The following is a 72,089-nucleotide window of genomic DNA, read 5'->3' on the forward strand; positions in this document are numbered from 1 at the left end:
CCATTACCCTCCTCTCTCCTCTCCACTGTTGGTCGCAGCTAATCTAAGGTCTACGGGCATGCGGGGTCAGTGAAGGGAGGTGAAAATGTGGAGGAGAGCAGCGGTTGGTGGAGAGGGGGGGGGGGGGGCACCTATGCCTAGCTATATGTGGGGGCACTTATGCCTAAAGTGATATCTATGTGGGGGGCACCTATACCTAACTATATGTGGGGAAACCTATGCCTAGCTATATGTGGAGGGCACCTATGCTTAGCTATATGTGGGGGGCACCTATGCCTAGCTGTATGTGAGGGGCACCTATGCCTAGCTATCTATATGGGGGTAGCAATGCCTAGCTATCTATATGGGGGTAGCATTGCCTAGCTATCTATACGGGGGGGCACTTATGCCTAGCTAATCTATATGTGGGGTGCACCTATGCCTAGATGTCTATATGGAGTGCACCTATGCCTAGCTATCTATATGGAGTGCACCTATGCCTAGCTATCTATATGTGGGGGGCACCTATGTCTAGCTATCTATATGGGGGGACCTAAGCCTAGCTACCTATATTGGGGGCACCTATATCTGGCTATTTTAAATGTTGGTAGGTCTTGCGAGCGCGGGAGTTTTCAAAGTAGCTTGCGAGCCAAAAAAGTGTGAGCACCCCTGGTATAGGTTGTGTTTGTATAGCAGCATCCTCCTGACTCCTGGGTGAGAATTAAACGCCCTTCTCAGGGCTGCTATAGATTGTATTTATACAGACTTCTGAATGCTGAGCATCAAAGGGCCTAGGTTGTGTTTGTATAGCGTCCTCCTGACTGAGCACCCAGTGCAGTGTCTAGTGAGCTGCATGTCTCACATGGGCATACCTAGTGGCTGAGTCTGAGTACAGAATACACCCCAACATCATAAGTGCTATTGTGCTTTTTGCATTTTGATTGTGTCTTATATTGCAGACCTCTGTATCCAGCTATCATATATTGTAGACCTCGGCATCCAGCCACTGTCTATTGTACATTGAGGTGCACGTGACAATCAGACGGGTGCACGCTCCTATTGAGTCCGTATGTAGAATACACACCAACATCATAAGTGCTATTCTGCTTTTTGCATTTTGTGCAAAGCGTATTTCTATGCACTCGTTTTTGTGCAAAGCGTATTTCTATGCGCTCTTCCCGAGCGGGTTTTTAATTCACTCCCTGGCACAAGTCAGGAAGTGAACTCTTTGACCCGGAAAATAATAAATACAATGTATTTATTCTTAAAAAAGTGAACGCAATCGCTACACAAAGCGATTTTTATGATTGTTTTGTGTTTCTCCTATACTTTCCATTGTGGTGGAATCGGCCCAAAACTGGCCCACGCACCGCTTTGCCGACCGCACAGCGCACAAACTGATTAAATATTGCAGAACTCTGCAGTGATCCAGTTCCTCCTCACTGGCAGGGTCTTTTTGCTGTATTTTTTACTATTGTGAAAAAAAAAAAAGACAGACAGAGGCAAGCCACACTGCCGTGGTCATCGTAGGGTTCATGCCAGTGTGATTTCCTGTGGTCCTAGTCCTAGAATGATGCCCAGTTATCAGGGGCCACATACCATTTCCTGTGGTCCTAGAATGATGCCCAGTGATCAGGGGCCACATACCATTTCCTGTGGTCCTAGAATGATGCCCAGTGTTCAGGGGCCACGTACCTTGAAACCCAAAATGCTAAGAAGGTAGTTGACTGGCTTACACACCAAACCTCATCTTCTGCTGCTTCTGCTCGGAAACCAGGACGCACCATCCTCCTGTTGCTCTGATAAGGGGCACCACAGCAGTTTCCACTCGCCGGCTACCACCACTAGCACCACAGCTGCTTCACTTGATGTGTCAGAGGAGTTATTCATACATCCGTTTGAGGAAATTAGTGATGCGCAAGCATTATTGCCAGAACATGCAGGAGATAAAGATTTTACACCACTTGTCTCAGTCAGGTGTCAGTACACACACGGACATAAGGTGTCATGATGATGATGTAGTACCCACTGCTGGTGCCTTTAGTGGTGTCAGAAACAAGTGAAGCAGCTGATGACGACGACGATGTATCCATGGACGTGACCTGGGTGCTTTTAAGAAGAGATGAAGAGGAGGGGGTGATGTCACCACTAAGAGCCTCCGAGCAAGCCCGGCCGGGCGGAAGTGCAGCGAGCGGCTTGCTGTGTCTGGTAGACGGAAGTGACGTAGGCTGCACGAAGACGCCGGCGCTGGCGATTACTTGGAGATTTTGCCACGAGCAGACGCATCTGGTATGCGTATACACTTACGGGGCAACTAACAGATGTGAGCCTGACTCCATTTGAAGAAACTACAGAAACTTGCTACTACACGGATACGTGAGTTTAAATGCTGGGTTGAGTAGAGCGGAATAAGATAAATAACACTGTGACTAGGGAACAGTACTGCTATAAGTGACATTGGTGCTACTCTTTGATCATAGATAATTTAGTGATCTTTTTTGGAGACAACATATGATTGCTTCCCATTTTTTATACATTTGAACTCTTTTAACAAGAAGGCTGACACAGGAATTGAAGGGCCCTTCAAGTCAGTTGTGTGGATGTATGAATGAATGTATCTGTTGTCGGACTGTATTTTGCTGGTTCTACAAGGTTTAATCTGGCTTATTTTGAATTTTTAATAAACTTGGAGATCATTTTAGCGAGCATTGGATTGTTTTAACTATTTTTAGTTTTCTAAGGGTACAAGGGATACCCTTTCTAAACGCGCAGCTGACTAATTTGCCATTCCCCTATTTTGCGCTTGGTTTTAGATCTTGAGATCATTCAATAAAGCCTACTAGGCCAACACTGGGCCCACACTGCAGAATCAGTGTTTTCTGGGTCACTGTACTGTCATTGAACTACCTCAGCCCGACCATAGGGGCTGGAAAACAGCCATCGGCTGCACTCTCGCGAACATGCGAACGAGTATGGCGAGCACTACACAAAGATTGCCGCCGAGAGGACTAACATTTATGCCCTGAGAATGTCAACTATTGACAACTCTTTCTGGTTGTTTGCGGTGTGTTAAATGGTGAATTTGGTTTGTCGCAGTTTGGTCTGTCAGTGTGAAGAGGACGTAACCCTTACGCTACCTGATCAACATGTACACACGTTGGTTGTTTTAAAGCACTTTATACCACCAATTTAGGAATGTACTGTGATTTTTGCCCTTTAGCAATTAAAACACGACTCTGCGTCAACTCCGTCATTTTTAGGTGGGACTTTTGGCATGGATCCAGAAAAACAAGTTAGGTATTGCACACCTATTGGAGAAACTACAACAGCAGATGTAGAAGTAGTCTGGTGCAGTGTCAGTAAATCAAAATCCACATATATACAACAGGACACGCGCACTAAGCATTTGAATGATGCAAGTAAAATTGTATTCAGAAAATTATCAAGAGTACAGCAGTCACTGGCCTAACGTGGCGTTACTGTTTTGGAGGAAAACTCCTTTATCAATGGGTACAGGCAGGTAGGCAACCAATGCAGGAGAGCGAGGCGGCAGCGTCCTGATCCGCCATCCGGCGGACAAACTTTAAATACCTGGTGCACATGCGTACAACGAGCAGGGAGAGGCCAATCATCACACCGGGGCCGGCCCTGTGACGTGATGATGTCCCCAAAACAGCAGCCTCTGCTCAGCCACTGATAAGGAATCATACAAGGTTTTGCAGACCAAGATTTGTAGACAATCCCTATTCAATGTACAGCACTGTCTTGTGTACAGTGTCCAGCCCCCAACCTCTCCCCAAGTGCTCTGTACTGTAGTGATGCTGGAGGAATCTGCAGAGCCAGTCCTGCTCCATCAGAGATGGACGGAGTGAGTGCAATAAGCTGAGGCTGGGAACACATTCCTCTGTTGGTTTTCTGTATGCGTTTTATGTACATGTGTGCGAGGGGGGGGGGGGGGAGTGGGTCCCATGCAAAGGAGGCCCCATCCAAAAATGTACAGGGGGGTTCAGCAGGGGCGTCGCTAGCCCTATTTTGGGGGGCCCAATCTGTCCTGGGGTGCCCTGATTTGTTCCCCAGGGGTGCCCGCTGCCCCCTCCTGGCCGCCGCTGTCCCCGCTGCCAGAGCGTCAGACCTCGATCAGCGGGCGCTAGGACCTAGCGGACACCGCTGATATGCGGAAGTGACATCACTTCCGCGTATACAGCGTGGTGAGCCCGGTGCCCGCTCTATCTGGTCGGGTCGCCTGCTGATTGAGGTCTGACGCTGCTGGCTGTGAGAGGTGAGGGGGGGAAGCGGCGGCCAGGGGGGCTCCTGTCACTACCTAACTGGGGGTCCATGTCACGGGGCACCTGTCACTACCTAAATGGGGGTCCCTGTCGCTCACTACCTAAATGGGGGTCCCTGTCGCTCACTACCTAAATGGGGGTCCCTGTCACTCACTACCTAACGGGGGTCCCTGTCACTCACTAGCTAACCCTGGGGTCCCTGTCACTCAATACCTAACCTGGGGGGTGCCTGTCACTACCTAAACTGGGAGGCTTCTGTCGCTACCTAAACTGGGGGGCTTCTGTCGCTACCTAAACTGGGGGAGTCCTGGCGCTACCTAAACTGGGGGACTTCTGGCGCTACCTTAACTAGGGGGCACCTGTCACTACCTAAACTATCCAAGCCAGCCAGCCCAGCATCACCACCAGCCAACCAGCCCAGAATCACTGTCAAAAAGGCCACAGCATCACCACCAGTCAGGCCAGCATTTACTTCAACAGCCCAGCATTACAGCCAGCCAGGTCACAGCATCACCGCCAGCCAACCCAGCCACAGCATCGGCCACAGCATCACTGCCAGGCCTTTCAGCCCACACATCATCCCCAATCCAGCCAAAAACAGTATTGCCAGGCACAGCAGCCAGTAGAGGAGAATTCAGAAGCCAGGTGAGAGGTGTCTACCATATTAAGGGGGCATCCTGCCTATTTATGTGAAATGCTGTCTTTTTATGTGCCTCATGACTGCTGAATTTGTCTTGTTGGGAGCCTCATGATTTGTTGGGGGCCTCACGATTGCTGAATTTGTCTTGTTGGGGGCCTCACAATTGCTGAATTTGTCATGTTGGGGGCCTCATGATTGCTGAATTTGTCTTGTTGGGGGTCACATGATTGCTAACTGCGAGACTATGGGAAAAGCTGAATCCTCATCATATGAGACAATAGCATGAAACCTACTTTTTTAGCTTTTTTAAAACCGAAAATAAAACTGGGAGGTTCTAAAAAATTTAATACATTTTTCAGGAGTAGGATGGATGAAATTGTTTACAAACATTTTAACTCATACATGAACATTATGGAAAATCCAAGTTGAAAATAAACTGTGAAGATAAAGTATTTAGTTTAAATTGCTGTTGCCACTTTGCAATAGATAAGTGACTTTTGGGTTGCAGTTTGGGCACTCTGCCTCCAAAAGGTTCGCCACCACTGTCCTAATCTAATGTCACACCATTGCTAGGTTCATGTAAATTTGCCTCCACCCATTACCACACCCACATTCTGGTCCATGGCCCACCCATTTTTCGGTGCGGCACGCCAAGTGCGCCGCACAACGTGACCCTTATATTTTTCGGCGCGCTAGCTGCAGTGTGCTGAATTCTGCTGTCTACAGTATGTACAGTATACGCTGTTCTCTAGTGCCGGCACTATGTGCTGATCTACCTCCAGTGTGTACAGTATAAGGTGTTACTCTGTGCCTTTACTGATTGTAAACCAGCTGTATTGTATGCTGATCCTTGCTACTTTCAGTATGTACAGTATTAGCTGTAAAGCCTGCTACACACATACAATTTTGAATAGCCAATTTTAGCTCTGTTCATCGTCTGTTGGCCCACTTACTGCATGGGGGTGGTAAAATTGGTCAGTGATTGACCAATCAAAATTGTATGTGCGTATACATCTTTGATCTATGCCTATACTGATTGTAAATTATCTAAATAAAGGACAGGAGGCTCCATCCAATATTTCGATGGGCAGGCCCCTTATCTGTAGCTTACACCACTGCTAAGTTCATGTACATTTGGCCCCACCCATTGCCACACCCACTTATCTCATGGCCATGCCCATTTTTTGCCGCTGCGTGCGCCGCATGTACCCCCCACCTAGTGCCCCCGATCTCCAAGGACCCTAGAAATGCCCCTGGGGCTCAGTCATTTCTAGTTACACCCCTGGGCAATGCCCTTTTTCAATGTACACCAAATTACTGGATTATGCTTGTAATGATACCTATATTTGTTTTTGGATATTAAAGATGCTTATTATTTGATAACTGATTACTAGAAACAAAGCAGCTATGAAGTCCTCCTGTAGGAAGGTTTTTGTCTGGAATAGTTGGGATGTGAGCTTACAGTGTTTGCATAGCAATGAACCGCTCCAGTGGGAAAAGAGTTGCTATTCCAATGAATTTCGTTCTTGCTATTCCGATGAATTTCGTTGACGTAGGACATTTTTTGTTTTGCCTTCTGTTTATATAGTCAGCATAGACAGAGTAGCCTGCTGATGTAATAGTTGTGAGGAAGCATATAGTACATGCATGCACATCGTGTGAGAACTGGGAGGTGTGTTCTTCTCATGAATGAGTTCGGATATCCTTTCTGACGAGCACAGCCAGCCAGTGCTGCCTGCCTGTCACGCTATATAACGCTGACAGCCAGCTGAAGCTTTACCGCCTTTTCAGTTTCTCCTTTCCGCGACAAGTAGGAGCAACAATTCTCACTAGCAATAGCAAGATGAATGCTGGAGGGCTGCTGACATTCGGGAAGAAGCTGATTCGTAGGAGAGTTTTAGATTTCAGTAATGAGAGCTCCTTTGCCCGATGCCTCAGCACGCTGGACCTCATTGCCCTGGGTGTTGGGAGCACGCTGGGTGCCGGGGTGTACGTTCTGGCAGGGGAAGTCGCTAAGGAGAAGGCTGGTCCTGCCATAGTGCTGTGCTTCCTCGCATCAGCCATCGCCTCTGTGCTGGCCGGCTTGTGCTACGCGGAGTTCGGAGCCCGAGTGCCCAAGACGGGTTCTGCCTACATGTACAGCTATGTGACAGTGGGGGAGATCTGGGCATTCATAACCGGCTGGAACCTGATCCTCTCCTACGTGTTGGGTAAGTTCCATTCAGCTTCAGCAGGTAAATGTAAATAGTATTTGCTTTTTGCAGAAGACTCCAGGCTTCTATTCTCTGCACAGTGGTCGGGTGTCTCTCAGTATAGCAGCTCATTACCCTAGCAATTATTGGTGGGCAACCTTACCATTTTTGTAGCGAGGCATGTTCCTATAGTCTGTTCAGTCATTTTTTACACAGTATAAACTACTGTAGGGGAAAAAATGAGTTGAACTTACCTGGGGCTTCTAATGGTCCCCCGCAGACATTCTGCGCCTGAGCAGCCACTTACTGATGCTCCAGTCCCCGCCTCCGGTTCATGTCTGGAATTTCCGACTTTGAAGTCGGGAAAACAACTGCGCCTGCACGGTCGCACCCTCGCTGGTGCTGACGTCACCAGGAGTGTATTGCGCAAGCCCAGTACAGTCTGCACCTGCACTGTACACTCCTGGTGAAGTCAGCAGGAGCGAGGACACGGCCAAGCAGGCGCAGTGGTTTTCCGACTTTAAAGTCAGAAATTCCAGAAGTGAACTGGAGGCGGGGCCGGAGCATCGGTGAGTGGCTGCGGGGGACCATTAGAAGCCCTGGGTAAGTTCAACTCTTTTTCACCCTATCCCCCTACAGTAGTCCTTTAAGTGATAGGTTACTTCTTATACATGTTGTGCTTATATATGTGATCAATAATCGTATATAATTGCATTATTTATTTTAGCTACTTTTTAATTTACTGGCTTCACAGCATAGTATAGTCTAGTTTAGGCCCGGTTCACATTAGCGGTTGTTTGCCAAACGGACCGGATGACCTGACCGGATCCGGATCGGAACCGTACGGTTCTGATCCGATCCGGATCCGGTCAGGTTGCATCAGGTAGTAATCAGGATGCGATCCGGATCCGTTTGGCAAAGTTAACGTAAAAAAAAAAAAAAATGTTGGGGTCTGGGAGGTCAGCAGAAGGGGGACCTGTGGAATCAGGCCCTCTGCTGTTAGCACTCACCTCCACCTCCGACATGCTGCCAACTTCCTGCCAACACCTCCAGCTCGTGCTGCTCCACTCCAAAATGCTTGCCCATGTGTCCCCAGCCAATATCGCCGCAAAAATCCGCATAGGAAGTGGGGTAGAACATCCGGATTTCTCAGCCAGTGTGTTGTGCGGCCTCTGGTTCCCATTTGTTTGTATTGGCCGGATGGTGCAGTCCGGCTCCGCCCCGGATACGGCTGCCGGAGGGGCCGGATGAAAAAATAGCGCATGTTGGAACGGAGGCCGGAGTCCGGATCCGGCCCGGATCCGGTCCGGCTCCGGTTCTGCAGAACGGACCCATGTGAACGGACGCATAGGCTTTAATTGCTATGCCGTGCGTCCGTTCCGTCCGTTCTGCAGGCGGTGCGGCTCCGGCACGGCGATTCCGGAGGGCCACCGCAAGTGTGAACCGGGCCTTAGGGGACCCAGAAGGAAACTTCTCAGAGAAATTCAGCTACCATAATTGTGCGGGCAGCACCCTCTCAAACTGCTAGGTTTCCAATAAGTTGTAGTATACCATGCCAGCACTATTTGGCCAATCACAATGCTTTGTGCTGTGATTGGAAAACTGTTCCCTATGAGGTTTTCTGCTGCATCCCCTAAAGTAGACTACACTGGCAAAAATGCCAGTCCCTTTCAGTGCTAAACAGTACCAGGAGATAAGCTTGGATTGTAGAATAGTAACATAATTCCTAATAAAAGTACATTTTATTTTTTAAAGGACAACTGAAGTGAGAGTGATATGGAGGCTGACATATTTATTTCCTTTTAAACAATACCAGTAGCCTGGCAGCCATGCTGGTCTATTTGGCTGCAGTAGTGTCTGAATCACACCAGAAACAAGCATGCAGCTTATCTTGTCAGATATGACCGCAAGTGAAGTGCGCTATTTACGTATCTCACCAGCAGTTGCTGGAGAGATGCGTAAAGAGTGCACTTCCTCTTGCGCAGACTGGCTGTGACTGGAGAAAGTTACGGGACCTCGTACCGGAGCTGCAGGCAGCGGAGGACGGCAGCGTGGGAGCGATCCGTGCGGATGGGGTTGGAGGAAGCCCCAGGTAAGTATCTGTCGTCTCTGGTTTCCTTTTAAGGTGTCCATTAACCATCCAATGATTGCGACACATAGGAAAATTTTTGTCTTTGATCAACGCCATTAACCCTCCTGGTGGTATGGTGCTTTCTGGATTTTAGGGTCTAGAATCGGTGCAATTGTTTTGTAGGCTTTTATACCCTAAAACCGGGGAAAAAATCATGCTGCTAGAGAGCCTGCAGCAGCCCCTGCATGCTACTCACCTCCCTGGGATCCAGCGCTGCAGTTCTTCCTCTTGTCCTCCGGGTGGTGCTGTAAATCTGTAGTGAGATCGCTGGCTGTCGTCATGACAACAGATGGAGATCTCACCCGAGGGATACAGAGCCTGCAAGGACAGGAAGGAGAATGTCTGTCAGCGTCCGGATCTTGGGGGAGGTGAGTTAAAACTACTGCTGCGAGCTATGCTCTGCATTAACCTCCTGGCGGCTACCACGAGTCAGGCTCGGGTTCACAGCTCCTGGCTGCTTTCCCGAAGCACTTTTTACCTATTACCTTGTGCCCATTTTTCTAAGTGCCACTATTTAATGTAAGGCTAGTTTATAGCACTGTTACTGCAATGTTGTGCATCAACTATTAGTCAGATTTTTTTTCAGAAACATCTGATCTGCATGCTTGTTCAGAGTCTGGATAAAATTATTAAAGGCAGAGGATCAGCAGGACAGCCATGCAACTGGTATGGTTTAGGGCTCATTTCCACTATTGCGGTGCGGAATCGTCTGGATTCCACCGCTGATGAAATCGCATGCGGATGCGATTCCCCATGCGTTTTTTGCCGCGAATTCGCATAGGTGAGGGTATATGCGATTTTAACCGTGTCACTGCCTGTGTGAATTTACATTGGTACCTGTGAATTCGCGGCAAAAAACGCATGGGGAAACCGCATGCGATTTCCCTATTAAATACATTGCATGCGATTCGCATGCATTCCACTCGCTGGCGAATTCTGCGGCTCTTTTGTGCGTTTTTTCACCGCTGAAAAAAACGCACCTCAACAACGCTACAGTGGAAACAGGCCCATCCACTTGCATTACATGTGCGAATCAACGCATGCGGATTCGCGATAGTGGAAACGAGCCCTTAAAAGTAAATATGACAACCTCCACATGCCTCTAACTTTGGGTGTCCTTTTGATCATGTTAAAAAGCCTTAGAAAGCAGACCCTTCAGCATCTATCTCACAATACTGACACTACTGCTTAGTCCTGTGGAGATATCCCACTGCTCCACTTTAGGCAACATGCCGACTGTGTATTATGGTGCCCATAACCATTTATGGTTGCTTTGGTGGCAGTTTATGGTACAGAATGCTGCTTGGCACATAGCACAGATTGCTGCCTGGTAAGATGGAAGGACTAAACAGGAAGCATGCTGTCACTGCTAGGGAAAAAATAACAGGCAAGCAATTTCCACCTTTGCTATTTGCTGAAGATGAGGCTCTAGGGACACTTGTAGGCACAGTATACAGCTTGTACACAGGTATACAGCTGCCTAGCAGTGGATCAATTTGGGAGACTGTGAGTGAGAGGGTATTTGGAAATGGGGTGCAACATTTGATCCTGTTTTTTGTTACACTTGTTTGGATAAATCAACCTGCACATTTGTTGAAGCCTAGTGTTACTGAACAGACCTTTCATGCCTACGCATGTACAGTAAACACAGTAACATGTAATACAGGTCACTTCTCCCAAACTCTTCTCCTAAAATCATTATGAACTGTTATGAAAGGTATTGCAAAAGATAAAGTTCAGAAAAGGGTCGCTGAAGGCATGTTCATTTGCGTCATGTTCTATGCTTCCAGGAACAGCATGGTATGTTTGCAGGAACATGTCTAAGTTGACACTCCCCCTTATGAGTCAGCGTTCCAATAAAATACTGTACAGCTTTGTCTACTATTGACTGTTTAAAGCAGAAGTTCACCAAGTGTCCTTGAACTAGGGAGGAACAAAGACTAATTTAGGACTAATAAACTTTTCTGTTCTACAAAAGTTACCCGCAGCAGAACGTTAGTGTTCAGATGCTGTCTTCAGTCAGCATTATGAATAATGCCTGATAATTGGAGAGGCAGATCCAGAGATACACACCTTACAATAGACTGACTAGAAGAATTAGCTAATCTTTGCTAGCACGGAAGAGGTATAGAAACTGATTTTGTAATGTCATGTAAACAAAAGCCAAGATGCACTAGCTTTGAGGGCCAGTTTCCACTACACGCAGTGCGGTGTAATAACCACACCACTTGCAAACTGCAGCTAACATTAGCCCCTGGAATTCCATTGACACACATTTCCGGTCGTGATACGGTGCGGGACGATGTGGTAAAAGTTATGGATGGCATGCTGCAGTTTTCTGCAGTTTGCATCAGAGTCCCATAGCGGGTGTATTCAGCCACATCGCGGTGTGCCTGGAACTGCCTGCGGGTGTGTGCAGGGCGATGATCGCACTGCGGCAATGCGGCCAGTGGAAATGGGCCCTCAAGAACAGAAAAAAATCAGATTTAAGTGATCTTTCAAGGCAGATTATAAATGAGGAAAAAGCGCGTGTTAAACTTAATGGGGATAGTACAAATACCTTTTTGTATAAAGTCATTGTTCCGGCTCCCAACTTTCTAAACGCATTACAGTATTACATCAGCATCCAATGGCTGCCTTCTTTCCCAAATGTTGATGAACGTTAAATTATAGCAGCGAGTAAATCACAAACAAATGTTGGAGTAGGACAAGTGTGGTATGCTGGGCATGTATTCACTAATGTTATTCTAGCAGCAGCAGAATCACAATATGCTGTGGGGGGCTACTGATTTCCATTGGTTGAGAAATGTGATCAGAATCCAATCCCTTGAGCATTGCAGGGCCGAGACTGTACGGACGCATCACTAGCCGTCAGGCTAGCGACATGTTCTGTTGGTATGCGAGTGTGGGGGTGGGAGTGGAGGACCAATGGAACAGCATGGGAGTGATATCACGTGGGATCCGGGTAAGTGGGGAAAATAATGCTCTTGGTCAGTGATCGGCTGAATCATTCAGACAGGCTGGCCAAGATGTTCGGTGGGCATTGGGGGCCGCTGTACAGACTATCGATTCTAGGCAGAGGGGATCACTGTTGGCTGCCTTAGTACAGCTTCATCTAAGTTAACATTTTAACTGTTGCTGCAGAACCTGACAGGAATGCACAGGAAAAACTCCATACCAACCAAAATAATTAGTTAAAATTTTAAAGAGACACTGAAGCGAAAAAAAAAAGATATTATGATTTGTATGTGTAGCACAGCTAAGCAATAAAACATTAAGATCAGATACATCAGTGTAATTGTTTCCAGTACAGGAAGAGTTGAGAAACTCCAGTTGTTATCTCTATGCAAACAAGCCATTAAGCTCTCCGACTAACTAATGGCCCATACTCACGAGGGACTTTTGTCGCCTCAACACGCGGCGCGCGCGTGTTGCGGCGACAGGTCGCCCGTGAGTATGGGCCGTCGCGCGCGCGCACCCCGAACTGTCGCCCGTCGCTCATGTCGTCATGCGATTGAAAGTTTCAATCGCATGGCGACAGTCGCCGCCGCACCTCCCCCGCAACTGCCGCTAGTCCGCGTGAGTATGCGGACTAGCGACAGCAACCTCCATTGTGGTAAATGGAGCTTCCGGCGGGGGGAGGAGGAACGTCGGCGACAGCTTCCGTCTCGCCGCTGGTCCCTCTTCCGCGTGTGTACGCGGAGGGACCTGGCGGGGAGCTGTCGCCAGCCTGTCGCCCACACGCTCACGTGTGCTGGCGACAGGCCACTTCTGCAGCCCGTGAGTACGGGCCATAAGTCGTGGAGAGGGCTGTTATCTGACTTTTATTAACTCAACTGTTCCTGGACTATTTACTTTTCCTCTGCTAGAGGAGAGGTCATTACTTCACAGACTGCTCTGAAAGACTCATTTTGAATGCTGAGTGTTGTGTAATCTGCACATATTATAGAATGATGCAATGTTAGAAAAAACACTATATACCTGAAAATAAAAGTATGAGAATATTTTCTTTGCTGCTAATCTTCTAGTAATTATTCATAGTACACAACCAATTCACTATATCATATTTTTTTTTTCACTTCAGTGTCTCTTTAAGTGTTCCTATATGAACTGTTTGGGGAAAGTGCCATGTAGGATTATACACCTTCATGAAGTCTATCTGTAAATAATGCTGCTATACAAGGAACAAAAGATAATCATCCATTTCCTGAGTCTTTGACCCACACTGATATGTCTGTCTGAAAATGTTCAATGACAAAAATAAAATCTGTACAAGTACACATAGTGATTTCACTGTTTGTAGCTTTCAGGCAAATTTAGTGGATAGTTTTGGGACATATTTTTTAGCAGATTTCCGACATCCGGGCAGGTTGTAAAATACATATCTATTCTGTATTACTCATTGCACAAAAATGTACACCTCGCGCAGGTGCATTTTACTTCTGTCTAAACTCATCTGCGCCCAACCCAAATCCGCCAAGGTCTGTCACATATGTCTGTAGAGGCAACGCAGAGGATTGTGGTACCAGACACTGCTTCACAAGCAGCTTCCTACCCCGCTGTCCTACTGGATACACTTCAAGATGGGGTACAAGTGCATTTTTCTTCAGTGTTGTTTTTCAGCAATGAAGGAGTTTGGAAGTTTAATATGCGTTTTGAGGTCATGGAGATGCAGAGGTGGAATTGCTGCTCTAAAAGCATAACTGACATCTAAAGCAGTTAATTCTAAAGCGCTGTGTGAATGTTATTGATGTTTAGTTACTTTAATTTAATATTTCATATTCGTGTATGTAGATATAATTAGCCATTGTTTCTCTTAATGCCTATTATTTCTTGTTTTAGGTACGGCCAGTGTAGCAAGAGCATGGAGCGCTACCTTCGATGATATAATAAATAACGCCATCAGCAATTTCTTCAAAGCGAGAATATCTTTCAAAGTGGAGCATGTTTTCCCAGACTATCCAGATTGCTTTGCTTTTGTTCTGGTTATTTTGCTAACAGGTGGGTACTTAAAGCATATATTTATTTTTTAGTGGTGAATAGGCCTACCAAACATGAACTGACAAAACTACCAAAGAGCATCACCTAGTGATATCTGTATGTAACTGCATGCTTATCTACTGGCTGCCTTTCTGATGTAATTTAATTCAAAGCCAAATGGCAATGTTTGTACTCTACTTGCACGACATGTTGTGGGGTTAAGCTGGGTTCCCATTTGCAGCCTCTGCTGCTGGTCCATGTTCGACCAGTGGGAGGTGACAGTGTAGTGTCTGCTCTGATAGTTCACTGTGGTCTAGTCGGAGCCCAGGGCAGATGCGTTACCACCATATACTAGATGGGGAATAGAGCTGCCTGTCCAGAATGATTGCGGACTGCACAGAAGTGTGGCCCGCTTTGAATCCCATGCATCCAGTGTTGGACTGGGAAGTGGAAAAGCTGAGAAAGTCCACTTTCTGGCCAAGCAGCAGTAATCATGTGTTGCTGCTCATGGTGACGACTTGCTACAGGTTTCTATTGGAAGTGATAACACATTGTCTTTGATGCTTGCACAGCAGGTATATTTCCTCAGCTTTACCATCTCCCAGTCCACACACTGCATGGATCCATTGCAGAGTGACCAGTGTGAAATGCTCCTTTTGTATAAAATAGGAACCATTCACTGTGATGTCAAGTGGGAACACAGCCTAACCCAGTGCCATAAAGCTGCATCATGTCACATCTGAGTACATTATGCAGTTTGAAAATGGACCAATTAAATGTTACTGAGGCATGAGATTGGGCAATTTTCAAGCTATGTACATATCCATAAGAATTAACATCAACTCGAAATAATTTGCATTTCATTGACCATCTGTAGTGAGGGTGATTTAATGAACAAACGCTTATGTTTCCCAAGCTGATCTCAGTTGGGCATTGAAGATGATGAGGCAGCAAAGGGTTGTCTCACTATCAATGTGTCCTTATTCCCCTTGTTTCATTGTCAGTGCATCTATATTCCCCTTGTCTCGTTATCAGAATGTCCAAATATACCCATATTTCTCATTGAACATTGGCATCCTGTACTGTGCAAATTATGCTGGCATTGCTTACTTAAAGGGAATCTGAAGCAAATCTAAAAACAAAAACCAGATACTCACCTACGGAGAAGGAAGGCTCTGGGTCCTATAGAGCCTTACTGTTTTTACTACAGTGCCCACGTTCCAGTGCTGGATTCCCCCATAAGCAGTCTCTGACTGATGGGTCGGAGACCGTTTACTTCTGCTGCTGCTGGAGGCTTCGGCAATCTTCAGAAGCACTCGACACACATTCTCACGCACTCGCTCATACTCAGTATGAAGTGGCCGTTTTCAGGTGAAATCGGGCTCCTGAAGATTGCCGAAGCCTCCAGCAGCGGCAAATGTCACCAGTTGTAGACCATCGGGGAATCCAGTGCTGGAACACGGGCACCGTATTAGATGAGTATCTGGTTTTTGTTTTTAGATTTGCTTCAGATTCTCTTAAAAAAAAAAAAAAATATTTGCCTGGCTTTCATTCTGTTCCCCTGGTTTCAGTAGTTTTTGAGACTTCGATATACAGTAAATACTTTCCAGAGTACTAATAAAAAGAGAATATAACATAAAATAGGACAATCAAATGTCAATAGTTTAGTGCTTTTCAAAATCATTGATTGATCAGACTCTGAACAGTCTAATTTCTGTCTCCACAAGTTTCCTCTAAGGTATTTTTCACACAGAGGGTTGAATTATTGCCTGATGGTTTTATAGGAAATGGTTAACTGTGATTTGTTTTAGAACACTGATATTTTCACTGTTAATTGGCAGAAAAATTAGTTTTGTTCCTTCAGCAAGTCCAAATAAGTAATAGCCTCATTAAGCTAATGAATGTTCATTTCAGGTCAGCAATGCATGTGGGCAATTAGTGACAGGACTAAAACTGCACTGTCAGGATTATAGGATGCTTTCTGTGGGCAGCACACATTCTGCCTTGTGAATGCTCTTTTGTATGAGTGGGGGGGGGGGGGGGGGAGAGAGAAATGAAAACAGAGGAATTCTTCTCAACAAATGTCCCATCTTTTCTGCCTCATTTTTACTGGATAAAGAAACCGTACAATGCGTCAAAACAAAAATTACATTCATTTCATCAGCAATAGTAATGGAGTTTACAAAATTATACTATATAATCTGTGTACAGAAAATGATATAAATACCTTTTATAATTTAAGTCCCATAATATGTCAGTGGTATACATGGGAGGTGATTTACTAACTCTGTGCTATGCAGCATTAAAGAGTACCTGAACTGACATGTGACATGAGACAAACGGGTATGTACAGTGCCATTCTCTCCTATAACTAGGATCTTTCATTTTTTTTTTTCACTTTTACTCAGCTAATAGGGTTAAACATTCAGGTATGGAAATGTCAGTTTCCCTCTAGTCCGGACCTAGTCAGACTACAGTGTAACCCTCACTGATAAGGTATTACAGCCATAAAATGATTTCCTGGCAGAGAACAGCTTCAGTGCAGGGAATGAATAAATAAATGGGTAAATCACTCTGACAATGAGACTGTCATTCAGCTGAGACAAAACATAAACCTACTCTTTTAGATTTTAAACAGGAAATAAAATGGTGGTATTCTAAAAAAGAAAGAGGATAAACAGTTGTTGATCTCATAAGCTTATCTTAACATTTTATTTTCAGTTCAGGTTTGCTTTAACCTATGATTTGGAAAAAAAAAATCACAAATTTAAAGAGAACCCGAGGTAGGTTTGAAGAATATTATCTGCATACAGAAGCTGGATCTGCCTATACAGCCCAGCGTTTGTTGCTATCCCAAACCCCCCTAAGGTCCCCCTGCACTCTGCAATCCCTCATGAATCACAGCCACGCTGCTGGCAAACAGCTTGTCAGAGCTGGCTGAGTTTATCTCTATAGTGTCAGTCTGCTGCTCTCCCCGCCTCCTGCAGAACTCCAGTCCCCGCCTGCATCCCTTCCCTCCCTGCTGATTGGAGGGAAGGACGGGGGCAGGGACCGGAGCTATGCAGGAGGCGGGGGAGCAGCTGAGACTGACACTACAGATGTAAACCCAGCCTCACAGCATGGCTGTGATTTATGAGGGATTGCAGAGTGCAGGGGGACCTTAGTGGGGTTTGGGATAGCAACAGAGGCTGGGCTGTATAGGCAGATCCAGCCTCTGTATGCAGATAACATTCTTTAAACACACCTCCGGTTCTCTTTAAGATAGGCTGCAAATATGCCTGTGTGTGACTCATGCTATCACTTCAGGAATTCTGAGTGATTTCTGGTCATCATTGCAGAGTTTATGCTCCAGGTGATGGCTACAGTGGTGATTCTGCTTTTTATATGTATATGTTTATTATAGCAATAGAGGAAAGGAATTATAGGAAGAGAGTACATCGGGTGTCATTTTGTTTGATGCCAGGAATACAGATGGGAAAGCAGCTATAAAATGATTTCAAGGCAAAGCACAGTGACTTGAATGTGAAGCAAATTCGTAAAAGCTGTACAGATCACGTGGTGTTACTTTCTTGCAGGGCCGTGGAGTCGGTACAAAAAAAATTCAGACTACTCTAATTTGCAAATAACAATCTAGTTTATTAAAAGTATGTCATAAAAGGCATTTTATCACTGCCAAAGCTTAGGAATTTTAAAGCTATATTAAGGGCCAGAAGGGCAAAAGGGCATAAATAGACATTGGAGCCAGGCTGTCGTCATATTTTCTTCTGGACACATTTTATGTTATTATCTACACATCTATACTTCACATGGGCATGTGATTAAAAAACAAGTCCTGTATGGCCCATTTTGGTTCATTGAGCCAGCTTTTCCCACTTGCTAGCGTAAATGAACTTACGGTAACTGCATGATTTCTGGTGAATGAGTGTTTAGGCTAGTTCCAAGGACTTCTACACAGTCCCTGCTAAGTTCAAGAGCATGCACTAATCACCTTTCAAGCCTTATTCTTCAGCATTAAAGACTACAGCTAGTCACATTTTCTAATGAGGTTTTCTCCAATATCGGTTTCTTTGAAATTATGTATTTTAGCAAGTCAATCTTCACGTAATTAGCCCAGGCTTTTATGGTTTCAGTATGTCATGCACAGCCTTGCCATAATTATTGAAGCACCTTGGCTAGACAGCCAGCTGTTATCACTTGGATGATAGTGAGAGTAATTACTGTAAAGAAGCAGGTGGCCTTCAATAATTGGTCACATATGCTGCAAGCTGGCCACAGGTACTTTTCCAATATTTTTATTTGAAGTCACATCATTAACTTAAAGCGGATCCGGCGGATCCGAGATGAAAATATAACTATAACAAGTAACTTGTCTATATATCTTATGTACAGTTTAGATGGTTTAAACAGCAAATCTTTCTGCATACTGCTTTAATAGAGTATGATTATTTCTTCCTGTGCTACAATGACAGCAGCCATGTTGTTTGTAAACATTACACAGAGGCAGGCTTATCTGCACCATCAGCACTCAGACTGAAAAAAACCTAATCCCCCCTCCTCCCTTATCCCCTCTGCCTCTGAAATCTCTGGCTAGTAATACCTTCCCCTCCTCCTGCCCAGACTGAGGTCCCATGAGCCCTTGCTACTGCCAAGGCTCTCTGAAAACTGTGGGTGGGGCTTATTTCATTTATAGGGAATTAGAGTATTAAAACAAAAACAAAAAAGTATTTGGCTTGAGGAATGCCCTATAAACTATAGGAAAGGAACACAATTATGCAATGAGTAAAAGATCATCTCGGATCCACTTTAATGGGCAACGTCCCAGAGCAAGGAAATCAAGTATTTAAATCTGACGTACCTAAGGATCATACCTGCTGTATTTGTTGTTGAGGTTCGCCATTCTGAAGACGTGCTAGCAGATGACTCCCCTGTCCATAGCATACCCCTTGATAAATGCTGGGTAAACCTTTTTATTTTCAGTGGACCAACATTTGCTTTTTAGGTTCTGTATTAAATACGGACATCACTTTGCAGGGAAGTTGTAGAATGTGTAGTTATTTCACATTGTTTTGTGTGCAGACTTACGATAGAGGCTGACAACAGAAAAACAGAATCTGAAGATGAAAATGTTGGCCATTTTTGACTGATTTTTAATTACTGACCAAAGATAAGCCATTGTCATGGTTCACTGTATACAGGGACCTCTTGCCAGGCAGTGACATGTCAGTCAACATATATTGTGGTGATGTCTAGAGTCTCGTATTTCAGAGAGTCCCTAGTATGCATGGCCAACTAAACCAGAAATATTGGCTACTGCCCCTGAAAGGCAAATATAACTTTCTGCCTAATAGATCTGCATATTTTATTTGTTCACATCCACTTAGTTGATGTGACAACCTGTTCTAAAATAGCATTTTCTCTTTTCAGCGCTCCTTGCTTTTGGTGTCAGCGAGTCCGCGTTGGTAAATAAAGTCTTCACAGCTATCAATCTGCTAGTTTTGGCTTTCGTCATCTTAGCTGGTTTTCTGAAAGGTGATATAAACAACTGGAAACTCACCCAGGAGGATTATTATAATATGACATCATCATACAATGTCTCTGAAAGGTAAGAATGCATAACTGCTTGCCAAGTGGCTATTCCAAGTAGTATTTCATTTGTTATTAACCTCTACTTGCTTCTTTTTTTTTTCAGTTCCACAAGCTTTGGTGTTGGTGGTTTTGTTCCTTTTGGATTTAGTGGCGTTGTATCTGGTGCTGCTGCCTGTTTTTATGCTTTCGTGGGATTTGACTGTATTGCAACCACAGGTAATAAGTCTTAAATGGCGTGTGCTTTGTTCTAGGCTACAAGGCTTTTTTCCCTTTTATTTTTTGCTTTACATTTAGGTTGTGCAAACTGGGACCTTATTCAATAACGTGAATATCCTATAGTATTTATTAGCATATAAAAGCGCCAAAGAAGATTAGTTAAAATGATGCACAGTGTATGAAAAGTAGAGGCTTTGTATTGTTTTACTTATTCTTTTACTTAGGATACTTCTACTCCAGGACATTAAAAAGCAGCTCTCTGCAGAAATATATATGGTAACACATTTACCCTCAGGGCCCTTTCACACTGGCATGGTGCATTGCAGCAAATTGCTGCACTGCTACTGCAGCCTAATGATGGCCTATGGTGAAGTCCATACTTCCCATGTTGCGGTACGCTATTTCATAGATTTTAGCTCTGGCATACTTCAATGAACGTGTCATTGAGCAAAAAACAATAAAGCAGTTAAAACCTAAAAAGTAGATTTAAACATAAAAGAAAACTCTGGAATATCTTAAAAAGCCATTTTTAGGAGAAGGAAGATAGATACAATCGTTTGTTTCATTTGTTTATTTTCGCTTCGGGTGTCCTTTAACGCTAGTGCATACCATACCTACGCCTTTCTAGTTTGCTAATTTTACCAACCTATTGTCAGTCAGCCCAGTTGGTTGGGAGATATTTTACCAGGCGTTTCCTTTTTAACGTTACACCACCTTTTTTCAGTCTTGTTAACCTCCTGCATAAAACAAAATGGGGAATATTAGATGTGTAAATCATCATATTCTTATTTCTTTACATTTTTTTGGGTGGGGGGCAGGGCAAAAGTCAACAAGATATTTTCATCTCATGCTACTAAAAGTGTATTTGTCGTTTGCAGTACTTGCCACAGAGATGTTTCGCTTTAGTTCTTGCTCTTGGCGACCTTGTCACTAGTACAATTAGTGAACCAAAACTTGATTAGGATGCCTACATTCCTCACTTTTCAGAGCTAGAATAAGAAAAAATGCAGTTTTATTTTTAGCGCATTGGTTTTACCTTCGCTTAGAAATAACTGCACACAAGACTTTGAACTGCATGAGGAAGGGTTGAAACCACTGTCAATTTTTATTTGTGTGTGTGTGGGGGGGGTACCCTTTTTTGTCCTGTAGTCCACATTTACAGAGAACAGGCCACCCAGGTACACAAAGCAAAACTGACCTATTGGAGGTCTTGATCCTTCTATTCCACCCAAAACTGTGGGAAAAAAGTTCTGGATATGCTATAAAGATAGTTAGAGATACCGTATTTATGCTGTAAAGGTAGTTATGGATGTACATTCACAGCATCTTCGGAGTAAAGTAATATACACAAGTAAATACATATTAATTCTGAATTGCGGTACTTTGACAACGGTTTATTCTTTGGTGCCATTCTTAATGTGTATTTTTTGTTGCAGGTGAAGAAGCCAAGAACCCGCAGCGTTCCATCCCCATTGGCATCATAATTTCCCTCTTTGTGTGTTTTGTGGCATACTTTGGCGTTTCTGCCGCACTTACACTCATGACACCTTATTACTTGCTGAACAAAGACAGCCCTCTCCCCGGAGCTTTCAGCTATGTGGGCTGGGAGCCAGCTCGTTATGTTGTCGCTGTGGGATCTCTGTGTGCTCTCTCAGCAAGGTAAAACAATATAGCTGTATGTAAGAACATTATTATAGTTGTGAAACATATAATAACTCAGAGACACATTTTTTAATAATCCCACAGAGGATACATTTTCACTTACATACACTGCAACAAATCAAATGGAATGTAGAATGTTTCAAGAACTGATGCACAAAATAACTATTTGCTTTACAGTGTCCTCACACTTCAAACTGTCATCAGCCTTTGGTACTAGTGATTAAAGTCCGTAGTGGCTGCTTTGCCTGGGACAAGGATAGTGATGTTTCACCTCCTTAACTGGGTTTCCTATTAAATAAAATAGGTAGAGGTTTTTATTTTTTGATGGCTTCAGTATTTGTCAGGGACACCAGAGATCTCTTGCTGCCAGAGCCCCAGACACCGCACAGAGATGAAAATAAAATGAAGCTGCTGGGGAATTCTTCATGCTAGGGTCTTCTAAATAAACCTTATGCTTTACCATTGCAGGACGAGCTGCCTGGTATAGTTACCATTTTATGTGTCAGTTGCTTTTTTAGGGCAGGAACTCTTGAAAACAAATCTGTTGCTTTAAAGTAGAACTGAACCCTGCAATATTACTCAGCCTCCACATATAGGAAAAACAACATGAATTGGATAGAACCTGCTCACACCAAGGTTTACTTTTGATGGAAAAATATCTTGTTATAATGGAGCACTGTCATGTGATAGTGCAGCACATAAGTGTTTACTTCATTAGCTGATTATATTTATAAATTATCTGCAGCCTAGCTTTCTCTTGCCACTCTAGCTTGCTGCTCCCTATCACTGGTCTTACTTTAAAAACATAAATAAATAATAATTTTGAGTTGATGCAGGATTATGCAAATTGTGTATGCACATTTTAACCAATCGAATGTTACCTCAGCAGGATTTAATTGGTTCATTTTCAAGCTGCATACATTTGCATACAACATTTGCATAGTGCTTCATCAACTCAAAATTATATTCCTCTCATTGACCATCCTTACTAACAACTTGCGGTGGTAGGCCACAGAATGCCCCATTAGGCCGCACTACCCACTGAACAGGCACCAACCTGATGTGGTAATTGTGCCATGTAACACGTTACCATGTGTATTATCAGTACATTTTCTGTGGCCTTCTTTGGTGGTAAGTTTATTCTTACACTACTTGTTGTTTTAATCATTTTATTGTTTTTGGTGACTTCATTAATAATTAGTTACACTTAGCACACCCTTGAGGCGTCTCCAGTGTATAATAGTGTCACAGCCGTAGGACCAATTATTTTTCCTTTATTTGGAGCGCAGCTGATTCTGACATCCAGTATTGCCCGTGGTTGTGGGCCAGTATGTATACTTTCCTCTATAGCGGTTCGCCTAGTCACAGCTTTATGAGTAACATGCTATACACTTCATCACATTTGCATAATGTACTATACAACATTGGCTTTCAGTAAATCCCTGCTGTTTTCCTTGAAGGTTTCCACTGCCCTAATACCCCTACATAAATGAAATTCCACATATTTGAAGGGTTAAAAGAATCCTTACAGTCTCAGACCCACAACTATTTATCATTTTAAAAATCACATGCAGTTCCCACATACAGTGTAATAATGATTCCATGCAATATCTTGAAACCACTGTCTGACATGGAATATTTGCAGATTAGTGTATAAATGGGAAGGAGAAAGTAGCACTTACAAAAATCTAATGACAATATTTTGTTATTTTCTGCAGTTTGCTGGGCTGTATGTTTCCTATGCCTCGTGTCATTTATGCCATGGCTGAGGATGGCCTGCTGTTCAAGTTCCTTGCTAAAATCAGTAAGAGGACCAAGACGCCAGTGATAGCAACCATAGCGGCTGGAATTGTGTCAGGTGAGATTTTACTGAGTAATAACTATTGATATGTGTATATACTGTATATATATATTTGTGTGTGTGTGTGTGTGTGTGTGTGTGTGTGTGTGTATAGATAGATAGATAGATAGATAGATAGATAGATATAAAAAGCACTCATTTTGACAAACAAGGCCTTGAAGAGCCCTAACATAAGCTGAATTTTTCCATTGGTGTAAACTGATGTGGTTGGGAAGGAGGCAAAGCTACACTCGCATAGCTGTGCCCACCAACTGTCCACCAGACTCCAGGCCAGCCTCTACTCTATGCTTAGGTAGGTTGTTGGTGATGTCTGGGTTCACTGGCTGTAGATTGTCTATAGGGTGAAGCTCAGACATATGAGGGCTCTCTGAGCCTTGTTTGTCAAAAGCACTGCAGAAAGGGTGGTATGGAATAGCAATATTCAATGAGATGCTATTTTCTCAGCTTGCATATAGATTTAATGTGCGGCGCAATGTATCATAAGTGGTTCCGACAATGCAGATGTGACACAGACTCTGCAGTGTGTTGCTGAGCAGAACCCCTCGACACACAATTGAGTTGGAGTCAATGGCACCACAACAATCTATTCATATTGTTGTGGGAGTGCAGCGCATGCACCGATCGGCAATATTTCAGTGACGTACTTCCTGTCAATCAGGAAGCATTGCACTGAGTGGGAGGGCGGAGCTACGCACATCACCTTGGAGCACTCTCTTGCAGGGTGATTTAAAAATAAAATGGTGCGGTGTGGTTGTGCTGTGGTGGGGTCCCTGGTTGTAAGACAATCGCACCGCACCATGTGTGAAACCAGGCTTAATGTATCGTGTGTGACCACCTTTAAAGTCTTGTCCTGCAGATGTGTTTTGTTTCAGTAACACTCTTAATATAATGCAACTATAGAAAACACAATAACCAGGAAACTAGCAACTTACATAAAAAACAGCAATGGCAGAACTCTTATTCTTTTGCCATACATTTCATGTGTTTTTGTGTTTCTATGTGCTGGACAGTGTACTAGACAGGGCCGGATTTACCATAAGGCACTGTAGGCCTGTACCTACAGGCAGCTGATGGAAAGGCAGCTCACTCCCCTTCCCAAGTGCCTTCCTCTTGCCTTACCTATGCAGGGTCCTGAGTGGAGTGTGAATAAGAGGTTACACACTTATGACTGGCAAGGGAAGTAAGGGAGAAGTGACAGCTGGGACAGCCAGCACAGTTGCGGTGAGGTTTGGCGGGTATTTGTAGGTTTATGGACGGTGAAGTCTAGGGTGTCAGGACATCTGTGCCTATAGGCTCCTGTGATGTAAATCCAGGCCTGGTACCCAGAATCTCAGAAGTCAGCAGCAGTGAACTGTGTGAATGGGCCATTTTACTGATAAACTGTTTCTCATGACATAGTGTAAGTGACTACTGTGTATGCTGCGGTGCTGATGCTTCCTCTCTTTTCATCAATCTTTGCAGCTATCATGGCTTTCCTATTTGATCTGGGAGTCCTGGTAGAACTGATGAACATCGGTACCTTACTGGCATATTCTTTGGTCGCCATCTGCGTTGTCATCCTTCGGTGAGACATTTGAATAGTATATAATTTCTCTACTACAAAAAAAGTGGGATAAAACTGACATAACATTCAATAAAAATGTTTCCTACTTTTTATTACCCACACAGTTACCATATTTACTTTTGTACACAAGTAATATTACAAGTTCCCAAAGTACGGTTTATCTGCTGTGAAAGATGCCATTGCATTTTATTGCACTACTGCAGTGCTGGGCCGAAATTACGCATTAGCGTAATTACGCATCGTAATTCACTACAAATGCACCGTAAGCGTTACGTGTAAGGTTACGGTATTACGCGTAATTAATTACGCGTAGACCGTGGGTTACATTTTACGTGTAACAAATTACGCGTAAGACAGTAAACTCCCATTGAAATTACACAGTCTGCCGTAATCGCGTAATATTACGCTCCCGTATAATATAAAAAAGCCGCCGACTTTAAGGGTTAATAGCAAAGCCCCCTTAAGTGCTAAGAGCCTCAAATTTGGAGAATATATTAAGGAGATCAGAAGGAATAAGAGGAAAATTTTTTTTTTCAAAAAGACTTTATAGTTTTTGAGAAAATCGATGTTAAAGTTTCAAAGGAAAAATAGATACATTTAAAAACCCGCCGACTTTAACGGTTAATAGCAAAGCCTGCTTAAAATTTAGAAACACCAAATTTACAGGGTATATTAAGGGGATCAGTGGGAATAAGAGGAAAAAAATTTTTTTCAAAAAGACCTTATAGTTTTTGAGAAAATCGATTTTTAAGTTTCAAGGGCAAAAATGTCTTTTAAATGCGGAAAATGTCAGTTTTTTTTGCACAGGTAACAATAGTGTTTTATTTTCATAGATTCCCCCAAGTGGGAAGAGTTTTACTTACTTCGTTCTGAGTGTGGGAAATATTAAAAAAAAAAACGACGTGGGGTCCCCCCTCCCAGACCTCTTTAACCCCTTGTCCCCCATGCAGACTGGGATAGCCAGAATGCGGAGCACCGGCCGCGTGGGGCTCCGCACCCTGACTATACCAGCCCGCATGGTCCATGGATTGGGGGGTCTCGGAAGGGGAGGGGCAGCCAAGCTTTCCCCTCCCCCTCCGAGCCCTTGTCCAATCCAAGGACAAGGGGCTCTTCTCCACCTCCGATGGGCGGTGGAGGTGGAGGCCGCGATTTCCTGGGGGGGAGGTTCATGGTGGCATCTGGGAGTCCCCTTTAAAAAGGGGTCCCCCAGATGCCCACCCTCCCTCCCAGGAGAAATGAGTATAGAGGTACTTGTACCCCTTACCCATTTCCTTTAAGAGTTAAAAGTAAATAAACACACAGACACTTTGAAAAAGTATTTTAATTGAACAAAAAACATAACCACGAAAAAAGTCCTTTAATATTCTTAATTAACCATTAATACTTACCTGTCCCTTTAAAAGCCAGTTCCCACGCAATATCCTCGGAAATATACTAATCAGTTACAATGTAACAAAGCTATTACAATGTAACAACTTTGTTACTTTGTAACACCACCGCACCCGACGTCACTCGCCGCCACCGCCGCGTCTGCGCTGACCCGACAGAGCTCTGAGCTATATAGCTCAGAGCTCCCTAAGCATCTTTGTATTTGGGCTCCAAGGAGCCCCATTGGTCCTTAGCAGACCAATGGGGTTCCTTTAAATCAGAAGGAACCCCATTGGTCTGCTAAGGACCAATGGGGCTCCTTGGAGCCCAAATACAAAGATGCTAAGAGAGCTCTGAGCTATATAGCTCAGAGCTCTGTCGGGTCAGTGCGGGACGCTAAGTCCCCGCCGCCTCCCGCTGTCAGCCCCGCCCACATCTGTCACCCACATGTCACCCACATGTGGGTGACATGTGGAAGAGGCGGGGAGGACAGCGGGAGGCGGCGGGGACTTAGCGTCCCGCACGGACCCGACAGAGCTCTGAGCTATATAGCTCAGAGCTCTCTTAGCATCTTTGTATTTGGGCTCCAAGGAGCCCCATTGGTCCTTAGCAGACCAATGGGGTTCCTTCTGATTTAAAGGAACCCCATTGGTCTGCTAAGGACCAATGGGGCTCCTTGGAGCCCAAATACAAAGATGCTTAGGGAGCTCTGAGCTATATAGCTCAGAGCTCTGTCGGGTCAGCGCAGACGCGGCGGTGGCGGCGAGTGACGTCGGGTGCGGTGGTGTTACAAAGTAACAAAGTTGTTACATTGTAATAGCTTTGTTACATTGTAACTGATTAGTATATTTCCGAGGATATTGCGTGGGAACTGGCTTTTAAAGGGACAGGTAAGTATTAATGGTTAATTAAGAATATTAAAGGACTTTTTTCGTGGTTATGTTTTTTGTTCAATTAAAATACTTTTTCAAAGTGTCTGTGTGTTTATTTACTTTTAACTCTTAAAGGAAATGGGTAAGGGGTACAAGTACCTCTATACTCATTTCTCCTGGGAGGGGGGGTGGGCATCTGGGGGACCCCTTTTTAAAGGGGACTCCCAGATGCCACCATGAACCTCCCCCCCAGGAAATCACGGCCTCCACCTCCACCGCCCATCGGAGGTGGAGAAGAGCCCCTTGTCCTTGGATTGGACAAGGGCTCGGAGGGGGAGGGGAAAGCTTGGCTGCCCCTCCCCTTCCGAGACCCCCCAATCCATGGACCATGCGGGCTGGTATAGTCAGGGTGCGGAGCCCCACGCGGCCGGTGCTCCGCATTCTGGCTATCCCAGTCTGCATGGGGGACAAGGGGTTAAAGAGGTCTGGGAGGGGGGACCCCACGTCGTTTTTTTTTTAATATTTCCCACACTCAGAACGAAGTAAGTAAAACTCTTCCCACTTGGGGGAATCTATGAAAATAAAACACTATTGTTACCTGTGCAAAAAAAACTGACATTTTCCGCATTTAAAAGACATTTTTGCCCTTGAAACTTAAAAATCGATTTTCTCAAAAACTATAAGGTCTTTTTGAAAAAAAATTTTTTCCTCTTATTCCCACTGATCCCCTTAATATACCCTGGGAATTTGGTGTTTCTAAATTTCAAGCAGGCTTTGCTATTAACCGTTAAAGTCGGCGGGTTTTTAAATGTATCTATTTTTCCTTTGAAACTTTAACATCGATTTTCTCAAAAACTATAAGGTCTTTTTGAAAAAAAAAATTTCCCTCTTATTCCTTCTGATCTCCTTAATATATTCTCCAAATTTGAGGCTCTTAGCACTTAAGGGGGCTTTGCTATTAACCCTTAAAGTCGGCGGCTACCTAACATTGATCCATGCGTCAACTTTTCCGCTTGGCAGCATGACCTTACGCATTAATTGCTAGTAGGAATTTACGCGTAAGCCTATAACGTAACAACTTGAATTACGGTATTCTTACGCGTAATTGCGTAAGGGCAATGCGTAATTACAGACATGTACCGAAATTGAATGTCTATGCCGTAAGCGTAATTTCGTAATGCGTAATAGCGTAAAATTACGCGTAATGATCCGTAAGCGTAGCTTTTTCCATTACGATCAGCACTGCACTACTGCTGTATTTATATATTAATATCAAGCTAGTGATCACTTCTCAGCTCTCTGCTTCTGGAGCAGAGAGAAAGCTCAGCACAGCTAGGAATGTATACTAAAGGTGCCCATACATCAGGCGATGGATGGGCAAATCGACCAAGAAACAGATCTCTATCTGATCAGGAATTGGCCTTGTGACACCGCTTTGCTGGCTTGAAGCTAAGTCAGTGGCAAGATTTTCCTTAAAAAAAACAAAATAAGAGGGTTCCCTTTGTTCACTTCATTCAGAACTAAAACACACTTTACAGTGCTGCATTAAGATGCAACCAGAAGATGTTCTTAGGCCTACAGATTGTTAGATGATTACAAGCTCATAGTTCAGGCATCCATATGAAAGAGGCCTGAATGTGGTCTTGTCTTAAAACTTGGTATCTATGAGCTAAGGTGTCTGGAATGGCGTCATTGCAATTATACTTACAAACTGTGTATAAGAACAAATTTCCCTACAAAACGGGGAAAACACTTCTCCCTTTTCAGGCTCTTTTAAGCTAATATTTTAGTGGGCAGTACATATCTCTCCATCTCTGTAATGTGGAAACTAAATAACTGGGGCATATTTTATCCTGTGTTATAGTCCATCAGTGATAACTAAAGATGGTCAATGAGATGCCAATTTCAGCTTCAATGTAAATTGAAGGCAAGTTGCAGACATCTGGGAATTGGGCTGATTAAAAATGCCAGGAAGGCCATTTTATTGATCCATTTTTAATCTGCATCCAATTTGTATGCAAGTTGGAATCATTAAAATGAACCTGTAGTCTCTGGGGGACAAAAGTTAGATACTGCCCTATGTAGAGGGACTGTCCAGAGGCTTTCTATGTCCTCCTTGATCCGGCGGTTGCTGCACTTGAACCCTCTGAACATATCTGACAAGAGCTTCTTGAATACGTTCTCGCGCCCACACTCCACTTTGTGAATGAGTGTGGTCATACTGTATGAGTACAAACGCACCTGCAGTAAACGGGAGCAGTTCCTTGCTATTGTGTGCGTATAGCTGTACTCGTGCAGATGCAGTACAGCTACGCTTGATCACGAAGGGGAGCATGGCTGCAAACTGTTAGAGGGTCTCGACCAGAAGCGGTGGTGTGGAGGTGGATGGAGGTACCATCTTGACTATCCAGAGGCTTCCCCTCTACCTTGGTAAATATCTAACTTTTTGTCCCCCGGAAACTACAGATTTAATTTAACATCTTATTCGCCATCTCTATTGATAACTTGATCTGCAAATGTGAATGGTGGAGAGATGTAGACCAGAAATGTTGAACTCCAATCGTCAAGGCCGGAAGTCCAAACACATTTTTGTCACAACTCAAATTTATTGATGGGACTGAATCGGTGAAGGTGTGGTTCATCACATTTCTCCACTTCTCAATCCATCCTAAACACTGGCTTGGAGATAGCCCTTGAGGACCGGAGTTCGACACATGATGTAGACATATAGGTTCAGGAATGTTATTTTATGACTAAAGACTTGCCGTTTGCTGACTTGTCACTTTGTGATTCTTCAGGTACCAGCCGGACCAGCAAAATTCCATATATAAGAACACAGAGATGATAAAGCTGAATGTCGAGGCGACTGAAGCAACCATTAGTGATGTTCAGATTACTCCAAACACAATACTCCACAGTGACACCTTCTCCTTCAAATACCTCATCAATCCTGCCTGTAAAGAACCTACTATAATGTCGGGTCACATTGTGTATGGATGTGTGTTAATACTCTGTAAGTTTGTAGTATTACTGCAATAGCAATATACATTTCACATTACCTATTAGAATGGATACATTTAATTCACTATTTTTCATTTATTTTTTATAGCGTTCCTGTTCATTGCCTTATGTGCTTTGCTGTCTTACACACTCAATGATCTTCTGGATGGAAAGCCAGTCCAAGTCCTGTTTTTTTCCATACTGTCTTTGGCAGCTGTGGTAATCACCATCTTCATCTGGAGGCAGCCAGAAAACCAAACTCATCTGTCTTTCAAAGTATGTTCCACTTTCTTGTTACTGTAGCTATAACTAACTCTATTTTATCACAGACTAACTAATCCAACTTTGGCCTTAAAGAGAACCCGAGGTGTGTTTAAAGAATGTTATCTGCATACAGAGGCTGGATCTGCCTATACAGCCCAGCCTCTGTTGCTATCCCAAACCCCACTAAGGTCCCCCTGCACTCTGCAATCCCTCATAAATCACAGCCATGCTGTGAGGCTGTGTTTACATCTGTAGTGTCAGTCTCAGCTGCTCCCCCGCCTCCTGCATAGCTCCGGTCCCTGCCTCCGTCCCTTCCCTCCAATCAGCAGGGAGGGAAGGGATGCAGGCGGGGACCGGAGTTCTGCAGGAGGCGGGGGAGCAGCTGAGACTGACACTATAGAGATAAACACAGCCAGCTCTGACAAGCTGTTTGTCAGCAGCGTGGCTGTGATTTATGAGGGATTGCAGAGTGCAGGGGGACCTTAGGGTGGTTTGGGATAGCAACAGAGGCTGGGCTGTATAAACAGATCCAGCCTCTGTATGCAGATAATATTCTTCAAACCCACCTCGGGTTCTCTTTAATTCATTAAGGGCAGTTTGGTAAAATCATTTAGGTCAGTAAAATACTGCATTCCGTATTTTACACTTTTTTCCCAAATTCACTAGATTTTCTGCATGAGGTAGAAATTTGGTAATTTACCAAATAAACATGCTTCAATTCACCAAGCTCTGCTCGGTGCGTATCACTTACCAGCTGTGGAGCAGGTCAGCAGTCGAACAGGAAGCTGTATGTAGTGTTTCCTGTCCAGTGCATCCCCGACAGGGGAGCTCTTCAGTATAAGAGTATACAGATGTTCACATCTAAAGGGATGCAGAAAAGCCTCATAATATGTTTTCATCCCCTGCTCTGCTACAGTGAACTCCTGCCTTCCTGGGTGTCGGACCAAATCAGGAGAGAAGCAGGGCTGTGTGGCTCTCCCTATTGGCTGCCTGGCTCTCCCTATTTGCTGTCTGTCAGTGTTACTGGATAGAGAGAGCATGGAGAGAGTGAGTCATTGGCTGGTCAGTGCTGGAGAAAAATACTGAAAACTTTTGCTTGATTTACCGAATGTGTTAATCTTTTTGTGAATTGCAATTTCTTGACACAAGTCGGTAATTTACCTCACAAGTCGGTAACTTTAATTTTCTGTACGGTAATAGGGTTAGTGAATTGAAATTTGGGAAGGTGATCAGTAAAATCAGCTGTTTTCAGCATTACCGAATGCGGTAATGCTCAGTGAATTGAGGCCTTTGTAATTAAACTGACTTTCAATAGACTGTGCAAAGCATTTTCATAGGAAATGTGAAAGAACTCTCTTGTTGCAATGGCAATTCACCAGGTTGTTTTTTTCTGAACACTTAGGCTTTTTTCAGATCTAAAATCGAAATCGCTGACAGCATTGATTTTAATTTTTTTTTTTTTGTGCGGTTCTTTTTTCTCCTACTGGCGCCTAGCTGAGCGCTTTGATTTTGTATAAAGCGCTTATCAAAGCGCTTTTGCAGAGCAATTTGTTTTTTCACCTCCTGACCCAACAGATCGCTCATAAAATGGTACAGGCAGCGCTTTGCTTAGCGGATCGAAAATTAACCGCTCTGATGTGAACACTCTCGTAGGAAAGCATTGCATAAGCTTTTTAGGGCGATTTTTAAAATGCTTGAAAAAAAAAAAAGGGCAAAACGCCCTAGGTGTGAACAAGGCCTTAATTTTGTATTCAATGAAGTTGAAAGGACATTTTTGGAGGGGCAGTCCAGGAAAACGAAACAATATTTTTTATAATTTTGAGAAAACTGGAAAACAGCGGAAACCCATGCACATATGAGGAAAACATGCAAACTCCGCACAATGCTTTGCATGTTTTTATCAACTAGTATGCAGACTGCCTTTAAAGAGACACTGAAGTCTCGTAAAATCCATGTTTTAATTTTAAAAATTTGTTTATCATCATAGCCCTACCTAAACCGCCGCATCCCCGCCTCTGAAATCGAACTAAATCCCCCCCTAACTCCCCCCTCTCTCTCCCCCGCAAAATCAATGACTTTCTTGATCGTGGATTTTGCTGCTGTTGAAAGTAGAGCTATGAGCCGCAGCTCTGCCTCCATTCGCGTCTATCAGCGTCGGATCTCCGCCTCTCCCCCGCCCCTCTCAGTGAAGGAAGACTGAGAGGGGCGGGGGAGAGGCGGCGATCCGGGCTGACAGACGCACTGAGGCAGAGCTGCGGCTCATAGCTCTGCCTCTCACGGAAGCGCAGCCCGGATTGCCCCCCAGGGAGTTGGGGGGGAAGGGGATTTAGGTAGATTACAGCGGCAGGGATGCGGCGGTTTAGATAGGGCAATAATGTTAAACACATTTTTTAAATAATAAAAAAAAAAATTATATATATATATATATATATATATATATATATATATATATATATACCGTATATACTCGCAAGCAAGCCGAATTTTTCACCCCCCAAAAGTGGCCCAAAAGTTGGGGGGTCGGCTTGCTTGCGAGTCATGTGCCATTATGGGTAAGTGGGTGGGTGGGTAGGTAGTGCCCCTTCCCGCTCCCCCCACGGCTGCCGCTGCTATTACCGGTACCTTGGGCGGCGCCGCTTCCTCTATCCCCGTCCTGCTCCGGTACACTAATTCACAGTAGCGCGCCCCTCGGCGGCTGCTGTGATGACGGAGGAAACCATAGAGAGCGGTTCCCATAGTAATGGCGATACACTTTGCCGCTACAGTAAGCCGCTCTCTATGGTTTCCTCCATCATCACAGCAGCCGACGACGAACACAGTAAATCCAGCGCTGGACACTTGGGCGCAGCAACGCAGGAGACTTGGGCGCAGCCGGCACCACCATAGGCCGTAATAGGAACTACGGCTATCGCAGGCACAGGGAGTAACTTCAGCGCCGTCTAAAGACGGATCTGAAGTTGCTTTTAAAACAATAATTCGGCTTCCAGCAATTGCTGGAAACCAAATTATTTCATTCCCTCACTATCCATGTCGGCCTGGAGGGGGAATAGTAATTAACACGGCCCGGACTGTGTCCTGCGCCCAAGTCTCCGGCGCCGTTCTCTCTCGTACGCGCCGCCGAGGGGCGCGCTGCTGTGAATTAGTTACCGGAGCAGGACGGGGATAGAGGAAGCGGCGCCGCCTAAGGTAATAGCAGCGGCGGCCGCGGGGGGAGCGGAATTACCTACCTACCCATACTGGGACTATACTAGCCATACTGGGGCACAATGCTAGCTATACTGGGGCACTATGCTAGCTATACTGGGGCACTATGCTAGCTATACTGGGGTACTATGCTAGCCATACTGGGCAATATACTAACCATACTGGGCACTATACTAGCTATACTGGGCACTTTACTAGCTATACTGGGGGACTACCTACCCATACTGGGCACTTTACTAGCTATACTGGGCACTATACAAGCTATACTGGGTCGCTACCTACCCATACTGGGCACTATACTAGCTATACTGGGACACTATACTAGGCACTTTACTATCTATACTGGGGGACTACCTACCCATACTGGGCACTTTACTAGCTATACTGGGCACTATACTAGCTATACTGGGACACACTGGGGGGGGGGGGGATCACGCGGCCAGCATTTCCTACCCCCGGCTTATATGGGGGTCAATAATTTTTCCTGTTTTTTTCAGGAAAAAGTTGGGGGGTCGGCTTACATGCGGGTCGGCTTGCTTGCGAGTATATACGGTATATATATATATATATATATATTTTGCCCATTTATATCCAATTCTTAGGGTGCATACAAACATCCAATTTTTTATTGGCCAATGATTTTATCACTTCAAAGTAACATGTGAATCAATAGATTTGAAATACTGTGACCAAATTGCATAGGTAAGCTCTCATACTACATCACAGAAGGGGTACAATTGCCTGAAATGGCAAAGCATACCATACCTGCGTTATATCCTATTTATAAGTTGTGTGATTGGGCAGTGCCATCTGAGGTTTGTACATAGCTTTACTCCTTCAGGCCTTTTTTCCACTGCCTCAGATGCAGTACCCAGCGCGTCTATTTTTTCAGATGTTGCATGCGTGCAACTGCACCAAAGCCTTCGTGCAAAAGAAATGTTGCATGCTCTCTGACCTACACTCTGAAAACCAGATCTAGTGGAAACTGCTTCATTGGCTTTCATTACGTTTTTGATGTGTGGAAAAACGTGGCACCAGGCTGACACAGTGGAAACGGCTTTAGTCTGATATAAAATCTGTACTGTCACTGGGTTCTGGTTATGGGATTTCTTCTGAAAATATGCTTCTCAGCACCACTCGTTTTTAGTTTAACTTAAGTGTATGACTTGAGTGACAACCTATCTTACACTGTAAATGTTGTACAGTATGCTATATAAACACAGGAAAGATAGTGTCATTTTACACTATGACAAATGTCAGTGAAATCTTTTATTTCTGTGTCTTCCTCAGGTGCCTGCCCTTCCTATACTCCCATTGTTCAGTGTATTTATTAACCTATACTTTATGATGCAACTAGAGGCCAAAACGTGGATTGGATTTGCAGTGTGGATGGTAATAGGTATGTATTATAAAAATGGTGTTCTTATAAAATCTTGTCTTATACATAAAAATCAGTATATAATTGCATGGGCAATTGAGAAATGGTTTCTACTTGCAGTTGCCCAGCATGCAAATAGAAGCCATTTCTCAATGCACTCTTTTAACCTTTGGATAAAGACAGGTGCATGCATGTAGCTTTTATAAACACACTGGTGAGAATGCTTTTACACATTCAGCAGAGTGGGATTCTGCAGAATTTAGCTGCAGTGCTGGCCACAAAGAGTTAATTTCAGCAGCAAAGTAAGGAAGTGGCTGTGGTCAGGTGTTGGCTCAGTGCTAAGGAAGCAGCCCCCACTCTGCTGGCTGCAGTATAGTTCGTGCACAATCTCTTGGTCATATGACTGACTTTTCCATAGGAGATTTCCTCAGAACAGTTGCACCAAATATGAACACTTTGCATGTTATGGTATAGTACCCTAATAGCATTTACAGACAATAAAAAGTCCTGGAGAGCAAAAAAGGCTGTAAAGAGTGAGTGAAAAGCATTGGGAAAATGTGTTGAACGCTCATCCCAATTTTTTCAACTTTGAACTCTCTTGAACAGACAGTGGCCTCAGTTCACTAAGCTTATCTCCTGTCTTTAAAGAGTAACTGTTAGCCCCCAAATTGAAATTTAAAACACTATTGCAATGTTTTATTTATTATAGAAGTGAGCCAAAAAGCCAATGTACAAGTTAAAAATCAATCTAATTTTGTTACTATCTAACCTTTTCCCCCAGCTCCGGACGCAAGCCGCATATCAGATACTGTAGCATGCAGAGCATGCCTATGTCTGGCCGACCCCCCTCTCCCCCCCCCCCCAGGACCAGGTGCCAATATATTCTCCCCACCGCAGCTGACCGCTCTGACACGGAGAGAGCGGCAGCACTTCCAGAGCAGCACCGCAGAGCAGCCGCCGCCGAGTCACATGTGAGAGAATCACATGTGAGAGAGATGCACGGCGCTGGCTGCTCTGCGGTGCTGCTCTGGAAGTGCTGCCGCTCTCTCCGTGTCAGAGCGGTCAGCTGCGGTGGGGAGAATATATTGGCACCTGGTCCTGGGGGGGAGAGGGGGGTCGGCCAGACATAGGCATGCTCTGCATGCTACAGTATCTGATATGCGGCTTGCGTCCGGAGCTGGAGGAAAAGGTTAGATAGTAACAAAATTAGATTGATTTTTAACTTGTACATTGGCTTTTTGGCTCACTTATATAATAAATAAAACATTGCAATAGTGTTTTAAATTTCAATTTGGGGGCTAACAGTTACTCTTTAATAACGTTTCTGAGCTGTTTCTACTGTTATCACCATGGCGATAAGGCATGTAGTATTTACTAAACAAATTACCTCAGCCAAACCTATTTAACGCTTCTGTCTTTAAGTTAAGGAGAGATCTCTAAAGTTAATGTTTCAATACTTAAAATAACTACAGAATTCTAAAGTTAAAGACAGGCTGTTAATTAACTGCATGTGAAAATATCTACAGAGGAGGTAACTTAAAGAGACTCAGAGCTGAATCATTATACAAAATGTATACATACCTGGGGCTTCCTCCAGCCCCATCCACACGGATCACTCCCACGCCGCCGTCCTCAGCCTTCTCTGTATTCTACACTGGGTCCCATAACTTCCGCCAGTCGGGGCCAGTCTGAGCAAGCGCAGGGTGCTCCCTCCGTACTGTGCATGCGTAAGGCAGGCGCCAGAGAGACAGAGGGAGTCGCTGCACATGCGTAAAACTGGCCGCGTCTGGTTGAAGTTACGGGACCCTGTACAGAAGACTGAGGATGGCGGTGTGGGAGCGATCCGTGCAGATGGGGCTGGAGGAATCCCCAAGGTATGTATAAATTTTGTATAATTATTCAGCTGTGAGTCTCTTTAAAGTGAACCTTAAGCCAGGAAAAAAAATGAGTTTTACTCACCTGGGACTTCTACCAGCCCCCTGCAGCAGTCCTGTGCTCTCGCAGCCACTCACTAATCCTCTGGTCCCCCGCTTCCAGCTAGTTTCGTTTTTGCCGACAGGCCCATCAGGAGTGGCCACGTGTATCTTTTTATGCATTCCAGACTGTAATTAGCACTATTGCGGACCGCAACGTGTACAAAAATACGCGTTGTCGCATTACCTACGCGTAGATATGCGGCAATGCGTTTATTTGTACGCGTTGCGTTCCGCAATAGTGCTAATTACAGTCGGGAATGCGGAAAAAGATAAGCGTGGACAGTCCTGACGGGCCTGTCGGCAAAAACGAAACTAGCTGGCAGCGGGGGACCAGAGGATTAGTGAGTGGCTGCGAGGGCACAGGACTGCTGCAGGGGGCTGGTAGAAGCCCCAGGTGAGTAAAACTCCATTTTTTTTTCTGGCTTAAGGTTCACTTTAAAGGATACCCCAACTGAAATGTGACATAATGAGATAGACATGTGTATGTACAGTGCCTAGCACACAGATAACTATGCTGTGTTCCTTTTTTTCTTTCTCTGTCTGAAAGAGTTAAATATCAGGTATGTAAGTGGCTGACTCAGTCCTGACTCAGACAGGAAGTGACTACAGTGTGACCCTCACTGATAAGAAATTCCCCCTTTTTACCTCTTTCTTGCTCTCAGAAGCCATTTTCTGCTAGGAAAGTGTTTTATAGTTGGAATTTCTTATCAGTGAGGGTCACACTGTAGTCACTTCCTGTCTGAGTCAGGACTGAGTCAGCCACTTGCATACCTTATATTTAACTCTTTCAGGCAGAAAAATAAAAAAAGGAACACAGCATAGTTATCTGTGTGCTAGGCACTGTACATACACATGTCTATCTCATTATGTCACATTTCAGTTGGGGTATCCTTTAAGGACGAAAATTAAAAGATAACACTCACTGTGAAAATGTATCTCTACACATAAATAAGGAAAGATCGATGTGTGGTGGTAAGTTTTCTCTTGCCTTATCTCCATCATGATCTTCGTGAATTGAGGCCATTGAAAGGTCCTCTCTCTCCACTTTTTTTTTGTCTTTTATTAACCAATACTTTTACCTATACAAATGAAACCGTTGAATAGGAATCCTTTATATCTCTCTCTCTAATCATAAATGGGCTCCAGGGTAATGACTATTAGTGATAGGGCTGGATATAACCTGTTTTTACTGTTAAAGTATAACAATCTGTTTGTAATATTTTAGGGTTTCTCATCTATTTCTGTTATGGCATGTGGAACAGCACGGAGGAGCAGAATAAAAAAGAAAAACTCACTGTCAACTCTAACAACAAGGATCTTTCTGCTACTATTATATGATGACTGACATAGCATCTTACCTTATCTACAGTGTATTGATATAGCACAAGGTATATTTAGAAAACTGTTGCTATGTAAATGGTGCCACTTTCCAGTTTTTCTAAATTCATGCCTTTAGAGCACATTTGTTGTCCTCCAGGGCCGTAACCATGCCAGTGTTTACTCTCGACAGAGAAACGTATCCCACTTGATTAGCTGTGCCAAAAATGTGTGAGGACCTCGGCCCTTGAGGACTGGATTTTGACATCCCTGCTTTAGAGTAATGTTGACTTTTTTTCCCCCAACTGGTCATTAAATAAGAATGCACAAGTTCTTGCTGTAAAGCAATATCACAAGACTTCCAGATGACCGTTGCTGTAGCAGCTTTGATACAGATCTGCATGTGTAGTTTTCTCTCGTTTGGTCTCATGTATGAAGTATTTCTGCTTGCAACCCGTCAGTCTATGTGCCTTGTAGGGTTAGAACATTTTTATTAGAACACAAGTTAGGTAAAGATTAGTCGTAAGGCACTTTTTACACTCAGAAACTACTTTTATGTCCTGTGTAAGTCACAAAATAATTCTGACAGATTATACAGTTTTACTATTCAGTAGTCGGCAATGACATGTGTGTGTGTGTGGCTGAGACCTGATCGTGTTCTGCTTTTTTGTATTACGCTCTTGAAAAAGTGTTTTATTTTTAGCAGCTAGTATTGTCATATTTGTAATGGGGTAAAATGACATTCTATAACAATCAGCAGGAGCATTGTGATGTTACAGTACATGTTCCCGTTGCATCCATCACCAGTTATTTATATATTTAGGGACTCATTTCACACTTAATGGTGCCCATACACGATACAATAAAAACGTTTGATTTTTTCCGTTTATTCTATATAAATGATCGAATTGAATGAAAGTTGAAAATATTTTTTTTCGATCAAGAAATACGAACGATTATTCAGTTTTTCGAGAAAAATTTGATCGGACATGCTGGAAAAATCTTTACATTCGATCTAACGGAATAATCAAACTAAATTGTCTAATCGAAAAAAATAAAAAATTGTACCATGTATGGGCACCTTAAGAGAGATCAGCATATTATGTGGTGTACAAACCAGATATCCTTTGCTGACTTGATAAAGGATTTGAAGATTACTGATACTGGAACAATTTATTGTACAATGTACATTTATTTATTACCGTACACACTTGAGCTTCTGTAGGTGCTTTTTTAGATGAGACGTGTCTAGTTTACAGACTGCAGGTTCAACACACTATCGATGTATTACAGAGTGCAACTTGTGGGGAAAAAATCCATGTAGGTTTACTATGTTTGCAAATGAATATTCCCTACTCTAGATAGCAAGCATTGTGTTTTTATCATGTTTGAATACTGTAATAGTTTATTTTTATCTTTTTAATTTTATTGAAGTACCGGTATATTTTGTATTGTTTTGTGCTATTTATGATTTGAGATTTTATGCAGAGTTTTGTGTTTTTGTTTTTCTAATTGTATTTGAAAGCAGCCGCAGTCTAGAAGTAGCTGTATATAAATATTTTTATAAGTGTTGCTGCTTTTATATATGTTGTTACTTGAACTTCCCATTTTTTTACAAATACTTTTACGATTTCTATACATTTTGGATTTGCATAGTTTGCTAATTGTTGAATTGTTTTATTTAATATTTATTGACGTTTTAATTGGAGCAGACAGTGATAAAACCTTACTGATGAGAGACTCCCACATTGCTAAAATATAAAAATGCTGCGGTTTGTGTCCCAGTAGGCGTTCACCTTATTTCCATTTTTTGGGACCTTGCGTATGAGATGGAAAATTATATTAAATATCCCTATCCAACACTGTCATACTCCAGTCAAAAGTAACTTTTTTTTTTCTTTTTTTGGGGGGGAGGGCGGTAGAGTTTGGCTTCAATTTTGGAATTCAAAGGTAATAAACATAAAAGCATTTAAACAAAAAAACAAAAAAAAAAAAGCAATTACAAAAGCACTTATCAGCTACACTGCTCATATTACTGTATGTTGTGGCATCATACAGTATATTTTCAACTATTTAGTACCAGCAGTCTCTGCCCCCTTAAGGACCAGAGACCTGTGGTACAAGAAACCGCCAGATAGCTATGAATCACCGCACATGCCGCCATCCACGCTGTACTACGAGAACCTCAGGCCGCCCACTCTGCCATCTCTTATGACGGCAGAGCTCTGTAAGCCGGTCAGGAGCCGCTTTCATTGGCTCCTGATCATGTGATGATCAATGTAAGCCAATGGGAGTTGCTTACTTTTATGACTGGGCCAGGAGCCAATAAAATCGGCTCCTACCCAGCTCACAGGACTTCTGCCATCATAGAGACTGCATGGAGAGTGAGCTGTGGCGGGCAGAGAGCAGTGGGAGTGGCAAGAACGCGCGGCAGCAGTGAACTACGCCCTGGCAGGTATTGGAGTATCATTCGGTGTAGATTTCAATCACTGCCGCCCGTAAGTGATTAAACAATTCTTGATATTTGTTGTATGGAAAATGTTTTATTTTTATTTGTGTGTAATACTAATGTACTGTACAATGTAATGGATATCCCTGAATGTATTTTTTTACAAATAAATATTGTCTTTCTAGAACTTGAGTTCTGTAAGTTAAGTGGCTACATGTGTTGCATATCATTAGACGTAAGAAAGGCACATATCGCGCCGCCAACGTTTTAGCTGGTACGGAGTTTGTAGCTGGCTACTATGCAAGCAACTAACTGCCACAGGATTGGATAACCTTACACTAACTGTAACAGATCTGTAAGTGCTATATGTGGCCCATGTGTCATAGTCCTTTATGACTCAAGTGACAGTGCTGCTGTGTCATGTCTTTACGACTTGTATATTTTATATTAGTTTAATGTCTTGGCCTTCAGGGAAAGTTTGCATCAGTCATAATTGTGACATGGCAGTTATGCTGGTTATACAGTCCAATCTAATTCTACAATCTTTATTAAACATTACCCCATCTTCTATATACAGTATGAGAAACTACCTGAACTATCCAAACTGCATCCAATCATCCCTTATGTTACACAGATGTTAAGATTGTATCATGGGCAGCCTTAGGCCTGTGTGTGGCAGGCTGTCACAAAGCTTAGTATTCATATGTCTGTAATACATTGAGAGGCCCCTGGAGGCCTCTCACACACTTCTACTGATGACTCACATACATACATACACACAGTATATTATGTGCATTAATATGTATCATATGTTTCTGCATTCATACTGGTATTTGCTTAAAGCGGAACTGAAATAAAAAAAAAAAACAGTGTTTCACTTACCTGAAGCTTCTGCCAACCACTTGCAGCCTTCCTGCCCCCGGTCCTCAATGATTCTCCGTTCTCCCGCCGTCAGCCACTTTCGGTTCGGTGGACTCAGCAACTGCGCCCCAGGCCACGCGTATCTTTCGCCGCAATAATAGCGCGGGTCACTAGAAAGATACGCGTGGCTCGGGGTGCGTTGGCGTGGGAGAACCGAGAATCGTGGAGGACCGGTGTGGGACAGGAAGGCTGCAAGGGGCTGGCAGAAGCCCCAGGTAAGGGCTTTTTTCCACTACACACCGATTCTGGATGCAGAAAACTGACTCCAATGAATGCCAATGGGAAATCTGCATCAGAAAAATCGAGTTTAGTGGAAACAGGCCCATAGACATTTATTGGAGTCAGTTTTTCTGCATACAGAATCCACGTGCAGTAGAAACAGGCCCTAATTCCTTTATCTTCATGAATTCATAACTGCCACCGCCTCACACATTTCAGAAGTTGCTGAAGCTGTAGGAGCATTTGTGATTTAGATCTTCATTCATCCTCAAACTTTACACCACAATCTATTGCCAGTGATATTGCCCCCAATCACACAGAGGAAGTTACAGCACACACAAATTAACCAGGTGGCCTTCTGTCCTTTCGTTTTGTGTTTGTTAGAATGTGCAATGACCAATTGCCAGGTGTACTCCAATATAAGCCAGGTTTTTCCAGCCAAGTTGTTTCAAATCTCTGTTTATATTTTGGGCAATGTGGAGAGTGCACAACAAAGTGCAATCCCCGCCTGAGAGGAACGCCTCTCCCTGCACTATGCGATGTAAGGTATAACAAATCTATTCCTCTACTGATTACTACCGAACACATAATTCGAGGCCCGGCTATTGCCAACACCCAACTGTTTTGTGTGTTGATAAGAAATGCCCCCTGTGTCGCTATAGCCATAATTAACATTATGGTCTATGGCGGCGCTTAAATCAGGTTCTACGTCGAGCCATGCAGGCACTGATATGCCCCTAGTCTTCAACTATTTTTCATGCTATTCTAAGTAAACCCTAGAGACAGTTTTGCAATTTCAGGAGATTATCAATTATCGAAATGCTTGAACCAATGCCTGGCATCATCCACATCATGAAGTTGGCAAAATCCCGGAGATCACATTTTTTTCACTATGGTGTTTAATGTTTTTTTCCTATATTGCTGTCCGTTACAGTAGACAGTACACATTTGACAGGTTTTGGCCTAGTCCATCACCTCATTGTTCTTAGCATTTCCTTTATTCTTTATAAAAGCACTACTTAGTTGTTTGCACAATATTTTGGCAGCTGAACTGAACAACTACCATTTAGTAAGTCCTTTTTGAAATAAAAAAAAACCCTGAGACTCTCCTATGAGGAGATGGACTAGTCTCAAATCTGGCAGCTTTTTACTATCTACTGTAAGTGACAGCAACATATGGAAAAGTACATTTATAGTGCATTTTATCCTGGAATAAGTGCACATTTTATATGTATATATTTTAACCACTTAATGACACGATGACTTATAAAAACGTCCTGCTAGAGCCTTTTAATGGCTCCAGGACGTTTTTATAAGTCAGACAGTGCTGCTGTGCACGTGCACGAGCATTCCTGTGCACGTGAAAATAGTAGGGGAAAAAAAACCCCAAATAAAAAATACACCTTTATTTCTAAATACTATATTGTCACCATACTTTGTACTAGGGACATAATTAAAATCTTGTGATAACCAGAACAAATAGGCAGATAAAATGTGTGGGATTTATGCACAGTAGCAGTGTTTATATTAAAACTATAGGGGATGAAATTGGAGAAATAGTGTATTTTTCCATGTTTTCCCTGTAAAATGCATAAAAATAAAGTAATTACTAAAAACAAATATTAACCCCAAAAAGCCCAATTGGTGGTGAAACAAACAAGATCTAGATCATTTCATTGTGATTAAGCTATTGGCAAATGAAAGGAATGAGCACTGAAAGGTGAAAATCGCTCTTGTCCGTTAGGGTAAAAACCACTTTGGGGTGAAGTGGTTAAATTTTACAATTTTTCGTGACAGTGGTCCTTTTAACCCCTTAGCAGCCAAAGTAAAATTTTATTTGGCCGCAGGGCTGAATTTTTCCTGTCTCTGGGGAATTGGGCCTTCCTCAGCCTGGCAGGGTATGTGGCGGCAGGGAGCTTTTATAGTTACCTGTCCGGACGGCTGGATCGGCTTCTTCCTTCACCGTGGCGGCAAAATTCTCCCGGCAGGTCTCTTCTGTTCTGTGTCATATCGTGTGATTGGGTTCCAGGAGACAGTGTCAATGGCACAGCACCACCCGGTGGTGGAAAATGGGTGATGGAAGAGACTCTTCTATCACCCCTTTCACCAGCGGGTGGCGCTGTATCGCTGACACGGTCTCCTGGATCCTGGGCACGTCATATCGTGTGATCAGATGTGAATGGGACCCAGAAGACCTACCGAGAATTCAGAGCTGTCGGCGGAGGAAAAGAAGCCGCCATCTGGAGCAGGTAAATATAGGCAGCCAAAAGAGTTATCCCGACAGAGGCTGCCACTACAAAAGCAGCTTCAAAAGAGGCATCTCACTTGAAGCTGCTAAAAGGTTAATACAGTGTCTTAACCACTTGAGGACCTAGGGCTTTCTACCCCTTAAAGAGAATCTGTATTGTTAAAATCGCACAAAAGTAAACATACCAGTGCGTTAGGGGACATCTCCTATTACCCTCTGTCACAATTTCGCCGCTCCCCGCCGCATTAAAAGTGGTTAAAAACAGTTTTAAAAAGTTTGTTTATAAACAAACAAAATGGCCACCAAAACAGGAAGTAGGTTGATGTACAGTATGTCCACACATAGAAAATACATCCATACACAAGCAGGCTGTATACAGCATTCCTTTTGAATCTCAAGAGATCATTTGTGTGTTTCTTTCCCCCTGCATTTCTCATGCACTGAAGTTTCAGGCTGCTCTTTTATTCCTGCAAACAGCTTTGCCCTTGTCTGAATTTCCTCAGTATGTGAAAGCCCAGCCAGCTCAGAGGACGATTTATCCAGCTTGTAAAAGATAAGAGAGCAGAGAGAAGCTGCACTAATCTAAATATCACACAGGCAGTGTGCAGAGAGGGGCCTGAAATGGGGAGTTCATAGCAGAACCACAACACTGAAGAACTTGGCAGCCTTCCAGACACAGGCTGACAAGTCTGACAGGGGAAAGATACATTGATTTATTACAGAGACTGTGATAGTACAAAGTGCTGCAGTAAGCCAGAACACATTAGAATAGCTTTTGAAACTTGTAGGATGATAAAAAACAGGATGCAATTTTTGTTACGGAGTCTCTTTAAAGGGAAGGTTCAGGGAGGGTGGGTAAAAAATAAAAATCAAATTCCACTTACCTGGGGCTTCCTCCAGCCCGTGGCAGGCAGGAGGTGCCCTCGCCGCCGCTCCGCAGGCTCCCGGTGGTTTTCGGTGGCGCGCCCGACCTGGCCAGGCCGGCTGCCAGGTCGGGCTCTTCTGCGCTCCAAGGCCCGGAACTTCTGCGTCCCACGCCGGCGCTCTGACGTCATCGGACCTCCTCCGTGCTCTACTGCGCATGCGCAGTAGAGCCCGGAGGACGTCCGATGACGTCAGAGCGCCGGCGTGGGACGCAGAAGTTCTGGGCCTTGGAGCGCAGAAGAGCCCGACCTGGCAGCCGGCCTGGCCAGGTCGGGCGCGCCACCGGAGACCACCGGGAGCCTGCGGAGCGGCGGCGAGGGCACCTCCTGCCTGCCACGGGCTGGAGGAAGCCCCAGGTAAGTGGAATTTTATTTTTATTTTTTGCCCACCCTCCCTGAACCTTCCCTTTAAGGACCGGCCACTTTTTTTCCATTCAGACCACTGCAGCTTTCACGGTTTATTGCTCGCTCATACAACCTACCACCTAAATGAATTTTGGCTCCTTTTCTTGTCACTAATAAAGCTTTCTTTTGGTGCTATTTGATTGCTCCTGCGATTTTTACTTTTTATTATATTCATTAAAAAAGACATGAATTTTGGCAAAAAAATGATTTTTTTAACTTTCTGTGCTGACATTTTTCAAATAAAGTAAAATTTCTGTATACATGCAGCGCGAAAAATGTGGACAAACATGTTTTTGATTAAAAAAAACCCATTCAGTGTATATTTATTGGTTTGGGTAAAAGTTATAGCGTTTACAAACTATGGTGCAAAAAGTGAATTTTCCCATTTTCAAGCATCTATGACTTTTCTGACCCCCTGTCATGTTTTATGAGGGGCTAGAATTCCAGGATAGTATAAATACCCCCCAAATGACCCCATTTTGGAAAGAAGACATCCCAAAGTATTGACTGAGAGGCATAGTGAGTTCATAGAAGATATTATTTTTTGTCACAAGTAAGCGGAAAATGACACCTTGTGAAAAAAAAAAAAAAAAAAAGTTTCCATTTCTTCTAACTTGCGACAAAAAAAAATGAAATCTGCCACGGACTCACCATGCCCCTCTCTGAATACCTTGAAGGGTCTACTTTCCAAAATGGGGTCATTTGTGGGGTGTGTTTACTGTCCTGACATTTTGGGGGGTGCTAAATTGTAAGCACCCCTGTAAAGCCTAAAGGTGCTCATTGGACTTTGGACCCCTTAGCGCAGTTAGGCTGCAAAAAAGTGCCACACATGTGGTATTGCCGTACTCAGGAGAAGTAGTATAATGTGTTTTGGGGTGTATTTTTACACATACCCATGCTGGGTGGGAGAAATATCTCTGTAAAAGACAATTGTTTGATTTTTTTTTACACACAATTGTCCATTTACAGAGATCTTTCTCCCACTCAGCATGGGTATGTGTAAAAATACACCCCAAAACACATTATACTACTTCTCCTGAGTACGGCGATACCACATGTGTGGCACTTTTTTGCACCCTAACTGCGCTAAAGGGCCCAAAGTCCAATGAGTACCTTTAGGATTTCACAGGTCATTTTGAGAAATTTCGTTTCAAGACTACTCCTCACGGTTTAGGGCCCCTAAAATGCCAGGGCAGTATAGGAACCCCACTAATGACCCCATTTTAGAAAGAAGACACCCCAAGGTATTCCGTTAGGAGTATGGTGAGTTCATAGAAGTTTTTATTTTTTTGTCAGAAGTTAGCGGAAATTGATTTTAATTGTTTTTTTTCACAAAGTGTCATTTTCCGCTAACTTGTGACAAAAAATAAAATCTTCTATGAACTCACCATACTCCTAACGGAATACGTTTGGGTGTCTTCTTTCTAGAATGGGGTCATTTGTGGGGTTCCTATACTGCCCTGGCATTTTAGGGGCCCTAAACCGTGAGGAGTAGTCTTGAAACAAAAATGACCTGTGAAATCCTAAAGGTACTCATTGGACTTTGGGCCCCTTAGCGCAGTTAGGCTGCAAAAAAGTGCCAATCATGTGGTATCGCCGTACTCGGGAGATGTAGTATAATGTGTTTTGGGGTGTATTTTTACACATACCCATGCTGGGTGGGAGAAATACCTCTGTAAATGACAATTGTTTGATTTTTTTTTACACACAATTGTCCATTTACAGAGAGATTTCTCCCACCCAGCATGGGTATGTGTAAAAATACACCCCAAAACACATTATACTACTTCTCCTGAGTACGGCGATACCACATGTGTGACACTTTTTTGCAGCCTAGGTGCGCTAAGGGGCCCAACGTCCTAATCACAGGTCATTTTGAGGCATTTGTTTTCTAGACTACTCCTCACGGTTTAGGGCCCCTAAAATGCCAGGGCAGTATAGGAACCCCACAAGTGACCCCATTTTAGAAAGAAGACACCCCAAGGTATTCCGTTAGGTGTATGGCGAGTTCATAGAAGATTTTATTTTTTGTCACAAGTTAGTGAAAAATGACACTTTGTGGAAAAAAAACAAAAATCAATTTCCGCTAACTTTTGACAAAAAAATTAAATCTTCTATGAACTCGTCATACACCTAACAGAATACATTGGGGTGTCTTTTTTCTAAAATGGGGTCCGTTTCTGGGGTTCCTATACCGCCCTGGCATTTTACGGGCCCAAAACCGTGAGTAGTCTGGAAACCAAATTTCTCAAAATGACTGTTCAGGGGCATAAGCATCTGCAAATTTTGATGACAGGTGGTCTATGAGGGGGCGAATTTTGTGGAACCGGTCATATGCAGGGTGGCCTTTTAGATGACAGGTTGTATTGGGCCTGATCTGATGGATAGGAGTGCTAGGGGGGTGACAGGAGGTGATTGATGGGTGTCTCAGGGGGTGGTTAGAGGGGAAAATAGATGCAATCAATGCACTGGGGAGGTGATCGGAAGGGGGTCTGAGGGGGATCTGAGGGTTTGGCCGAGTGATCAGGAGCCCACACGGGGCAAATTAGGGCCTGATCTGATGGGTAGGTGTGCTAGGGGGTGACAGGAGGTGATTGATGGGTGTCTCAAGGTGTGATTAGAGGGGGGAATAGATGCAAGCAATGCACTGGCGAGGTGATCAGGGCTGGGGCCTGAGGGCATTCTGAGGGTGTGGGCGGGTGATTGAGTGCCCTAGGGGCAGATAGGGGTCTAATCTGATAGGTAGCAGTGACAGGGGGTGATTGATGGGTAATTACTGGGTGTTTAGGGTAGAGAACAGATATAAACACTGCCCTTGGGAGGTGATCTGACGTTGGATCTGCGGGCGAACTATTGGTGTGGGTGGGTGATCAGATTGCCCGCAAGGGGCAGGTTAGGGGCTGATTGATGAGTGGCAGTGACAGGGGGTGATTGATGGGTGGCAGTGCCAGGGGGTGATTGATGGGTGGCAGTGACAGGGGGTGATTGACAGGTGATCAGTGGGTTATTACAGGGAAGAACAGATGTAACTAATGCACTGGCGAATTGATACGGGGGGGTCTGAGGGCAATCTGAGCGTGTAGGCGGGTGATTGGGTGCCCACAAGGGGCAGATTAGGGTCTGATCTGATGGGTAACAGTGACAGGTGGTGATAGGGGGTGATTGATGGGTAATTAGTGGGTGTTTAGAGGAGAGAATAGATGTAAACACTGCGTTTGGGTGGTGATCTGATGTCGGATCTGCGGGCAATCTATTGGTGTGGGTGGGTGATCAGATTGCCCGCAAGGGGCAGGTTAGGGGCTGATTGATGGGTGGCAGTGACAGGGGGTGATTGATGGGTGATTGACAGGTAATTGACAGGTGATCAGGGGGGATAGATGCATACAGTACACAGGGGGGGGGGGTCTGGGGAGAGGGGTGGGGGGTGATCAGGAGGGGGCAGTGGGCAGGGGGGGAGATAAAAAAAAATAGCGTTGACAGATAGTGACAGGGAGTGATTGATGGGTGATTAGGGGGGTGATTGGGTGCAAACAGGGGTCTGGGGGGTGGGCAGGGGGGGGTCTGAGGGGTGCTGTGGGTGATCTGGGGCAGGGGGGGAGAAATCAGTGTGCTTGGGTGCAGACTAGGGTGGCTGCAGCCTGCCCTGGTGGTCCCTCGGACACTGGGACCACCAGGGCAGGAGGCAGCCTGTATAATACACTTTGTAAACATTACAAAGTGTATTATACACTTTGTATGCGGCGATCGCGGGGTTAACATCCACGGATGACGCGATCGCGGGGTTAACATCCACGGATGACGCGATCGCTCCGCCCATGCCCTTAGAAGGACCACCGCCTCTGTGGGTGAGCCGGTCCTTCAGGGCTCCACTTCCCGGCCGCCCCTGTGCGTTAGGCGGTCGGGAAGTGGTTAAACAAAGCACTGTATAATATTTTCGGGCCATTTATAAATACGGGTGAGAAATTATGAAGATGTTAATAAGCAGACAACAAAAACCTGACAATGGTCTAAATCCTGCCTAAAATAAAGCTATGCCAGCAGTTTCACATTAATTGGTGTGTCTGCCTGGGTCCTCATATCACGGAGGGCAAAGGATTAGATAAGCTACATAATTACATAATTTGGTTGGGAAAGAAAAGACATTGTCCATTAAGTTCAGCCAAAACAAAACAAGTTTGTTAACTTCTATAGCAGTAACCAGGAGTTCAGCTCGGGGTGTAAAAAACATGCCAGGAGCGGCATCACCGAGTTGAACCGGTAGCCGCTGGGAGGTTACTGCAGAGTATAGCGCGCAGCGGGCAACTTAACTCTCCTCCCGGCGGATCCTGATGTTGGCTGCCATTCTTCTTCCTCTTCTAGGCTCAGCTTCCCCCTCGTGAGATCACCGTCTGTCGTCATGACGACAACCGGCAATTTCATCATAGGATAACAGTGCCACCCAGAGGACGGAGGGAAAACTGCAGTGCTGGATCCCAGGGAGGTGAGTGAATGGTGAGCTGCTGAATATCTCCCTAGCCGCATGATTTTTTTCCAGGTTTTAGGGTCTGAAAGGGTGCAAACAAAATTTCATACTGCCAAGGGGGTTAAACAACTATAAATGCTGTAAGTGAGGGGAAAAAACACATTTTTAGTTCTTTTACATATAAACTACTTTGTCCCTAAACCGTACAATAAATCCTTGTACACAAATTAGATTACTGCTGCCATTCAGAGATCAGGAAACAATCCCTCATATGACCGTTCCTATGGCTAAGGCTGTACAGATAAGTTGCTAGCCTATAGCCTAGCAACTTTTTCTGTCACTTTGAGGGGGTAGCAGAGTAACGGATGCTTCTATCCCATGCATTTAAATATTTGATCCAGCTGCACACTGTGCAAACACACTACAGTACATTGTGCTACAGCAGGAATGGTGTATACGTAATGCAATTTCACAGTATGATATGGTCCTGTTCATCTATATCCAGACTTGTGTAAAGATATTAATGGATCCTATTGTGCAAAGACCCTTAATGGGATGGAATCATCATATCCATATCCAAGAGGAATGAGTGGGTCCTGCCCATCTAATGGTATTTTGGCCTGGAGGGTGTATTGACTTAAAGGGTGAATGACACCACCCTAAACCAAGATCCAAGATATAGAAAAGGTCAATAGTTAAACAAGCACTTTATAATTCTGAGTAGCTCATATATGAGTTGTAGTAGCCCAGCCTTTCAGGGTCTTGCAAGGGGAAATGGGAAACTTGGGCACCCGAGATCAGCGGACGTTTGGGTGCTGCCATAGGTGCTCATTTAAATACCAGGATTGTGGTGACATTGCTAGTATTGAGCGCCTATGGTGGCGCTTGAAAATCAGCGTTTGTTTTTAATTGGTGGGGGGGGGGGGGGTAGTTAAGGTTAAGTGTGCAGGGGGGTGAAAAGACATTACTCAGTGGACCTAAGATAGCAAAGCGAAATTATAAAAAAATACCAGAATAAGAGTTACGAATCATAGTGGAATAAATGTGACTGAATGATGAGAATATGGGGTAGTCTGAGTGTGGATCAGAAGGTTCTTAGGCTTGAGCACAAGACCCCTAATAATGGCTAGTAATTAGCATATCGGAGGTTGTCAGAAATTAAAAAAAAAAGTTGCCAAGGTAAATTGAAGTGTGGCCATTATAAGCGTTTATGCATAGAGGAGGTGGTTGTAGTGTTTGTGAAAACGTTGAGAGAACAAATATGTTTATTGATGGTAGAGGTATTACTCCACTAAAACTGTCCTTTTTAAAGTAACCAATGATTTGCTGTTACAGAAAACCTGAAGTAAAAATGAACAGATAAATAATTGTACCTGTAATACTAGTGGTTAATATAACTTTCCTGGAGCCTTATATTCTTATTTTTAGTTTAACTGATAAAAGCCTGATGTGTGAACAGCAGCCATACATAAAACTTGGTTCATTCATCTAACATGGTGAAATGATGACCAGTTAAATTTATTACTATCCTGATATCTTAAGTGATTATAAAAAAACACACATACCTTTTATGGACTGTAATTGGCCTTCATAATCAGAATCATTTATTTCGCCAAGTACAAAAGGGTGTTGTACCTGGAATTGGTTTTGTCTCATACAGGTTCGGGAAGCAGGGGGGGGGATAATATCGGAGAGCCAAGAGCCGAGGCTGCCATACTACGGAGAGGAGATTTAGATTCCATACTATTCAGGAGAGTTGCTACTGTATTTGATGGCTAGCCTGACTGCTTCAGCTACTTGGAGAAAGCAACGGTTTATAAAAGGGAACTTTTAAAGTGGTCTGACACGCCGATATAACATTTACTAAAAATGTGTTTTCCTACTTTTTATTACTCATTTACAATTATCATATTTGCTTTTGTGCATAAGTAATAGTGTCTGTTTACAAATTACAAGTTCCCAAAGTGTAGTTTATCTTGCCCTGAAACCTGCCATTGCATTTTATTCAAACTGCTTTTTATTATATATTAACATCTTCTAATTAGCTGTTCTGTGTTGTTTGTGTGCTTGAAGCACAGAACGCTTCACAGAGAGCTCCTTTTCACTTGTTACACTGTGTTTACACACCTGTATCAACATTGGAATGCAAACAAAGATACGATTATCTCCAGTTTGGATGCGGATTTGAATAGCAGGACACAGTGCTTTGTTTAACCATTTCAGTGATGTTCTGCTAAAATAAAAATTCTGGGATAGTAGATTTCAAGCTGTGAGGAATCTTTTAGAGCAAAGTAGAAATGCTGACTTTCAGACCACTTTAAGTGAGATTATGAGATAGATGTGTATATACAGTGCCAAGCTCACAAATATGCTGCTTAGCCTTTCTTCTTACTCTGCCTTAAAGAGTTAATATTCAGCTATGCAAATGAGCATTTTTCTGCAGTCGGGACTGTCACGGAACAGCCGTGAGAAACGCAGGCGAATTGGGAGGATTGGCACAGTCCATTTTCTGATCGCTTCCTGGTTAGATTTGCGCAGTCATTGCAGCGAACATCTACCTTTCCTTTTACCAAATGGCAGGAAGCCTTCAGCAGGAACTGTCCCAGGCAGCCAGCTGTGCTAAGGGCCCATCCATCAGATGAAGTCAGATAAGTAGCCTGACAGAACCAATTTAGAGGAGAGAGAGTGAGACTCCTCGGCCCCGATCTCAGCAGGGAAGAAGACACGTAGCCTGCTATCCTAGCTTCAAAGAGCCCTTCACCTAGAACGGACCTGCTGTAATTCCTAGATGTCTATAATAATCCATAAACTTCTATATTTGTCATATTTCCTGTGTTACAAGGCTGGCAGGCCCTCCAAACTCACAGCGCGTGCCGGGCTTTGCCTGGCGCTGGTACTGAGAAAGTTTCAGAACATTCTGAGGTAAGGGCTGTCAGGCAGTTCGAAAGTGCCCTGGTGATACCACAGAGGTCCTACCCCTCATGTTTGGTATCAGGGGGCTGGGTAAATCGTGACGGACCTGAAAATGTTAGTAAATCTGCCCTGACCTGTACGGTTCTGTGAGATAGAGCCCATATATATGGTTAGATATGATTTTTGGTCCCCAGGAAAGGGGGAGGACTCATCTCATGTTCTAAGGGGGTGTGTGGTTCCCGCCCTCACTCCCTCCTACTGGATCAGGGTTATAAGAATGGCAGAGGACCCAAAATCAATGTCCTCCACTTTGAAGCATCATCCTGATTACATCCTTGCCAGCTTGAGGACATGCTGGCATCTGGCTTGCTTGGACTTTGACACGGAGTCCTCCAAATTCCATCTTCACAAGAGCCTACTGCTGCTAACCAGAGGACCATGTGGTTAGCGGCCATCTTGTCTGAACTTTGCTTGTGAACTGAAACAAAGGAACTTTATGAGTTTTCCCAGAAAGGACATATTTCCACGAACCTAAGTATTTTATTCCATTTTTTATTTCATACTGTGCTATTATTTGTCTTTATAATTGTTGATTTTAATGATTTTCTTTATATATTAATTATTCATATTGCATATTTAATAAACGACGCTACCGTCCTTTATTCGTTCAGCTACCCTATTATTCAGCCACACAAACTGAACCCTGGTCTCTAAAGAGTCGCTACTATTGTTGCTAGCTAGACAGAATAGAGTGTGTTTAACAGTTTTATTTGCAGGTCTAGAATCAGCCAGTCAGTGGGCTCCTCTGTCCCATGGTAACAGAGGTGGTGGCAGTTATACCCTGAAATAGTGTTTTAATTGTATTACCGTAACTCACAGACTCCCTTCTAGTCGGTCTGCTGCCAAAATTCCAGCGGTTTCTGAGCACCGATTGCGACCACAGATTGCATAGTCTGTGTGCTGAAACCGATTGGAAGGCATTGTGCGGTCCGGCCACTAGGGGTCCTGTGACAGTGTTTGGCAGCGTTTGGGATCTGTTGTGCTGAAGGTATCTCAGATAGCGCTATCAAATTAGCCCTGTCGAGAAACGAACTAATTCGTTGGTTGTAGCTGAATGCAATATATTTTTTATATATACAGAGAGACTGTGTAGCCAGTACCGCTCCCCAAAAGTTTTATTTTATTTGGCATGGAAATGTCCGCGAACTACAAGCTCATGAGCCAAGCAGACCTTGAAAGTCTTTGTGAAGCGAGGGGCATTGACATCCTCCGCAAGAAAAAACAGGACATCGTAACAGACTTGTACAGATGGGATAGCCAGCAACTGCGGGTGTGTCCACTGAGGAGGACACGGGCCCATCTAACTCGAGTCGAGAGGAACCAGAGACTGAAGATCCTATGCGTGCAGAGGTTGAGCATTCTGCAGGCCCTGCTGCAACAATTACGCAAGAGACTGTGTCAGTGTGGACCCCGATCTCAGAGTTTCTCTGAGTACTCGCCTGGAACCGGCCAGTACTGGACTGTCCATTTGTGCTGATCCGCTAATGCAGCAGGCATTACAAAAGCTGATGGACACTGACCTGGAAAAATACCTGCAGTACATGCAAGCGCGAGAGGAGCGGCAAGCTGCTGCTGCTGCTGCAGAGGCACGAGAGGAACGGGAGCACCAACGACAGCATGAACTGAGCATGGCCAAGGGTCAACAGGCCAGCCGGAGTTCATCGCCCAGCCTCCCTGCTGAAGGAGCCGCATCACCTGTAAGTGCAAAATTTAAATTTGCTACTATTGAAAAAGACACTGACATTGACTTGTTTTTGCGATCTTTTGAGAAAGCATGCCGTCCATATCGTCTGTCCCAAGACCAGTGGGCCAGACATCTGACACCTTTGCTGCGCTACAAAGCGCTTGATGCTTTCGCAGAGTTACCTGCGGAAAAAGATAATGATTATGCAGCTATAAAAGATGCTATCGTTACTAAATACCAGCTGACGCCAGAAGCCTATCGCAAAAAGTTCATGTCCTGGCAGAAAAAATCTTCTGACTCTTATCGAGATGTGGTCAGCAGTCTACTCACCACACTCCGCCAGTGGACTCTAGGCCTCACCAAAGGGTCTTATGATGTCATGGAGGACTTGATAGTCCTAGAACAGTTTCTGAACATTTGTCCTGCTGATGTACAACAGTTTGTGTTGGAGCGCAAGCCTGCGTCAGCAACTGTCGCTGCAGACCTCGCTGAAACCTTTGCGACTACCCGGGTGCCTGACACGCAGGACTGCACCATCCAGCTGGAGAGGAGGTCAGCCCAATACCCTGGCAGACTCTCCTGCCCCTGTGAGCCGTCCACCACAGAGGCCACCCAGCGCAGCTGCTGTGCCCAGGCCTGCAGCACCTGAGGGGGTCACCTGTCACTACTGCCGCCAGCCCTGACACATGAAATTCGACTGTCCGGAGCGGAGGCAGACACCACCATCACCTGTACCACCTGTACCTCACCCACGGCAGAGACAACCAGCCAGCGAACCACAGCCTTGATCATCAGATTTTGTTCTGTTTGCCCGCGGAAAGGAAATCCGCGACCGAACCGACCAGCAGCAGCCTGTTAGAGTGAACGACAAGGTTGTCACCGGATTCCGAGACACCGGAGCCGACGTCACGTTAGTTCACTCACACCTTGTGCCAAAGGAGAGCATCAACTCCACCCAATCCCTTGCCCTTACTGGAGTAGAGGGCACCCTTTTACACATAGCCCAAGCGAGAGTGAAGCTCGACTGCGGGGTGGGGGTTCAAGAAAGGGTTGTTGGGGTTGTGGATGATCTCCCGATCCCTGTGTTGTTGGGGACTGATTTGGGCAAGCTTGAGTCCTATTACGAACCTGCCACAACCGCCTTGTCGCTCAGGGAAGCAGACGGACTCTCCGCCCACCACCAGGTACTTTACACACTTGGGGGAACACCAGGAGGAGGTGGGTTGAATGTGCCCAGTTCAAGGGTACCGGATTCAATAGTACCTGAGTCAAAGGTTACCTGTGTTTGATGTACAAAATGTCTGTAATGAAAATGTTTCTGTACCTGTCACTGTCATTAATGCATGTGTCAATGTGAAGAATGTCAATTATTGTAATGCTAATGCTGTGCCTGTACTAGCAGTCACCCAGGGTGCTGCAATTATTGTGGGCTCAGCGCCGGACTCTTCATTCAGTGCTGACCCCAGAAGTGAGAACCTTCAGCCGCTGACTTCGTGACATGAGCCAGCTGGCTGGAACTGACAGCGCTGTATTCACAGCAGCGCTACAAAGTGACCCAAGCCTGGATGCACTCAGGCAGCAAGCCTCTGAGCCCCTCGCAGACGGGGCCGCTTTCAAGGTGTACTGGAAAGGTGGGAGACTGTACAGCAAGGCTGTGCAGCCCACTACCGGTAAGCCGCAGGCGAATACCAAGTGGCTTGTGGTCCCGCGTGCGTTCAGGCGATGTGCTGAAATCCGCACATGGTAATCCTCTGACAGGGCACTCAGGTGTCCGGAAGACACTTGCCTGTATTCGGAAACAGTTTTATTGGCCCAGGATGAACAGAGATGTAGCAAAATACTGCAAAGCATGTGCTGTCTGTCAGGAGCTGGGAAGGTCCAGGGATTCCCGCGGGGTTCCCTTAGGTCCACAGCCACTTACCAGGAAGCCCCTGCATGGTCTGGCTGTTGACCTACCCAACCTACTGCCCGTTGTCAGCAGTCCTGGCAGACGCCACATCCAAAATCAGTGGCGCAAACGCCCTGTCCAGAAAGGTCCATGTCGAGTCAAACCTGAGGGTAGCTGACAGCGACCTGTCCAGGTGAACCGAGCCGCAGGCTCAAATAAGTTCTCCCGCCGTACCGGCAGCTCGAGGCCCGTCAGCCAGATTAGCGGCAACGCCAACATCTTGTGGATGCATGTCGATATGCCTCCACCCCAGGGGGAGCTGTCATGAAACAGCCGTGAGAAGCGCAGGCGAATCGGGAGGATTTGCGCAGTCCATTTTCTGATCGCTTCCTAGTTAGATTTGCGCAGTCATTGCAGCGAACAGAATGATATTCCTTCTTTTAAAAGACAGTTTTATTTTTCCTTTTACCAAATGTCAGGAAGCCTTCAGCAGGAACTGTCCCAGGCACCCAGCTGTGCTAAGAGCCCATCCATCAGATGAAGTCAGATAAGTAGCCTGACAGAACCAATTTAGAGGAGAGAGAGTGAGACTCCTCGGCCCCGATCTCAGCAGGGAAGCCGACACGTAGCCTGCTGTCCTAGCTTCAAAGAGCCCTTCACCTAGAACTGACCTGCTGTAATTCCTAGATGTCTATAATAGTCCATAAACTTCTATATTTGTCATATTTCCTGTGTTACAAGGCTGGCAGGCCCTCCCAACTCACAGCGCGTGCCGGGCTTTGCCTGGCGCTAGTACTGAGAAAGTTTCAGAACATTCTGAGGTAAGGGCTGTCAGGCAGTTCGAAAGTGCCCTGGTGATACCACAGAGGTCCTACCCCTCATGTTTGGTATCAGGGGGCTGGGTAAATCGTGACGGACCTGAAAATGTTAGTAAATCTGCCCTGACCTGTACGGTTCTGTGAGATAGAGCCCATATATATGGTTAGATATGATTTTTGGTCCCCAGGAAAGGGGGAGGACTCATCTCATGTTCTAAGGGGGTGTGTGGTTCCCGCCCTCACTCCCTCCTACTGGATCAGGGTTATAAGAATGGCAGAGGACCCAAAATCAATGTCCTCCACTTTGAAGCATCATCCTGATTACATCCTTGCCAGCTTGAGGACATGCTGGCATCTGGCTTGCTTGGACTTTGACACGGAGTCCTCCAAATTCCATCTTCACAAGAGCCTACTGCTGCTAACCAGAGGACCATGTGGTTAGCGGCCATCTTGTCTGAACTTTGCTTGTGAACTGAAACAAAGGAACCTTATGAGTTTTCCCAGAAAGGACATATTTCCACGAACCTAAGTATTTTATTCCATTTTTTATTTCATACTGTGCTATTATTTATCTCTATAATTGTTGATTTTAACGATTTTCTGTATATATTATTCATATTGCATATTTAATAAACGATGCTACCGTCCTTTATTCGTTCAGCTACCCTATTATTCAGCCACACAAACTGAACCCTGGTCTCTAAAGAGTCGCTACTATTGTTGCTAGCTAGACAGAATAGAGTGTGTTTAACCGTTTTATTTGCAGGTCTAGAACAGAGCCGGATTAAGGCCAAAAGGGGCCCTAAGCAAAGTAGCAGATTTGGGCCCCTTCCCTAAACCCCCTCCCCCCCAACATTCTATGCATCAATTCAGACATGAAGTGAGAGCGATATGGAGGCTGACGCACACACATATGTTTGTACTTTTCACCGCCCAAGGCCAGCTGAATCCCCCCCCCCAACTAATCACCAATAACTACCCCTTCAGCGCTGCATACACAGGAATCCGTACTCTCCTGTGCCATTTGTTGTCCATCTGCACCCCTCCATAGCAACAGAATGCATCTATTGCCTGAAGGCTAGTGATCCCTCTGTACAGCAGCAGTCTCTGAATTCTCCCGAAAGAACATTTCAAAATCTCAGACGGGCGACAATTATTGCATGTTACAGGAAACCTCAGGGCAATGCAGAGGCACCCCACTAAGGGATTATCTCTATACAAATAATATCTAAGGTATCTGTATATAGTCATATATTTAAGAGCAAAAACCAAAGGTATACTGTTTAAGCTATCCCTTTGGTTTTTGCTCCCTTTCTAATAAATGTTTTTTTGTTCACTGCTCAATTGCTTAAAGGCCCATACCCAATATGCAATTATTTCAACAACTGGAGATTTTTCGACTGACAAGTGATCGTTTCTGTGATCACACAATGTTGGTACAGATGTGCAATTAAACGAGCGACGTGTGGAGATGTGCGGTGATAACGTCCGTCACGGCAGATTGGATCTTTAAGATCCTTGGCGACTCCACTCAAAGTACCGTGATCACAAGACTTCCCGCTCACACCTGTCATGTGCCATCACATGTACCTACTAGCAGGAAGATGGATTGGGGGACACTCGTCATCAAGAGACATCACTGGAATCCATCTTCATGGGTCATCAGGTGAGTATTCAGCTCAATGTGTACCAGAGACAAAACGACCACAAGGATTTATACGTACCTGGGGCTTCTTCCAGCCCCCTGTAGTCAATTAGCTCCCTTGTTGTCCTCCCGACTCCTCCAGAGTTTCTGCTGTCAGGCCTATAAATTCAGCGACTCGACTGAGACACGGGCCACTGCACATTCACGTTCTCGGCTGTGTGCACCCTGTGAACGTGATCCTGTTGCTGGGAGCATATTGTGCATTGACAGTTCACAAAGATGGCCATTGCACTTAGGAAAACACTCCTGGCTATGGGATCACGATGGGGGTGTGTGTAGCTGGGACCGCACATGTTCCATGCCCCGCAACCCAGCTGGATTGCGGACTCCACCACGGCAGAATGGAGGGGACCACAACGGACTACAGGGGGCTAGAAGCAGCCCCAGGTAAGCATAAATACTTGCGGTCATTTTCTTTCAGTCAGCCAGGTTTACTTTAAAAAGGGGGAAGTGTGTGTGTGTGTGTGTGTTTACAAGTAACTTACAACACACTCGGGCAGGGGAAACAATTGAAATCAGAACTTTCTCCCTTTTTCACGCACTTCATATCAGCCCCAGGAGCCAGGCAACTACAAAAACCTCTGACCTCCTCTGACCTGGAGTAAAGATTGAAAGATTGCAGACTTGTTCTGGGCAACTGTACCTTGCCACAGACAGCCCGCTGAGAGCTAAATTGTTAATTAGTAGAGGGGAGAGAGATCGCAGGCACAGGGGATGGATGTAAGAGGAGCTAAAATTGTTAAGTGTGGAGGAGAGAAGGCAGAACGGCATTCCCTCCTTACCGCTCAGTTCCTTCAATCCGTGCCCTGCAAAACCAGCTGACCTGAAGTTTGTGAGGAGGGTGGAGGGAGAGCTGAAGAAACATGCTGTTACAGCAGGCTGAGCTGCAATGACCATGCAGCTGCTGCTCGCTATTGTTGATATGCTGCTCCCTGCTTCCTCTGTATTCTAGTTTCTATACTTCCTGTAGTTAGATGCCCGCTGCCCTGCCTGCATACATGCACAGATTTGTGGGTGCATGGCACAGCACACGGCTGTAAGTGGACGGGCCACATCTAGCATGTGGGGAATGTTGTGGAAGGCTCTCCACCCACCCTAGTCCCGAGCTTTGGGGGCCTGCACAGAAATCCGGACCCTGACCCTCTGCAGGCTGAGGTGGAGGCTGGAGCATCTGTTTACCATGGCAACAGCGACGCTCAGCCTCAGCTTATTTCCCGAACCCGAACTGCACTGCCACATGTGAGGTAGGAAGGAAGGTAAACGAGCCGGGTGACATGCGTACATGCTGCTGATGAGACTCCTTAGCCGCAGCAGCAGCACTATGCATGAAAAAGTTAATGGAAGGATGGTGATGGGGCCCTTTAGGCCCTGGATGGGACCCTAAGCTGGTGCTTGTTGTGCCTGGTGGATGATCCTGCCCTGGTCTAGAATCAGCCAGTCAGTGGGCTCCTCTATTCCATGGTAACAGAGGTGGTGGCAGTTATACCCTGAAATAGTGTGTAATTTGTAATTACCGTAACTCACAGGCTCCCTTCTAGTCGGTCTACTGCCAAAATTCCAGCGGTTTCTGCGCACCGATTGCGCCCACAGATTGCATGGTCTGTGTGCTGAAACCAATTGGAAGGCATTGTGCGGTCCAGCCACTAGGGGTCCTGTGACAGGGACCATGCCGACTATAGTGTCCCTCACTGATAAGGAATTACAGCCATAAAATACTTTCCTGACAGAGAACGTAAAAATGGCCTCTGAGAGCAGTGGATAGATAAAAAGGGTTAGTTCATATATTTTAACACACTTAGGACAGACAAAACAATAAATCTACTTTGTTTTATAACACAAAATTGGGATATTTAAAAGTAATTTTTAGGAGTTGGAGGAAAGATACTATTGTTTGTCTCTTCAGTCTATTTTAACTTTAACTTAAAGGGAACCAGAGATGAACGTTTCACACAAAATAAACATATCAGTCGATAGCTTGTAAAGAATAAATGCTCTACCTGATAATTTCGCCGCTCTGGTGTGCCTTTTTTAGTGTTTTTTATCCATTATTGCTCCAGGAAAAATCAAATATGGCCGCCGGCTCATATCCCTTCTGCTTCCGGGTTATGAGTTGTTCTGGATGTGCTGTCTAGGCTATATGAGACTAGGCTGCTGTCTAGGCTATATGAGAAAGGCTGCTGCAGCCTTTCATCGGTGTGCTTTCATTTTGGTATGATGTGCAGCTGCCTGTATGAAGTGTCTCTCATGGGAATGAAAATGCAGTCATCATCAGTATCTATGCAGAGTGCACACAGAGCACACAGATCACACAGCAGCCCCACTTGTCTGTTTCAGAGATTCTCTCTCAGCAGCAGCAGCCCCTCCCATGTCAACACAGCTTTCAGTATGCAAAGCAGGAAATCTGAGCCAGGAGGTGGCAGGCTTGGGCTTGAAAAGACTCCACAGAAGAGTGGCTATATTGATTCCAGGTCAAACCTAGACTGAGCCAGTCAGGGATTCTTATCACAGCTGATAATAGACTAATTAAGCGGATAAGAATGAAACTAAAAGCAGGGTAGGTGTTTACTGTCATGTTACCACTGATAAATGTAATCAAATACATGAGGGTGCTTCGTCTCTGGTTCTCTTTAAAGAGGAGGTAGAAGGTGGAAATTAACTCCCCACCAGTGTGAAGCTTATAGCAGGTTTGTCAGGGAAAGCACAGGTCTCAAGAGGGGAAAAAGTCCTACAGCTAATGGAAATTCAGCTGAAAAGATGAAATCACTCCCACTCAGTGATATTAGTCCTAGGACTAATTAAAATTCAGCCTTGGATGCCTCCCTACCCTTAAAGTGTGTAGGAGGTTCGAGTGCTGAGATATCGGGTCTTAATATCAGCACCATATCTTCGGTAGTGAGATGCCACGAGTGCTTCTTTGCTGACTTCCCTATTCCCAGCCACGTACTGAAGCATTTCATCTCTCTTTGTCTATCCTCACCACGTTACGCTGTTCAGCATGCACATGAGAGAGCCGCAGCCATTGTGTGTGCCGGTAGCTGATACAACTGACTCAATTGGTGAGGTCCGACATGGTCCTACTCAATAGCGATGGTCGCAGTAGCTGCCATAGCACTGCCATATCCTTTGCCTCTAGGTTGCCTGCTTCCAGCCTGTGGTTGCTGTGTGTGCTGTGCCACCCGTCCACCTGCCCTAAGTGTACTATGGCCAAAGTCACAGGAAAATTACTGTATTTTTCAGACTATAAGATGCATCTAGATTAAGAGGACAAAAGCCAGGGGGAAAAAAAGTATACTAAACTTGGTGCGTCCATGGTGCAGGGGTGTCTTATGGACCTTTTCCCCCAATTTATTATTTCCCCCTTCTGCCTTCCTTGACCTTGTGTCCTCCTCTGATCCCCGGTGTCCTCCTCTGTCCCCTGTATCCTAGTTTGTCCCCCTGTGTTCATTTTTCTCCCCCGTGTCCTTGTTTGTCCCAGTGTCCTTATGTGTCTCCCTGTGTCCTCTGTCCCCTTGTCCTCTTTTTTTTTTTTTTTTTTTTTTTTTACCTCCTGTGTCCTCTGTCCTCCTGTGTGCATATGTTCAGCCTGGTGCACGTCGCTCTGATCAGGAAGTAGCCACAGGCTTCAGGAAGCCATCTACCAAACAAGCAAGAGCCGCCAATCATGGCCACCCATGAGACCATTAGCTCCAGTTAAGGGAGCAGTAGGTGGCTGCAATTGCCGTGTCTGCGGCAGCTCCCCTGCCTGATTAGTATATGGCTTCTTAACCCTCCTGGTGGTTTATTAAAAACCGCCAGGGGGCAGCGCAGCCGTTTTTTTGTAATTTTTTTTTTAAATCATGTAGCCGCTGTGCAGCGGCATCCCCCTAGCCTCTTAGATCACCTCCGGCGATGGGCGATCAGGAAATTCCGTTCAAAGAACGCCATGGCGACGGGGCGGGATGACATCACCGATGTCATCGGGAGTCCCGATCCACCCCTTAGCGCTGCCTGGCGCTGATAGGCCAGGCTGCGCAAGGGGTCTAGGGGGAGGGGGCGGCGCGGCGACGCGGATAGCGGGGAACCGTCGCGGGGCAGCGGCAGCAAAAAAAAAAATGTGCAAATCGGCCCAGCAGGGCCTGAGAAAACCTGCGCGGCTTACCCCGAACTACGTTCGGGGTTACCGCCAGGAAGGTTAAGGCTGTGGTTACTTCATGCTGATCGGAGCGACGTACACCTGGCTGCACGTATGCAGAAGACGGAGGTAAAGGTACAGATGAAAATTATTAAAGCATTTATACTTTCCTGGGGCTTCCTTAAGCCCCCTTTAGGCAGTCTGCTCCCTCCTGATCCTCTTGGCCTGCTCTGATTTGCCCGCTGGCTCGCCCGGTCTCTTCTTGCATTTGGCTGTCATGTTGTAATGCACATGCATGTGTGCGAACATACTCCTGTTGCCTCGAGTGTTCTGCACCTGGGCAATAGCTTTAATAATTTTTGTCTCCGGCTTCTTTTAATGAACTCACAGAGCTCTCCATCCATCCCATCTGTGGATCTTATTATACCATCTGATATTTCAAACCGTATGAAAATCATAGCAGAGCTCTGCACTAGAGTTGGGCCGAACGGTTCGCCGGCGAACGTGGTTCGCGCGAACGTAGGTGGTTCGCGTGCGGGTACCGCACGCGAACCTTTTGCGGAAGAAGTTCGGTTCGCCCCATAATGCACTGAGGGTCAACTTTGACCCTCTACATCACAGTCAGCAGGCCCAGTGTAGCCAATTAGGCTACACTAGCCCCTGGAGCCCCACCCCCCCTTATATAAGGCAGGCAGCGGCGGCCATTACGGCCACTCGTGTGCCTGCATTAGTGAGAGTAGGGCGAGCTGCTGCAGTCTCTCATATAGGGAAAGATTAGTTAGGCTTAACTTCTTCCTGGCTGCATACCTGTTCTGTTCAGTGAGCCCTCAGCCCACTGCATACCTGTACTGTGATCCTGCCACTCCATACCTGTTCAGTGATCCTGCCACTGCATACCTGTTCAGTGATCCTGCCACTGCATACCTGTTCTGTTCAGTGAGCCCTCAGCCCACTGCATACCTGTACTGTGATCCTGCCACTCCATACCTGTTCAGTGATCCTGCCACTGCATACCTGTTCTGTTCAGTGAGCCCTCAGCCCACTGCATACCTGTACTGTGATCCTGCCACTCCATACCTGTTCAGTGATCCTGCCACTGCATACCTGTTCAGTGATCCTGCCACTGCATACCTGTTCTGTGAACCCGCCACTGTATACCTGTTCTGTTCAGTGGACCCGCCACTGTATACCTGTTCTGTGAACCCGCCACTGTATACCTGTTCTGTTCAGTGGACCCGCCACTGTATACCTGTTCTGTTCAGTGGACCCGCCACTGTATACCTGTTCTGTTCAGTGGACCCGCCACTGTATACCTGTTCAGTGAACCCGCCACTGCATACCTGTTGTGTTCAGTGAACCTGCCACTGCATACCTGTTCTGTGAACCCGCCACTGTATACCTGTTCTGTTCAGTGGACCCGCCACTGTATACCTGTTCAGTGAACCTGCCACTGTATACCTGTTCTGTTCAGTGGACCCGCCACTGTATACCTGTTTAGTGAACACGCCACTGCATACCTATTGTGTTCAGTGATCCTGCCACTGCATACCTGTTCTGTGAACCCGCCACTGTATACCTGTTCTGTTCAGTGGACCCGCCACTGTATACCTGTTCTGTGAACCCGCCACTGTATACCTGTTCTGTTCAGTGGACCCGCCACTGTATACCTGTTCTGTTCAGTGGACCCGCCACTGTATACCTGTTCTGTTCAGTGGACCCGCCACTGTATACCTGTTTAGTAAACACGCCACTGCATACCTATTGTGTTCATTGATCCTGCCACTGCATACCTGTTCTGTGAACCCGCCACTGTATACCTGTTCTGTTCAGTGGACCCGCCACTGTATACCTGTTCTGTTCAGTGGACCCGCCACTGTATACCTGTTCTGTTCAGTGGACCCGCCACTGTATACCTGTTCTGTTCAGTGGACCCGCCACTGTATACCTGTTTAGTGAACACGCCACTGCATACCTATTGTGTTCAGTGATCCTGCCACTGCATACCTGTTCTGTGAACCCGCCACTGTATACCTGTTCTGTTCAGTGGACCCGCCACTGTATACCTGTTCTGTTCAGTGGACCCGCCACTGTATACCTGTTCAGTGGACCCGCCACTGTATACCTGTTCTGTTCAGTGGACCCGCCACTGTATACCTGTTTAGTGAACACGCCACTGCATACCTATTGTGTTCAGTGATCCTGCCACTGCATACCTGTTCTGTGAACCCGCCACTGTATACCTGTTCTGTTCAGTGGACCCGCCACTGTATACCTGTTCTGTTCAGTGGACCCGCCACTGTATACCTGTTCTGTTCAGTGGACCCGCCACTGTATACCTGTTCTGTGAACCCGCCACTGTATACCTGTTCTGTTCAGTGGACCCGCCACTGTATACCTGTTTAGTGAACACGCCACTGCATACCTATTGTGTTCAGTGATCCTGCCACTGCATACCTGTTCTGTGAACCCGCCACTGTATACCTGTTTTGTTCAGTGGACCCGCCACTGTATACCTGTTCTGTTCAGTGGACCCGCCACTGTATACCTGTTCAGTGGACCCGCCACTGTATACCTGTTCTGTTCAGTGGACCCGCCACTGTATACCTGTTTAGTGAACACGCCACTGCATACCTATTGTGTTCAGTGATCCTGCCACTGCATACCTGTTCTGTGAACCCGCCACTGTATACCTGTTCTGTTCAGTGGACCCGCCACTGTATACCTGTTCTGTTCAGTGGACCCGCCACTGTATACCTGTTCTGTTCAGTGGACCCGCCACTGTATTCCTGTTCTGTTCAGTGGACCCGCCACTGTATACCTGTTCTGTGAACCCGCCACTGTATACCTGTTCTGTTCAGTGGACCCGCCACTGTATACCTGTTTAGTGAACACGCCACTGCATACCTATTGTGTTCAGTGATCCTGCCACTGCATACCTGTTCTGTGAACCCGCCACTGTATACCTGTTCTGTTCAGTGGACCCGCCACTGTATACCTGTTCTGTTCAGTGGACCCGCCACTGTATACCTGTTCTGTTCAGTGGACCCGCCACTGTATACCTGTTCTGTTCAGTGGACCCGCCACTGTATACCTGTTTAGTGAACACGCCACTGCATACCTATTGTGTTCAGTGATCCTGCCACTGCATACCTGTTCTGTGAACCCGCCACTGTATACCTGTTCTGTTCAGTGGACCCGCCACTGTATACCTGTTCAGTGAACCCGCCACTGCATACCTGTTGTGTTCAGTGAACCTGCCACTGTATACCTGTACTGTTCAGTGAACCCACCGCATCAGTGCGCATACCTGTGCAGTTAAGTGAACCCACCTACCTACGTGAGTGCACGCAGTGTGATATACCACTCCGTGCATACCCAATATGGACAAAACAGGTAGAGGAAGAGGAAGAGGTAGTGGCAGAGGCAGAGGAAGGCCACCCGGCAGGTCTGCGCGAGGTCGTGTAAATGTAATTTCGTGTGGACCTGGCCCACAGTACAGTGCTCGGAAGAAGGCACGTCCCATCACCTCCCAAGATTGTCAGGACGTGGTTGAGTATTTAGCGACACAGAACACCTCATCTTGCTCAGCCACCAGCGCTACTACTAGCACCACTTCCGCTGCATTTGACACTTCGCAAGAATTATTTAGTGTTGAAATCACTGATGCACAGCCATTGTTGTTACAGCCAGATGAATTTTCACCAGCTAATATGTCTGAGTTACGCGGCAACACTATGGATGTAACGTGTCAGGAGGATGAAGGACCTACTGATGGTGCAAGTTTGGATTTGTCTGAGGCAAGCGAAGCTGGGCAGGATGACTACGATGATGACGGTAATAGGGATCCTCTGTATGTTCCCAATAGAGGAGATGAAGAGGGGGACAGTTCAGAGGGGGAGTCAGAGAGTAGTAGGAGGAGAGAAGTTGCTGAAAGAAGCTGGGGCAGCTCTTCGTCAGAAACAGCTGGTGGCAGAGTCTGGCACCATGTATCGCCACCTATGTACAGCCAGCCAACTTGCCCTTCAGCATCAGCTGCTGAGGTCCCCATAGTGCCCACATCCCAGGGTGGCTCAGCGGTGTGGAAATTTTTTAATGTGTGTGCCTCAGATCGGACCAAAGCCATCTGTTCGCTCTGCCAACAAAAATTGAGCCGTGGAAAGGCCAACACTCACGTAGGGATAAGTGCCTTACGAAGGCACCTGGAGAAAAGGCACAAACAGCAATGGGATGGCCACCTGAGCAAAAGCAGCAGCAGCACACAAAAGAAAAGTCACCCTCCTTCTCCTCTTCCTCCTTCAGGTGCATCATCTGCTTCTGCCGCTTTCTCCCTTGCACCTTCACAGGCACCCTCCTCCACTCCGCCTCTGCCCTTGAGCGGTTCCTGCTCCTCTGCCCACAGCAGCAGTCAGGTGTCCGTGAAGGAAATGTTTGAGCGGAAGAAGCCACTTTTGGCCAGTCACCCCCTTGCCCGGCGTCTGACAGCTGGCGTGGCGGAACTGTTAGCTCGCCAGCTGTTACCATACCAGCTGGTGGACTCTGAGGCCTTCCGTAAATTTGTGGCCATCGGAACACCGCAGTGGAAGATGCCAGGCCACACTTATTTTTCGAGAAAGGCCATACCCCAACTGCACCGTGAAGTTGAGAGGCAAGTGGTGTCATCTCTTGCGAAGAGCGTTGGGTCAAGGGTACACCTGACCACGGATGGCTGGTCTGCCAAGCACGGGCAGGGCCGCTACATTACCTACACAGCCCATTGGGTGAACCTGGTGGTGAACGATGGCAAGCAGAAAGCGGCGGACCAAATTGTGACACCTCCACGGCTTGCAGGCAGGCCTCCTGCCACCTCCTCTCCTCCTGCTACATGCTCTTCGCTGTCCTCCTCCTTGGCTGAGTGGCAGTTCTCCTCTCCAGCTACACAGCCCCAGCTCCGCAGGGCCTATGCTGCATGCCAGGTACGACGGTGTCACGCCATCTTAGACATGGCTTGTCTCAAAGCGGAGAGTCACACTGGAGCAGCTCTCCTGGCTGCTCTTAAGAAACAGGTGGATGAGTGGCTGACCCCGCACCACCTGGAGATAGGCAACGTGGTGTGCGACAACGGCAGCAATCTGCTTGCCGCTTTGCATATGGGGAAGCTGACACACATACCCTGCATGGCACATGTCATGAATCTAGTGGTTCAAAGATTTGTGGCAAAGTACCCTGGCTTAGCGGATGTCCTGAAGCAGGCCAGGAAGTTCTGTGGGCATTTGAGGCGCTCTTACACAGCCATGGCACGATTTGCAGAAATTCAGCGTAAAAACAACATGCCGGTGAGACGCCTCATTTGCGATAGCCCCACTCGCTGGAACTCGACCCTGCTCATGTTCCCCCGCCTGCTAGAACAGAAGAAAGCCGTCACCCAGTACCTCTACAACTGGAGTAGAACGAAACAGTCTGGGAAGATGGGGATGTTCTGGCCCGACAACTGGACACTGATGAAAAATGCATGCAGGCTCATGCGGCCGTTTGAGGAGGTGACCAACCTGGTGAGCCGCAGTGAGGGCACCATCAGCGACTTAATTCCCTACGCGTACTTCTTGGAGCGTGCTGTGCGTAGAGTGGCGGATGAAGCTGCGAATGAGCGTGACCAGGAACCGTTACGGCAGGAACAGGCATGGGACCAATTTTCATCAGACCCAGCTGTTTCCTCAACACCTGCGGCAGCACAGAGGGGGGAGGAGGAGGAAGAAGAGAGGTCGTGTGCAGAAGACGAGTCAGACTCAGAGGATGATGAGCAAGGTGTTTCTTTGGGGGAGGAGGAGGAGGAGGAGGAGGAGGGGACAGCGGCAGGAGAACAACCGCAGCAGGCGTCGCAGGGGGCTTGTGCTGCTCAACCTTCCCGTGGTATTGTTCGCGGCTGGGGGGAGGAGGTTGACTTACCTGACGTCACTGAGGAAGAGCAAGAGGAGATGGAGGGTACTGGATCCGACTTTGTGCAGATGTCGTCTTTTATGCTGTCCTGCCTGTTGAGGGACCCCCGTATAAAAAACCTCAAGGGGAATGAGCTGTACTGGGTGGCCACACTACTAGACCCTCGGTACAGGCACAAAGTGGCGGACCTGTTACCAACTCACCGGAAGGTGGAAAGGATTCAGTACATGCAGAACCAGCTGTCAACTATGCTTTACAATGCCTTTAAGGGTGATGTGACAGCACAACGCCAGCAAGGTACCACTGCCACTAATCCTCCTCCCGTGTCCACGCAGTCAAAGACAGGACGCTCCAGCGATCTCATGGTGATGTCGGACATGCGGACGTTCTTTAGTCCAACGCCTCGCCGTAGCCCTTCCGGATCCACCCTCCACCAACGCCTCGACCGGCAGGTAGCCGACTACCTGGCCTTAAGTGTGGATGTAGACACTGCTGTGAACAGCGATAAGGAACCCTTGAACTACTGGGTGCGCAGGCTTGACCTGTGGCCAGAGCTGTCCCAATTTGCCATCCAACTTCTCTCCTGCCCTGCCGCAAGCGTCCTCTCAGAAAGGACCTTCAGCGCAGCTGGAGGCATTGTCACAGAGAAGAGAAGTCGCCTAAGTCACAAAAGTGTTAAGTACCTCACCTTTATCAAAATGAATGAGGCATGGATCCTGGAGGGCTGCTGCCCGCCCCAAGACTAAGTCAGTCCCCGCACACACAGCATCTCTGCCTGCACGCCGTGTGACTGGCTGCCTGGCCTGCCCCAAAAAGACTAAGTCGCTCCCAGTCCCTCCACACAGCATGTCTGCCTGCAGGCCGCTTCACTACCTTCTCCGCCACCACTAGTGTTGGGCGAACAGTGTTCGCCACTGTTCGGGTTCTGCAGAACATCACCCTGTTCGGGTGATGTTCGGGTTCGGCCGAACACCTGATGGTGTTCGGCTAAACTGTTCGGCCATATGGCCGAACTAAGAGCGCATGGCCGAACGTTACCCGAACGTTCGGCTAGCGCTGTGATTGGCCGAACGGGTCACGTGTAGTGTTGGGCGAACATCTAGATGTTCGGGTTCGGGCCGAACATGGCCGAACTCCGAACATAATGGAAGTCAATGGGGACCCGAACTTTCGTGCTTTGTAAAGCCTCCTTACATGCTACATACCCCAAATTTACAGGGTATGTGCACCTTGGGAGTGGGTACAAGAGGGAAAAAATTTTTAGCAAAAAGAGCTTATAGTTTTTGAGAAAATCGATTTTAAAGTTTCAAAGGGAAAACTGTCTTTTAAATGCGGGAAATGTCTGTTTTCTTTACACAGGTAACATGCTTTTTGTCGGCATGCAGTCATAAATGTAATACATATAAGAGGTTCCAGGAAAAGGGACCGGTAACGCTAACCCAGCAGCAGCACACGTGATGGAACAAGAGGAGGGTGGCGCAGGAGGAGAAGGCCACGCTTTGAGACACAACAACCCAGGCCTTGCATGAGGACAAGAAGCGTGCGGATAGCAATTTGCATTTTGTCGCCATGCAGTCATAAATGTAATACAGATGAGAGGTTCAATAAACAGGGACCGGAAACGCTAACCCATCACAGATGTTCATTGTTCATGTTACTTGGTTGGGGTCCGGGAGTGTTGCGTAGTCGTTTCCAATCCAGGATTGATTCATTTTAATTTGAGTCAGACGGTCTGCATTTTCTGTGGAGAGGCGGATACGCCGCCGATCTGTGACGATGCCTCCGGCAGCACTGATACAGCGTTCCGACATAACGCTGGCTGCCGGGCAAGCCAGCACCTCTATTGCGTACATTGCCAGTTTGTGCCAGGTGTCTAGCTTCGATACCCAATAGTTGAAGGGTGCAGATGGATTGTTCAACACAGCTACGCCATCTGACATGTAGTCCTTGACCATCTTCTCCAGGCGATCGGTGTTGGAGGTGGATCTGCACGCTTGCTGTTCTGTGTGCTGCTGCATGGGTGTCAGAAAATTTTCCCACTCCAAGGACACTGCCGATACCATTCCCTTTTGGGCACTAGCTGCGGCTTGTGTTGTTTGCTGCCCTCCTGGTCGTCCTGGGTTTGCGGAAGTCAGTCTGTCGGCGTACAACTGGCTAGAGGAGGGGGAGGATGTCAATCTCCTCTCTAAAGTCTCCACAAGGGCCTGCTGGTATTCTTCCATTTTGACCTGTCTGGCTCTTTCTTCAAGCAGTTTTGGAACATTGTGTTTGTACCGTGGATCCAGAAGGGTATAAACCCAGTAATTGGTGTTGTCCAGAATGCGCACAATGCGTGGGTCGCGTTCAATGCAGTCCTAGGTCGAAGAGGTCATAGCCTAGGGTCACAAAACCTGTTTATTGGGCAATTTCAATGGTGGCGAGTCTGACGTACATAAATCGCAGCAATGGCCGTTAGCAACGTCTGAATCTCACGAAATGTCTCATGCAGGTAGAAGACATATTGTTAGACTTGGGCTCCAAAGATGGGTTCCCTACATCTCTGCAAACCAGAGTTACAGGGCTCCAAATTTGGTAAAATCCCCCATAGGCTTTCATTGGGCCTCCTATTTACAGTTCCAAAATCTCACATCTTTTCAAAGGGCAATTACTCAGCAGTGGCAAATTTTCTAGCATTGTAGGGACCCTTAGGGGGAACATGACTGGTGAGTTTCGGGCCCCTAGGCCGAAGAGGTCATAGCCTAGGGTCACAAAAACCTGTTTATTGGGGCTATTTCAATGGTAGTGATGGTGACGTACATAAATCGCAGCAATGGCCGTTAGCAAAGTCTGAATCTCACGAAATGTCTCATGCAGGTAGAAGACATATTGTTAGACTTGGATTCCAAAGATGGGGT

The 72,089-nt window shown here is 45.7% G+C and overlaps 1 protein-coding gene across 1 annotated transcript; it reads left to right on the plus strand.

Moving 5' to 3' along the window:
- The first annotated feature begins 6,299 nt into the window (after window positions 1-6,299).
- Window positions 6,300-41,112, plus strand: SLC7A3 (solute carrier family 7 member 3). The gene is made up of 11 exons (XM_068247618.1): window positions 6,300-7,115; window positions 14,071-14,229; window positions 19,633-19,810; window positions 19,898-20,010; window positions 21,447-21,669; window positions 23,391-23,530; window positions 24,995-25,097; window positions 30,136-30,350; window positions 30,447-30,613; window positions 35,096-35,204; window positions 38,385-41,112. Exons 1-11 carry the CDS (start codon window positions 6,749-6,751, stop codon window positions 38,495-38,497), a joined length of 1,887 nt encoding a protein of 628 aa, XP_068103719.1. The 5' UTR covers window positions 6,300-6,748; the 3' UTR covers window positions 38,498-41,112.
- The last annotated feature ends 30,977 nt before the right edge of the window (window positions 41,113-72,089 follow it).

This window comes from Hyperolius riggenbachi, chromosome 8, assembly GCF_040937935.1.
Source record: "Hyperolius riggenbachi isolate aHypRig1 chromosome 8, aHypRig1.pri, whole genome shotgun sequence".
NCBI classification, from domain to species: Eukaryota; Metazoa; Chordata; class Amphibia; order Anura; family Hyperoliidae; genus Hyperolius; species Hyperolius riggenbachi.

Bases quoted from the DNA above. Each gene is read 5' to 3' on its own strand.
- SLC7A3 (XM_068247618.1), top strand. From the start codon at position 6,749: ATGAATGCTGGAGGGCTGCTGACATTCGGGAAGAAGCTGATTCGTAGG. The intron at 14,230-19,632 runs GTGGGTACTTAA...TTCTCTTTTCAG, and splicing joins TCTGGTTATTTTGCTAACAG to CGCTCCTTGCTTTTGGTGTC. The intron at 30,614-35,095 runs GTATGTTCCACT...TGTCTTCCTCAG, and splicing joins AAACTCATCTGTCTTTCAAA to GTGCCTGCCCTTCCTATACT.